Here is a 72089-nt window from a genome sequence, read left to right on the forward strand (position 1 = left end):
GACCGCGCAATTGTCACTCAAAGTGCATCAGCGCTGAAAGCTGAAAATTGGTCTGGGACTGAGGGGGGTTTAAGTGCCCAGTAAGCAAGTGGTTAAAGGTGAAAAAAAATCCAAACCATCATGGCCCTGTGTGAAAAAGTGATTGCCCCCTAAACCTAATAACTGGTTGGGCCACCCTTAGCAGCAACAACTGCAACCAAGCGTTTGCGATAACGTGCAATGAGGCTTTTACAGCGTCCTGGAGGAATTTTGGCCCACTCATCTTTGCAGAATTGTCCTAATTCAGTTATATTAGAGGGTTTTCGAGCATGAACAGCCTTTTTAACCACTTTCAGACCGGACCATTTTGCTGGTAAATGACCAGAGGTCTTTTTACACTTTGGCACTGCGCTGCTTTAACTGGTAATTGCGCGGTCATGCAATGTTGTACCCAAACAAAATTTGCGTCCTTTTCTTCCCACAAATAGAGCTTTCTTTTGATGGTATTTGATTGCCTCTGCGATTTTTATTTTTTGCGATATAAACGTAAAAAGACCGCAAATTTTGAAAAAAAATGATATTTTCTACTTTTTGTTATTAGAAAAATCCAATAAACTCAATTTTAGTCATACATTCAGGCCAAAATGTATTCAGCCACATGTCTTTGGTAAAAAAAAAGTCAATAATTGTATATTTATTGGTTTGCGCAAAAGTTGTCACATCTACAAACTAAGGTACGTTTTCTGGAATTTACGCAGCTTTTAGTTTACGACTGCCTATCTCATTTCTTGAGGTGCTAAAATGGCAGGGCAGTACAAAACCCCCCCAAATGACCCCATTTTGGAAAGTAGACCCCCTAAGGAAATTGATAAGAGGCATGTTGAGCCCATTGAATATTTTATTTTTTTGCCTCAAGCGATTGAATAATGACAAAAAAAAAAATTTTTTTTTTTTTTTTACACAAAGTTGTCACTAAATGATATATTGCTCACACATGCTATGGGCGTATGTGAAATGACACCCCAAAATAAATTATGCTGCTTCTCCTGAGTACGGGGATACCACATATGTGGGATTTTTTGGGAGCCTAGCCGCGTACGGGGCCCCGAAAATCAAGCACCGCCTTCAGGCTTTCTAAGGGCGTAGATTTTTGAGTTCACTTCTCACTACCTATTACAGTTTTGAAGGCCATAAAATGCCAAGATGGCACAAAACCCCCACAAATGACCCCATTTTAGAAAGTAGACACCCCAAGCTGTTTGCTGAGAGGCATGTTGAGTTCATGGAATATTTTATATTTTGCCACAAGTTGCGGGAAAATTACAAACTTTTTTTTTTTTTTTTTTTTTTCACAAAGTTGTCACTAAATGATATATTGCTCATGCATGCCATGGGCATATGTGAAATGACACCCCAAAATAAATTCTGCTGCTTCTCCTGAGTACGGGGATACCACATATGTGGGACTTTTTGGGAGCCTAGCCGCGTACGGGGCCCCGAAAACCAAGCACCGCCTTCAGGCTTTCTAAGGGCGTTACAGTTTTGAAGGCCATAAAATGCCAAGATGGCACAAACCCCCCCCCAAATGACCCCATTTTGGAAAGTAGACACCCCTAAATTTAGGGGTACACTAGTGAGACTAGGTAATAAATGGCGGGTGCCCTGAAACTATAAAAAAATAACTAACCAACCAGCGTCACCTGTAACAGTTATATGGTGATCACTGGTGAAAGGGTTAACTAGGGGGCAATCAGGGGGCTTTATGCGGTAGTATATGGGGGTCCCTGGCGCTATAAAAAGCTGCGGCGAACCTAAATACCTACCTGCCTAACTAGCGTCACCTGTGACACTAATACAGCGATCAGAAAAACGATCGCTTATTAGGCTGGGTTCACACTGGAGCGATGCGGGAACGCCACGAATGCGCGGCGGGTTCCCGCATCGCATGCCTCCCGGCGGCAGTTCACACTGCCCTATGCGAACTGCTGGGAGTGTCAGTGAAATGTTACTGACACCCCCAGATCAGTTCGCATATCGCAGTGCGATCTGCAAACTCGGATCGCATGGTATGAACACCCATGCGATCCGATTCTGCTGCGGGCCAAAAAAAGGGTCCCGTGCGAATTTGCGGCGGGTGCGGCGGGTGTGGCGGGTGCGGCGGGTGCGGCGAATGGCTGAACTCGAATCGCACAGAGATCGGATGTGATTTGCACTGCAGTGCGGTGCGAATCACATCCGTTCTCATAAACCGCTGCAATGTGAACCCAGCCTTAGTGACACTGGCGACGGGGGGTGATCACGGGGTTAAACCTTTATTGGGGGGGTTAGGGGGGTACCTTAGAACTAAAGGGGGCTAACCCTAACTGCCCTAACAGTTATTAGTCACAAATGACACCCGCCGGGTGATCAGGGGGTTAAACCTTTATTAGGTAATAAATGGCGGGTGCCCTGAAACTATAAAAAAATAACTAACCAACCAGCGTCACCTGTAACAGTTATATGGTGATCACTGGTGAAAGGGTTAACTAGGGGGCAATCAGGGGGCTTTATGCGGTAGTATATGGGGGTCCCTGGCGCTATAAAAAGCTGCGGCGAACCTAAATACCTACCTGCCTAACTAGCGTCACCTGTGACACTAATACAGCGATCAGAAAAATGATCGCTTATTAGGCTGGGTTCACACTGGAGCGATGCAGAAACGCAGCGAATCCGCGGCGGGTTCCCGCATCGCATGCCTCCTGGCGGCAGTTCACACTGCCCTATGCGAACTGCTGGGAGTGTCAGTGAAATGTTACTGACACCCCCAGATCAGTTCGCATATCGCAGTGCGATCTGCAAACTCGGATCGCATGGTGTGAACACCCATGCGATCCGATTCTGCTGCGGGCCAAAAAAAGGGTCCCGTGCGAATTTGCGGCGGGTGCGGCGGGTGCGACGAATGGCTGAACTCGAATCGCACAGAGATCGGATGTGATTTGCACTGCAGTGCGGTGCGAATCACATTCGTTCTCATAAACCGCTGCAATGTGAACCCAGCCTTAGTGACACTGGCGACGGGGGGTGATCACGGGGTTAAACCTTTATTGGGGGGGTTAGGGGGGTACATTAGAACTAAAGGGGGCTAACTCTAACTGCCCTAACAGTTATTACAGTCACAAATGACACCAATGCAAAAAAAATAAAAAAATGACATTGGTGTCACTGTGACTGGGGGGCAGGGGTAATTGGGGGGGTGATCGGGGGGTAAAGGGGGGGTGTGAGTGTGCCTGGCATGTTCTACTGTGTGTGTAGAGTGTTGGTGCAACTCACCGATCCGCTCTCCTCCGTGTCGGAACGAAAAATACCGACACGGAGGAGAGAATACATCACTTCCTCTCCTGTGTTTACATTACAGGAGAGGAAGTGATGTCACGGAGGATTTCTATTCGTCGGGAGCGATCGCGAGGGGGTGGCCATGAATGAATGGCCGCCCCCTCGTCCCGGATCGCTCCCGGACGAAAACCGACCGCCGCAGGCACCGGGCGGGGGCCCGATCGGGCCCCCGACCCGCGGGAGGCAAGGGACGTACATGTAAGCCCTTATGCCTGCCCGTGCCATTCTGCCGACGTACATCGGCGTGCGGCAGTCGGCAACTGGTTAAGGTCATACCACAACATCTCAATAGGATTCAGGTCAGGACTTTGGCTAGGCCACTCCAAAGTCTTCATTTTGTTTTTCTTCAGCCATTCGGTGGTGGACTTGCTGGTGTGTTTAGGATCATTGTCCTGCTGCAGAACCCAAGTTAGTTTCAGCTTGAGTACACGAACAGATGGTCGGACATTCTCCTTCAGGATCTCTTGGTAGACAGCAAAATTCATAGTTCCTTTTATCACGGCAAGTCTTCCAGGTCCTGAAGCAGCAAAACAGCCCCAGACCATCACACTACCACCACCATATTTTACTGTTGGTATAATGTTCTTTTTATGAAATGCAGTGTTCCTTCTACGCCAGATATACTTGGACACACACCTTCAAAAGAGTTCCACTTTTGTCTCATCGGTCCACAGAATGTTGTCCCAAAAGTCTTGGGGATCATCAAGATGTGTTGTGGAGAAATTGAGACGAGCTTTGATGTTCTTTTTGCTCAGCAGTGGTTTTCTCCTTGGAACTCTGCCATGCAGGCCATTTTTGCCCAGTCTTTTCCTGATGGTGGAGGCATGAACGCTGACCTTAACTGAGGCAAGTGAGGCCTGCAGTTCTTTGGACGTTGTTGTGGGGTCTTTTGTGACCTCTTGGATGAGTCGTCGCTGCGCTCTTGGGGTAATTTTGGGCGGCCGGCCACTCCTGGGAAGGTTCACCACTGTTCCATGTCTTCGCCATTTGTGGATAATGGCTCTCACTGTGGTTCGCTGGATTCCCAAAGCTTTGGAAATGGCTTTATAACCCTTTCCAGACTGATAGATCTCAATTACTTTCTTTCTCAATTGTTCCTGAATTTCTTTGGGTCTCAGCATGATGTGTAGCTTTTAAGGATCTTCTGGTGGACCTTACTGTGTCAAGCAGCTCCTATTTAAGTGATGCCTTGATTGTGAACAGGTGTGGCAATAATCAGGCCTGGGTGTGGCTAGAGAAATTGAACTCAGGTGTGGACAACCACAGTTATAGTATGTTTTAACAAGGGGGGCAATCACTTTTTCACACATGGCCATGATGGTTTGGATTTTTTTTCACCTTTAATAATAAACACCTTCATTTACAAATTGCATTTTGTGTTTACTTGTGTTGTCCTTGACTATTGTTTAAATTGGTTTGATGTTCCGAAACACTTAAGTGTGACAAACATGCAAAGGAACAGGAAATGAGGAAGGGGGCAAACACTTTTTCACACCACTGTACGTGTCATAATAACAAAAAGTAAACAAAATGGAAGCACATTTTGACATTCTGCTATTACATATCAAGATAATAATAGGGGGAAAAAATAAAAAAACTAGCATTTGAAAGTATTGAGGCAGGCCCTTGCACTACATGCTTTGGTGAACTCGTCCATAAATGTGACCATCAAAAAGGTAGATATAGTGTGTATTGGGTTTGGTAAAGTCAGAAGATATAGGATTGCTAGCAGCTGAGCTAGCAGTTGGAGGGAGGGGGTTCCTAATAAGTTTAGCACAACCAAAAAAAAAAAAAGTCACTCTGCATGAATTGAAGCACACACATCACATTTGTAGACATTTTAGGGGGTGTTTAGGGGAAAGCAATACTATGGAGCCCACAAAAGACATAGGTAAGTGACTAGACTATAGTTTTATGGGCCAAGAAGAGCATGGTGGGGAAGTTAGTGAGACAAATATGCATGACGACAAAGAGGCAGAGCATATGAATGAGAGCATATTGCAATGATGGTAATTAGGGAATGAGGAAAGAAATGCAATACATTATCAAGCATTAAATACATAGAATGCGATGTTAAAAGATAAAACTTACTTTCATATAGTCCTTCTGCAGGACCTGAATGATGGCAGAACAGGTCTCTGGAATAATGATCCCCGGAGCCTGGGGGGAGATGCCTGTAGAGAACTTGAGGTCCTGAAGGCTTCTCCCTGTCGCCAAGTAGCGCAACATGGCGATGAGCCTCTGCTCCGGAGTGATGGCTTGCCGCATGTAGGTATCCTGCCTGGTGATATAAGGGGTCAGCAAAGCCAGCAGACGGTGAAAAATGGGGTCCTTCATCCGGAGATAATTAATGAAATTATCAGGATTATTCTCGCGGATCTCACGGAGCAAAGGCATGTGCGAAAACTGGTCACGCTGGCGCAACCAATTCTTGGACCACAAACGCCTCCCCTCCCTGTTCATGGACTGGGCTTGTGTCAAAGTAAGAACCCCAACACGAAGCCCCTGCACAGCACAAACTCTACGACGAGTACATAGACGAAACATGGTTTGAAAACAGTCGGCTGGTCAGAACAGACAACAGAAAGCCCCGATAAACCGCAATGCCTGAAAGAACGACCTGAATAGCAGAAGAAAGCAGACAATAAGCAATGCAAATCAAAGCGTACTATACCAAGATATAATCCACAATGAGAAACAAATACTTACTGACTACACGCACTGATTATCAGATACGCAAAGACAAGCATAAACTGAAGAGCAGTAGTGAACTGAATCACAGATCTGAAAAGCGCGAATCGTCTCTCATCAAACTTCTACTAACACGCGATGCACACGAGATCAGCAGAAGGAGCCCAAAGGGTGCCGGACGTGGTGCTGAACTTCCCTTTTCTAGTCCCGCTGTACGCGGCTTACGTCACCGCGTTCTTGGCAACCGGAAATTCCGACAACTTAGTCCGACCGTGTGTATGCAACAAGGATTTGGTTGTTGGAATCTCCGACCGTGTGTACAAGGGCCTAGAGTTACTGGCCATTCCCTATCATCTCCAGTCCTCTTGTAGATTTCTGATATCATTTTGGAGTATTCTGAACCCTTAAATCTCCTCCTGTTCAAGTCTCTGCAAATGAAATCAACAAAAAACATCCTCTCTAGACTAAGCCTTGTTCTTGATGTGCTTGGAACTGTGTCTGTGGCATGTAGACTCTGTATTCGCAGGGGAGACCTGACACTGTAGCATGACTGACAGTCCAGGAGGAGGAAAATATACAAACAGAGCACAGTACATACTTACCTTTAGACAGAAAAAGTATTGTAGATAAAGGTGCAAAATATCCAAATGGTTAGCACTGAAAGAGCTAGACCTCAAAAAATGATACCGTGGATGTACCTCCAAATTCTATGCATACAAGATACTGTAATGACATGTATGCCACTATTCATTTCTTTATCCATTTTAAAGAGACCCTGACCTGGTCTAAAATTTTCAAAGCAACAACAGTGCAAACATTTTTGTTTCTCCACTGAAGTCTCTTTGCATTCTCTCACACGCAAAGTTTGCTGAGTTTGATTACAGATGCATACAGACTCCAGAAAGCAGACACACACACATTGCACACATGAGGAGGTCTCAGGACCCTGTCTATAGTGGATTATATAGAGTAAAACTAAAAAAATAAAATAAATGAAATAAATAAATAAAATACTCTCAGACTCAGTTACAATGTTTACTGTGTACTTTTGAAAGTCCACATACAGATTTTACGTGCTGTTTGTAATTGCTCTTTAACATACCTTTTACTACTCTTCAAAATAAAAACATTTTTCAAATGCTCACAATTATAAATGTTTTTCATTTTTCTCACAGGTTATACTTTTATTTAGCAATTATTGCACGCGCTGTTAAAGAAAAGCTCTGTCGGATCCTGTTGAGAAATACTTTACAATTATCAGTCATCTCCAGAGGGAAATTACTCTACACCTATACCTTCAAAAAAATCTAAGCACTGCATAACCCTATACCTGAATGACACAATAAGAAATGTTCCTAAGGAAATAATTATTAGTAGATTGGACACATAATTCTTGAAGTAATAGGTGACAATAAAATAGTCAGTCCCATCACATACATTTTTTTTACACTGAACAAAACCTGTCTCCTAATAAAGGCACAATAACCTCAAAAATGTCAGTTTCATTGTATCCAGTTCAAAGAAATGTACTGTATATACTGGCCAATTTGTGCTGCCCATCTATGTATAATGGACAAATTAAGGGAAGGTATCTGTTTCATCTTCCCTGACCACTTCCATATTTTTACAATCATGGACCTGGCTATAAAAGAATAATTACTGTTTTAACACTTTTAGTAATGCACTAGGCAGTTGATGTGTTTTCAAATACATGATAAAAAGTGTACTTTTTTTTAGAATAACTCCTAAAACTCCATAGAAATGTATTGCACTGCTGCCATTCGCCAGAATATTAAACTTGCACTAAGAGTGATCAACATGAGTAGCGGGAAGTTCCAAATAGGTATACCTAGTTGTGAGCATAGGAGCACGTGCACACAAACCTCCATCTCTAAGTAGGTGCCATCCAATGAAAGCGCACATGGCGCCTGAGGATGTCAACATTGCACCAGATCCCTAGGAGCTAGGTGGTCAAAATGAGATTTAAGCTAGGAAAAATGACACCAATATTGTTATATATTTAACCACTAGGGATCCGCGCTATAGCTGAATGGCGGCTACAGCGTGGACCTACTTTGCCGGGACGACGTCTATTGACGTCGTCCCGTGCACAAGAGGCCTGCGCGCCACCTGAGGGGTGCGCGGCGCGCTCTGTGATCAGCGAGTCTATGAGACTTTCCTGATCACGGATCGAAGCAAGGGGTGGATCCCGACCCCTTACCACATGATCAGATGTCAGCCAATGACAGCTGATCATGTGACACAATGGAGCCGGTAATCGGCTATTTTTCCTCCTCGCGCTGACAGCGCAAAGAGAAAAAAAAAGCCGATCACCGGCGGCCCTGATCGGGACATCAGTCCTGATCACGGCCAGCTTACCAGTGCCCACCTACCCCCTGCCAGTGCCACCTCAGTAATAAAAAAGTGCCCCCCATCAGTGCCCATAGTGCCACCCATCAGTGCCCACAGTGCCACCCATCAGTACCCACAGTGCCACCTATCAGTGCCCACAGTGCCACCTATCAGTGCCCACAATCTGCCTCAACAACGGTGCTGCACCCCAGTGCCACATATCCGTGCCCATCAGTGTCATCTACCAGTGCCCATCAGTGCCCATCAGTGCCGCCCATCAGTGCCCAGCAGTGCCACCTATCAGAGCCACCTATCAGTGCCACCTATCAGTGCCCATCAGTCCCATCTATCAGTGGTACCTATCAGTGCCCTTTAGTGCCACCCATCTGTGCCACCCATCCGTGCCATCTTATCTGTGCCCATCTTTGCCCATCAGTGCCGCCTTATCTGTGCCCATCAGTACTGCCTTATCTGTGCCTATCGGTGCCACCTTATCTGTGCCTATTAGTGCCGCCTTAACTATGCCTATCAGTGTCCACCAGTGCAGCCTATCAGTGCCCACCAGTGCAGCCTATCAGTGCCCACCATTGCAGCCTATCAGTGCCCACCAGTGCCGCCTCATCAGCGCACTTCAATGAAGGAAAAAAATGACCTGTTTGCAAAATTTTATAACAAACTATTAAACATGATTTTTATTTATTTTTTGCATCTTTTTTTGTTTAGCAAAAAATAAAACTCCCAACTGTAATTAAATACCACCAAAAGAAAGCTCTATTTGTGGGAAAAAAATGATAAAAATTTCATTTGGGTACAGTGTTGTATGGCTGCGCAATTGTCATTCAAAGTGCATCAGCGCTGAAAGCTGAAAATTGGTCTGGGCAGGAGGGGGGTTTAAGTGCCCAGTAAGCAAGTGGTTAAAGGGTACATGGGATGTCTTTTGCATAACCATTGCATTTATAAATCGTACACTACCATACGCATCTATGATTTTCCAACCTTTCACAGAATTGTGTTCTCCCTGCAATTGAAAATCTTAAGATTACACGTTCTTGACAAAAAAAATTAATAAAGTATTTGCAGCTTGTTTGTATACTAACCAATGTCTGCCTTGGGAATCTCTGTCCTAAATATGTCTCCCTTAAAATAATAGGGCCAGGAAGGTTGGAGTATTGATGTGTGTATTTGTTGGGTCAATAGCAACAGGTAAACCAGCAGCAAGGATGTTAGCAATGAGATGTTGGATCTGACATGTTTGAATCTTGTTCATCTGTGCAACCCCTTCAGAATGCTAAATAGGAGCACATATAGCAGTGAATAGATTAAGGACAGGTGTGCCTGGAGGGAGCCCGGGGATGCATTGGATGCCTTCACTGCCAATGTGCTCTTGCTGGGCATCACGTGCATCCCTGTTCCTGCAAGGAGGAATGGGCTCCCTCCAGTCACACCTGCCCTTAAAGGAGAAGTACAGTCAACGTTTATTTGGCTGTACTTCTCCTGTGGATCTCAGGAAAGCAGTTCCTTCTGCTCTTCAGGGATAAGTTTTCAGCAGACAGCAGTCTCAAGCCTGCTTTTGGCTGATGTCACAGAGCCGGCCCAGATAGCAACAATTAATTCAGGATCTGCTCACATGCCTGACACCCGGCTCAGCAAGCCGCTGAGAGGCTGAGCCGGCCGCTTCCCAGCCCAGCACTTGTGAGTGAGGGTGGGGGGCAGGGCAGACAGCAGTGACTGACAGTCACCAGCTCTCCACTCAGGGAGCCCTGAGAACTGACCAATCGGTGGGGTTTGAGCACTTGGTTCTCAGTCTTAGAGCCAGCAGGGGACAGATGCAGCATCAGACTGATGCTGCATTCACCTAGGTAAGTATGTTTCTGAAAAAAAAAGATACATACATTTCTGTTAATCTATTCACTGCTATATGTTCTTCTCTTTAGAAGACTCTGGAAATGATAGATTAGGAATGCAGTATGCAAAGTCTTGAGCCTGGTATTTGCACCCACAGCTGCTTATTACTAAAGGTACCATCTCCTGCTTTGTACTTTGAAAACCCCCAACTGTGCCACGGTTTAATGAACCAGTACCAAATCCAGTTTGAAATAATCCAAGAAAATTTCCATCTGACAGAACTAAAGTCCTGTACATAATCTTCCTGCTTTCAGGACAAACACTGAGGTTCTTTATTCATAGCAGGGATTCAAGATGACCGAACACTATACTTTACATTTCTGCACTTAGGCTTCTACTGTTATCTAGAGCAGCAAGGTGTTGATAGAGGTGTTCTGCCAAGGCTTATTTTAGCGCATTAAGGGTGAGCTTCATCCTTGGTCCTCACCTATTCTCACTCTATACCTCTTCCCTGGGCCACTTGATAACATCCCATGGCTTCAAATACCACCCCTATACTGACGACATCCAGATCTATCTCTCCACTCCTCAACTCACCCCCTCGATCTCCTCATGGATCTCAAACTTACTGAATGACATATTGATATGGATGTCACACCACTTGCTCAAACTCAGTCTTTCTAAAACTGAGCTTGTTATATTTCCTCCTTCACGGCCCCCCCCTGTGACTTCACCATTAATATCAACAACACAACCATTGGTCCCTCCACACATGCCAGGGTGTAATCCTTTACTCTGACCTCTCCTTCAGCCCCCATATCCAATCACTGGCTAAATCCTGCCACCCTAACCTCTGCAAAATCTTCAGAATTCAACCCTTCCTGACTAATGACACCACAAAGCAACTTATTCACTCCTTGTCTATTCCCCGCCTTGACTACTGCAACTCTCTCCTTAATGGCCTACCTTTACGCAGGCTATCCTCCTTTCAGTCTAGTATGAATGCTGCTGCTAGACTAATACACCTCACTAACCGATCCATGACTGCTGCTCCTCTCTGCTAATCCCTTCTCTGGCTTTCCCTACCCAACCGTGTAAAATTCAAATGCTAACCATAAAATACAAGGCCATTCACAACATTGCCCCCATCTACATCACCAACCTCATCTGCAGTTATCGCCCAAATCGCCCCCTCCGGTCCTCCCGGGACCTCCTGCTCTTTAGCTGCCTTGTTACCTCCTCCCATGCTCATCTTCACAATTTCTCAAGAGCCTCTCCCATCCTCTGGAACTCCCTGCCCTGGTATATCTGATCAGCCCCTACCCTGTATTCCTTTAGGAGATCACTGAAAACTAATTTATTCAGGGAAGCCTATCCCACACCCACCTAACAACTGTCCCCGAGCCACTCCCATCAAATCATTCTTTACAACTATTACCTTTTATACCACCACCCCCTCCCTTTATAATGTAAGCTCTAGGATCAGGGCCCTCCTGTACCTTTTATATTGAACTGTACTGTCATTTTGTTGCCCCCCCCTATATATTGTAAAGCACTGCGTAAACTGTTGGCGCTATATAAATCGTTAATAATAATAATAATAATAATAATCAGCTGACTGACAGAGACAATACACCTGACCTGGATAACTTGGTTTTTTAAATTTTTTGCTTCCAGTAAAGGCCATGAAATGTTTATTTGGCTCCCAAACTCCAGAAGCCTTGGTTCCAATACATGTGTCTGTGCAGGTTTGCAGATATCTCTCAATGGGTAAGCTCAGCATCACAATAATAATGCGTGGGGAGGGGCATTATGTAACTACCTGCCCTTTGAAAAACCAAACACCAATGCCTATAGTACATGGTAGAGGAATCACTAGTTAGTACAATCCCCTCTGTCCCTTTTAATCTATGTCAAAATATGTTACAGAGAATCTGGATAGAGGGTTAATTTGCAAATCCACTTTACTTTTGTGGGGCTGGAGCCACAACCCATTGTATGCTGCCATGATGCGCCAGGAAAAAAGCCTTAAAAAGAAAAATAATGCAGCCACTACATTTTGGTAAGTTGAAATATGGGGGTTGTGGTAGATATGATTTTAGCATAGTGCCAAGCCATACGCTTTAGGATGTTATTAAACCTACACCAAAACACTGATAAACAAATCCATACACCAACATAAGGTAGTGCACTTTAGCCAGTAGGTGAAGCCCAAGACAAATGCAATCATACAATATTAAAACCTGTTAGAAAAGTTTTAAATGTTTATTGTGTGACTATTAGAAAAACAATATTCCTGAGTAGGGATGAGCTTCGTGTTCGAGTCGAACATACGTTCGACTCGAACATCGCCTGTTCGTCCGTTCGGCGAAGTCCGAACATTTTGGTCCGTTCGCGCCAAATTCGTGTGGCGCTCACGGCCCACAATGCACTGCGATGGCGCAGTGCATTGCTGGCTCATGATTGGCCAAGCATGCACTGTGACCCCGCATGCTTGGCCAATCGCAGCGCCAGCAGCGAGGAGAGCCATGATTGGCCACAGGCAGGATGCCTGTGGCCAATCATAGCTCAGGCTGTGTAGTGCACGCCCCACACTATATAAGGCCGCCAGCACGGCGGCCTTGTGTAGTGTGTTGGCGTCTGAAGCAGTGGGTGTTCTGTGTACCTTCAACACAGTACACACCGATCGTTTTCGGCCGATTTTCGATCTTGCTGTTGTGTAGTGGTTATTGTCTGCGTGCCCTGACCGCAGTATACACCGCTATATTCACCTCACCTATATAGCTAGTGATCTATCTTTTATAATAGAGCTTGCAGTCAGTAGTGTTAGGAGATAGTGCGTGCTGTCTGCGTGCTCTGTACCCAGTACATACCGCTATATCCACCTACATAGCTGTTCTCTATTTGAGCCCACTTGCCATCTGCAGGAGTTATTGGAAGTTGTGTGTGCCTCCAGCACAGCACAGTATACATCTGTATATACCCCTTTATCTCTGGTGTTCTATAATAAAGGCATCTGCAGGAGTTAGTGGGTGTTGTGTGCCTCTAGCACAATATACACTACCCAACTGCTTTTTTACCCAACTCCCTTCAGGCCATTACCATGTCTGGAAGGCCAGCAAGGAGAGGCAGACAGGCGCGAGCCGATAAAAGAGGGCAAGCAGGCTCTGTGTCTAGAGACAACAGTGCTGGTCGTGGACGCAGTGCATTGTCATCAGCACGTGGCCATGGGACACACTTGTCCTTCTTTTCGGCAGCTGGACATGTTGAGCCGCAACATGCCAACGACTTGGTAGAGTGGATGACCAAGCCCTCTTCATCCTCCTCATCCTCTCTCACCCAGGCTCTAGCAAAGCAGCTGCCAACCCATCGTCTTCCCTCCTCTCAATGTCATCATCAGTGACTCCTTCCCTAGACCCACCACGTCCTCCTGAGGAGTCTCCTGAACTCTTTGAGCACAGTGTTGGGTACATGCTCCAGGAGGATGCCCAGTGTTTTGTGGGCTCTGATGATGACACTCAGCTAGAGGAAGGCAGTAGCGTGACCGCAGAGAGAGGGGATGCTCAAGAAGGACAGCAATCTGGCAGTCATGTTCCACAAGCTGCAGCATACTGCCAGGTTTGCTACAGCGATGAAGAGGGAGGGGATGATGAGGGCACTGACTCCACGTGGGTGCCTGGAAGGAGAGAGGAGGAGGAGGAGGCACATGTCCAACGAGGCAGGATGCCCTCTGGGGGCCAGCTTAGGGGCAGCACACCGACTGAATCACACCGCAGAGCTCCGCCTGTGCAGAGCGCTGCCTCTGCGCGTTATTCTAAAAGTTCTTTGGTGTGGGCCTTTTTTGAGACGAGTGCATCAGATCGCACCGCTGCTATTTGCAACATATGTCTCAAGCGTATCTCACGTGGCCAAAACATCAGCCGCTTGGGCACCACATGCTTGACCAGACATATGTTGACCTGCCAAGCAGCTCGTTGGCAAGCGTACCTCAAAGACCCACACCAAAGAACAAAGCGGACCTCTCCTTGCTCCTCATCAGCTAGCATCTCCAACCCCACTAGACCTTCAGTCCTCTCTGAAACCTGCTCTGAGAGGAATGAAGGTGTAGAATTAGGTGTGTCACAGCCAAGTGCTTCCGGGAACTCTGCTAGCGGTACACCCACGTCCGATTATAGCAGGCAAATGTCCCTGCCCCAGCTGCTGGACCGGCGAAAGAAGTTCACTCCCAGCCATCCACATGCCCAGCGGTTGAATGCTAGCTTGGCTAAATTGCTAGCACTTCAACTGCTGCCTTTTCAGTTGGTAGACTCGGCCCCCTTCCATGAGTTTGTACAATGTGCGGTTCCTCAGTGGCAGGTCCCCAAACGCCACTTTTTCTCACGGAAGGCGATTCCGGCTCTCTACTGGCATGTGGAAGGCAATGTCCTTGCCTCGCTGGACAGGGCGGTCAGCGGTAAGGTGCATATTACCGCTGACTCATGGTCCAGTAGGCATGGACAGGGACGTTACCTGTCTTTCACGGCCCATTGGGTCACTCTTCTGGCAGCTGGGAAGGATGCAAGACAAGGTGCAGTAGTGTTGGAGGTTGTTCCGCCACCACGCCTCCAAAATGCTACTATTGGTTGTGACACACCTCTCTCCTCCACCCTCTCCTCTTCTTCTTCCTTCATGGCCTCTTCCAGTGCTCTGTCCTCAGAACCAGCGGTGCTCCGTAGGCGTTCCAGGGGCTACGCAAGTACGCAGGCAAAACGATGCCATGCCGTGCTTGCGCTGGTTTGTTTGGGGGACAGGAGCCACACTGGGGCGGATGTTTTGTCAGCTCTGCAGGGGCAGGCCGAGAGGTGGTTGACGCCACGCCAGCTTAAGCCAGAAATGGTGGTTTGCGACAGTGGCACCAACCTCCTCTCTGCCCTCCGACAGGGACAACTGACCCATGTGCCCTGTGTAGCTCACGTCCTTAACCTGGTGGTGCAGTGGTTCTTGGGCAGGTACCCCGGCTTACAGGATGTCCTGAAGCAGGCCAGGAAAGTCTGTGTGCATTTCCGCCGATCATTTAATGCCTGTGCTCGGCTGGCTGAGCTCCAAAAGGAGTTGAACCTGCCCAAGAACCGCCTTATATGTGACATGCCCACCAGATGGAACTCAACATTGGCCATGCTGCAGCGGCTGCACACGCAGCAGAGGGCCATCAATGAGTACCTGTGCGACTACGGCACCAGGACAGGGTCAGGGGAGCTTGGTTTTTTCTCACCACGCCAGTGGGGCATGATCAGGGATGCATGCACTGTCCTGTCACCGTTTGAGGAGGCCACAAGGATGATGAGCAGTGACAGTGCATGCATCAGTGACACTGTACCTCTTGTCCACCTCTTGGAGCATACGCTGCGTGGAATAATGGACAGGGCACTTGAGGCAGAACAGAGGCAGGAAGAGGAGGACTTCCTTGCCTCCCAAGGCCCCCTTTATCCAGACAGTGTTCCTACTGTGCCACCCATCACACAGGAAGAGGATGAGGAGGAGGAAGAGGAGGAGGAGGATGATTGTGTCAGCATGGAGGTGGAGGCTGGCACTCAGCATCAGCATCAGCAGCAGCAGCAGCAGAAGTCTTGTAGGGATGATTTACAGTCCCAAGAAACACGTGGACTTGTACGTGGCTGGGAGGAGGTAGCTGCGGATCATGTTGTCCTTAGTGACCCAGAGGACTCCGGACCGAATGCCTCAGCTAACCTATGCTGCATGGCCTCCCTGATCCTGCAAAGCCTGCGGAAGGATCCTCGTATTCTTCGGATCAAGGAGAGGGACCATTACTGGCTGGCCACTCTCCTTGATCCACGGTACAAGGGTAAGGTTGCCGACCTTATCTTGCCATCGAAGAGGGAGCAGAGGATGAGACATCTCCGGGAGGCCTTGCAGAAAGGTCTGTGCAACGCGTTCCCAGAGACTGGGAGGTTACAAACTCCTGGTCCTGGACAACGTGTTGCTGAGGCATCGGTCAGAAGGAGCCGTGGAGAAGGTGGTCGTCTGACTGATGCTTTCAGACAATTTTTTAGTCCGCAGCCCCAAGGTATGATCGGTTCCAGCACCCATCGCCAGCGTCTGATTTACGTGGTGCAGGAATACCTATGGGCAAGGTCAGACTTGGACACCTTTCCCACCGAAAATCCTCTGGCTTACTGGGTCTTGAGGATGGATCACTGGCCAGAGCTTGCACAGTATGCAATTGAGCTACTGGCCTGTCCTGCATCCAGCGTTCTTTCGGAACGCACCTTCAGTGCAGCTGGTGGCTTTGTTACCGATCACAGGGTGCGCCTGTCCACCGAATCAGTTGATCGACTGACCTTCATCAAGATGAATCAGTCTTGGATCACCCACAGCTACCAAGCACCTGAAGCTGATGTAACAGAATAATTTTTTTTGAAATATCACATCCCTTCAAGACTGCCTATGCTGATGCTGAGTGACTGTCCTGTTATGTTGATTGTCTATCCTCTTCCTCCTCCGCTGATATGTTGGAAGAACATTTCTGGTTCTGGTTGATGCCATCAGCCCAATTTTTCTGCCCCTGTTTAACAGGGGCGTTTAAGTACAATTTTTGATGCAATGCTTTGCAGCAGGGCTAATTCCTGCAATCAAACAAGAGTATATGGGAGAGGTTGCAGTGTGGTGGCACCAGCACCAGTGCCTAAGGCCCAATTTTTCTGCCCCTGTTTAACAGGGGCGTTTAAGTACAATTTTTGATGCAATGCTTTGCAGCAGGGCTAATTCCTGCAATAAAACTAGAGTATATGGCAGAGGTTGCAGTGTGGTGGCACCAGCAGCAGTGCCTAAGGCCCAATTTTTCTGCCCCTGTTTAACAGGGGCGTTTAATTACAATTTTTGATGCAATGCTTTGCAGCAGGGCTAATTCCTGCAATAAAACTAGAGTATATGGGAGAGGTTGCAGTGTGGTGGCACCAACAGCAGTGCCTAAGGCCAAATTTTTCTGCCCCTGTTTAACAGGGACATGTAATTACAATTCTTGATATAATATTTCACAGGAGGGCCCCTTCCTGTGCCCACCCAGAGTAACGGTGAGGACTTATAGTGTTGTGGCACCAGCACCACAACCACCAAAGGTAAATTTTTCTACCACTGTTCAACAATGGCATGTAATTACAATTCTTGATATAATCGTTCACAGCAGGGCGCTCCAGCGTCCACCAAGAGTCAGTTTGAGGGCTTACAATGTTGTGGCAAAACCAACACCTTGTTCCGCCATTTCTGCAGAGCATATAGGGCAGGCCCCAACTTTCAAACATCCAATTTACAAACATCTCCTACTACGGAAGGAGACAACAGCAAGTGAGATGAAAAAAGATGGACATCAAAACAAATTATACAGTGGTGATAACCCTTCCCTATGTTTTCCAAAAAGCTTAAAAATAGTTTTTTTGACTGGAGCTACACTTTAAAAATGTACCAGTTGAAAATTACAAACAGATTCAACTTAACACAACAAACCTACACAGTCCCTGTCTTGTTTGCACCGCCTGTATACTGCTGTTCTGAGTATATAGGGCCTGGGGGCCACACGCATTTCCTTTTTTTAATATGGGTACGGGGTTCCCCTTAATATGCGTACAAGACCTAAAGGGGCTGGTAATGGGCAGGGAGGGCTACCCATGACATTTTTCTCAATGATATTCAACCATATTGCAGGAACCAGATATAACATTAAAACCGCAAGCAGTTTTAAATGGTGTTATTTCCGTTTAATGTCATTTTGTGCAGGGACTGTTCTAAACACGGGAAACACGTGGCACTTCACAGGCATACTACAGACACCCCCCAGGCACCATATTTAAAGGAATATTTCACTTTTTTTTCACTTTAATCGTCATTAAACTTAGTGCTCCCACCAAAACGGCCATTTTTAAAAACATTTTAGGCATTGACCCATGTCCCCTGGGGCAGGAGCCAGGTCCCCAAACCCTTTTTAGGACAGTATCTTGCATATTAGCCTTTAAAATTTCAAATTTAAACTTTTCATTTCGAACGTTCGAGTCCCATAGACTTCAATGGGTTTCTAAAGTTCGTTCGAATTTGGGGTCCGTTCGAAAGTTCTGGTGCGAACCAAACCGGGGGGTGTTCGGCTCATCCCTATTCCTGAGACTGATTTTTAAAAGCTTACTTCTGAGCACATTATTGTATTAACTTGTTGTATTGTTTTGTCTTAATTAACTCCATAGTAAGTTGTAGGGTGATTAGATTTAACTAAATATGATAGCCTAAGAATGTACAGGAACATGAATATCAAAATAAAGTACCATCGCGTACCATGAAAACGTTATTTATGTTTCCTCAGCCAATAGAAGCATAGAGGTGGTATTCTTGTAGGAATGAGGAGGGGGGACACATTCTTTTTGGTAGACATTTTTTCTGCAGCTTGTCCTGTAAGCATGTCTCTCTGTTGTGGGCCACATCAGAAATAAATTGTCTGCCTCTCCTTACATCTGGAGTTTTGACTGATCACAAGAGAAGATTCCTAACATTTTTGGTCCTTCGCAGCCAGAAACAACACGCTGGTTTTCAGATCAGACGGCCCCGACAAAACTTCGGTGAGTATTGGACTTTGGAGCTCACTGAAAATAACCGACCCCCCATTCAATGTTATTTGGTGAAAAAGGGCCGGGGGCCTAAGATCTGGATTCCACTGTCTGTTTCCGAACCTTGTGTGATCCAGTCCAGGTGTTTCAGAGGTAAGATAATTTAAATTCTTCTTAATTCTTTCTAAGAGTCTTTTCTTCTCTTTCTCTTTGATTCTGGTTTAATGTGTTGTAATTGCCGACATTGGTATTGATAGCTTATTCCAGTGCTCGAAGACAGAGACACTTGGGGACGTTGTCTAAGGTAAAACCGCCTCTGAACAAAACTCCAACTCCACTTCCTCAATCTCTCCAGACAGTAGTTCAGTCCTGGAGATGAACAGATCGATCCTTGAAACATTAACTGATGCCATAACTCATGCGCTGGGTGCCCCAGCAGGAGCCAAGAGACTAAGTAAACCTCCTATTAGGTATGGTGTGGAGGACGGTGAGGAATACCTCTTGATAGAGGTCCCAAACCCAAGGGGAGGACAGAATGATGCACTGGGCCAGCCATATCCCTTGACTATGACTGTTTTTCAACCATGGACTGACAGTGATATACAAAAGGCTACAGAACACATAAAACATCCAAAATTAGGCCCAGCTGAATTCATTGAAAACATAGAGGGATTACGCAACAGTTATAAATTGAATGGGGTGGAAGTAGAGAGAGCCCTGAGGAGAGTATTAGGATCAGATTGGGCCTCGGTAAAGGGGGATTGGGACCCCTGCGCCCCAGCAAATGCACAGGGACGGGGGGATCCATTGCCTCCAGAAAGCCCAGACTTAGGAAACAGGTTGACTGCCTTACTGAACAGATGCCAGCTTAGATGGGTACAACGGACTGATTGGCAAAAAATAAATAAATATGACAGTACAAGAAGACAAGGAAAGTGTCAGTGACTACCTAAATAAATTACGAGAGATTTTTAGAGTGTTCTCCGGACTCCCCGAAGCTGAGGATGTGAATAGTGCATATTAACAACAGCTAAAGATTGTTTTTTTAAATGGATTGAAACAGGATCATAAGGATTACATTGTTAAAACATGGTTACTTACGAAACTGCATCAGTTTTAGATGTTTTACAATATGCTAAGCATTCTGAGAAGTATTTGAAAACAAAGGCAAAAAAGAATGTGAAAGTAAAGGTTTTTGTGCAAGGGGATGAAGGAGAGGAGGATGCAGAAGAGTACACTGCTGAGGCAGAACCAGAGGGGTCTCATAGAGGAAGAGGCACAGGTGGTTTTAGAGGAAGGATTACTCTACAAAATTAGACAGTGCAACTAGAGCACTTCCACCCTGTGTACAAGCACTGGTAGCTGCAGCGGTGTAGTGGTTAGCACTCTCACCTAGCAGTAAAAAGGGTCGCTGGTTCTAATCCCAATCATGACACTACCTGCCTGGAGTTTGCATGTACTTCCTGTGCCTGCGTGGATTTCCTCCGGGTGCTCTGGTTTCCTCCCGCACTCCGGGGACATGCAGGTGGGTTGATTGGCTTCTGTCCCGGGTTGGCCCTGGTATATGAATGAGGACGTTGGATCCTTGAGGGTAGAGACCAATGTGAGTGTGCAATGTACAGGGGTAGGGGCTAGACACTCACTCTGAACCGGATGGACTGGTGTCTTTATTCAACTTTACTAACTATGAAAGGTACCACATGCAGTGTCTGTTATCCTGTTACAACAAAAGATATCACATTTGAGCCCAGCACGACACCTTTCCTGTATGACAATACTCTTGACACAACCTCACTTAACAATACAGAGGTGTACTACATTAAACCCATCCACACTACTACCACTTCCTACTGATGGTCATAAAACATGACAGCTCTGCTGCCATCACTGAAAAGGTACTGCCACAATGTGATCTGAAAGATATACCGTTATCTAACCCTGACATGACACTTTTTGTTGATGGTTCTAGTAAGAAAAATCCAGATGGCACAAATGCAACAGGATATGCAGTAGTGACACAGGATGAGATTTTGGAAGCGGGGCCACTACCAAAACATTATTTAGCACAAGTTGCAGAACTTGTAGCACTGACAAGAGTATGCATACTGTCAGAAGGAAAATTCGTAACCATATACACTGACAGTCAATATGCCTTTTCAACAGTACATGTTTTTGCACAACAATGGAAAATCAGGGGGATGGTCACCTCCAGTGGTAAACCAATTTCACACACGGACTTCATTTTAGAACTCCTAGATGCAATGCAGTTACCAAAAAAAAAAAAGCTTGCAATCTGCAAATGTCAAGCACACACAATATATACAGACCCCATCTCAAAGGGAAATAAAAGGGCAGATGAAGCTGCCAAAATGGCGGCACAAGAAACACATAAAATAATGACAGAACGAGAAATCCATAGAGATAGATCATACAGTCCTTACTGATATGCAGCAGTGTTGACACATGGAGTAACTCATGTGTCAAACAGGGGGGTGACTGAGATGTTTATTTAACCACTTGCTTACTGGGCACTTAAACCCCCCTCAGTCCCAGACCAATTTTCAGCTTTCAGCGCTGATACACTTTGAATGACAATTGCCCGGGCATACAACACTGTACCTAAATGAAATTTTTATCATTTTTTTCCCACAAATAGAGCTTTCTTTTGGTGGTATTTAATTACAGCTGGGAGTTTTATTTTTTGCTAAACAAACAAAAAAAGATGCAAAAAAAAAAAAAATCATGTTTAATAGTTTGTTATAAAATTTTGCAAACAGGTAATTTTTCTCCTTCATTGAAGTGCGCTGATGAGGCGGCACTGATAGGCTGAACTGGTGGGCACTGATAGGCTGCATTGGTGGGCACTGATAGGCTGCACTGGTGGGCACTGATAGGCATAGTTAAGGCGGCACTAATAGGCACAGATAAGGCGGCACCGATGGGCACAGATAAGGCGGCACTGATGGGCAAAGATGGGCACAGATAAGATGGCACGGATGGGTGGCACAGATGGGTGGCACGGATGGGTGGCACTAAGGGGCACTGATAGGTACCACTGATAGATGGGACTGATGGGCACTGATAGGTGGCACTGATAGGTGGCTCTGATAGGTGGCACTGCTGGGCACTAATGGGCGGCACTGCTGGGCACTGATGGGCACTGGTAGATGACACTGATGGGCACGGATATGTGGCACTGGGGTGCAGCACCTTTGTTGAGGCAGATTGTGGGCACTTCTGGGTGGCACTGTGGGCACTGCTGGGTGGCACTGCTGGGTGGCACTGTCGGCACTGCTGGGTGACACTGTGGGCACTGCTGGGTGGCACTATGGACACTGCTGGGTGGCACTGATGGGGGGCACTTATTTTTTAATTGTGTTTAGTGATGAGGGGGCAGGTGGGCACTGGCAGGGGGCAGGTGGGCACTGGCAGGGCTGGCCGTGATCGGGACTGATGTCCCGATCACGGCCGCCGGTGATCGGCTCTTTTTTTTTCTGACAGTGCGAGGAGGAATAATAGCCGATTACCAGCTCCGTTATATCACATGATCAGCTGTCATTGGCTGACAGCTGATCATGTGATAAGGGGTCGGGATCGACCCCTTGCTCGGATCGGTGATCAGGCGAGTCTCATAGATCACAGAGCGTGCCGCGCGCTCCCCGCTCGTGCCGCGCGCTCCCTGCTCGTGCACGGGACTACGTCAATAGACGTAGTCCCGGCAAAGGAGATCCGCGCTGTAGCCGTCATTCTGACGGCTATAGCGCGGGTCTCAAGTGGTTAAGGTATGTACAGTCTATGGTTTCACTAACTACTAAAAAATAACTTTTTTGCTGTCAATGTCTTATATGTGCAAGACACAATGCTCAGGGAGGTATAAGATCACAGAAAGGGAAGTTCCCTACACCGCAATATCCATTCCAACACATTTGCATGGATTTTATTGAATTAGACAAATGCGAAAGGAAGAAATATTGTTTGGTAACAAGGCAGCCTGACCAAATGGGTGGAGATATTCCCGACAGGAAGTGCAGATGCACAGACAATTATAATGGACCTCATTTTGTAATTAAAAATATACAACATTTGACAGAAGTGATGAGAATTAAAGTGAAATACCATTGTGCCTATCATCCCCAGTCAGCTGGATTGGTAGAAAGGCATAATGGCATTCTAAAAAGCAAACTGAGAAAAGGTATGGAAGAAATAGGTAAAAATAATTGAATGTATTGCCTACTAGTAGCTGTGACCAATATGTATATCACACCCCCAAAAGAAGCTTTAAGCCCATTTGGGTATAAGGCAATATAAGATAACCTTACAATCAAATGAAACACCTACTGAGCAGTCTGAGCACACACCAGCAGAATACATGTCTAGGTTGTTAATACAAAGACAAACTAATGATTTTGGTTCTGGTCTAGAAGGTCCAATTTAAGAAGATGAAAAGGTGCATGTGGGAGATTGGGTCTCAATAAAAAGTAATAAGAAAAAAGCAGTGGTACTCCCCAAGGTGGGATGGTCCTTTCAAAGTCCTCTTAACTACCCCTACTGCGATAAGGATTGCAGAGAGGTCTACCTGTATTCACCAGTCCCATTACAAAAAGGTTTTACAGGCAGAATAGGGCCAGATGGCTACAAGAGGTTCAGAAAATCCGGCTACAAAGGGAGGTCTCACACAAGGTCTCAAACCGGTGAAGTCTCCCTCCCCTTCCAATTCCCCTATCCTAACCGCTGGAACTCTGTAGCTGGTTAGGATGAAAGGGACAGTAATTACCCTTGGGTTACTGGTGACTCTAGGAGAGGCATCCATAAGAGGGATTATACGTTATGGAAGAACAGAGGAACCTTTGGATTAGGAAAGAACAGGAAAAGCATTGAATCTAAAACTTTATAGAGGGAATAACTAGCACTATACTGGTAGACTTCTGTCAGATTGCAGATTGTGGGGATACTACTGGGGCTAGAGGACTTCTATGGGCAGATAAATATATCTGCTGGCTCTGGAATAGAGCAGGATGTCAAGCATGGGATCAGGCCCTGTGGATTACAGCGCATCAAGATTGGGGGTATAATCAACCAGGGGCTATAAAGAGTGGAATAAAGGAGAGACTCCTAATCACAAAAGCGGCCAACTCCCCCTGCACAAATAGTAATAACTGTAACCAACTATTAATAACATTAAAGGAGCCGAGGAAGGAAGATCAGCGGTTGTATTCTATGGGAGCATGGGTGTCAGGAACTGACCCCTCAGGAACATTTTTCCTTGAGGTATTACCACCTAATAAAACTAAACAACAGGAAAAGGTAGACTCAGAAGGGAAAGAAGAAGGCCATACTAAAATAGAAGTTCTGAGTAAAACTATAAGATTCACTAGCCTAACAATAGAAGATGCCATAGCTTTGGAGACGGGCTACCAAGAAAAAAAATGAGTGGTTAGAATGGTTGAGGTACACGGTTAGAACTCTGAAAAGGGAAAACTGTTTGGTTTGTGCAGGAGCCAGACCACATTTAGCAACAGTTCCTTTTCCTCTAGATTATGTACAGATCCAGAAGGTTTAAAATGTATGTTGCAATTGTATAATAAGAGCTATAAACCTGAAACAAATTCTACTTGTCACACATTGAGTTTGTTGTTTCCCCCCGTACAGAGACCTCAGATACCTCCAGTGGTTACCGCTTATCCGGGCAACTTTACTTGTTTTGCACTCCCAGGGAACCGTAACGCGGTGGATCTTGGGTCACTACCTGATGACTACTGTGTGGAGAGGATTAACACGGACAACGGTGACTGGGTTGGACATGACATTCAGAGAGCTGATGTCTGGTGGATGTGTGGGGATAAGAAACTGCGAGCTAGACTACCGGCCAATGCCCAAGGGGATTGTGCTATGGTCCAGCTGGCTATGCCCCTAAGAATCCTGTCAGAATACCCATGGACTAAGAGTCACCGACAGTATCGGAGGGACACCTCTCCCTTGGGGTCATTTGACTCTCAGATCTACATAGATGAGATTGGGGTTCTTCGCGGGGTGCCGGATGAGTTTAAAGCCAGGAATCAGGTGACAGCTGGGTTTGCGTCTCTTCTCTGGTGGGTGACTATAAATAAAAATGTTGACTGGATTAATTATATATATCATAACCAGCAACGATTTGTAAACTATACTAGGGATGCTGTGAAGGGCGTAGCAGAATAGTTGGCCCCCACATCTCTAATGGCCTGGCAGAACCGAATGGCTTTAGATATGGTCCTAGCTGAAAGATAAAGGAGAAAAAGGAGAGAAAGGGGCGCCTCTGGGTGCAGATTTTTTTAAAAGGTTTTATTTTCAGTGTAAAAAACATAAAATTTTGCACTCACCTTTAGTAGGCAAAAAGTAAGCATTAAACACCAGGGGTCATCTGGTATATCTGATTTTTGGGACGTCAGCCAGTGGTCCGGTCCACATCTGTCATCTCATCGCGTTGTTCCTGTTCCTCTCACATGTTGTCCACTGCAGGTGTTTTGTATGAAGCAGCCGGCTTGTGGTGGACACGAGATGTGCGGTCTTCAAAACGAGGCTTGGGAGGCAGAGACGACCAGGGCGCGGGGCTGTGACGTCAGCGGGTATGCGGCGCGTTTCTTGACCGTGCGGGTCGAGATTGTCGGACGACCGCGCTCTTTCATCAGGCAGAATCAGCTTTGATTTGCGCCAAATACTTGTCTTATGTCCTAGCTGAAAGAGGAGGGGTATGCAAAATGTTTGGTAGCATGTGTTGTACCTTTATCCCTAACAATACAGCTCCTGGAGGGACAGTGACCAGGGCCTTGGAAGGACTGACTGCGCTATCGAATGAATTGGCGGAAAACTCAGGTATTAATGATCCATTCACAACTTGGCTTTTAGGATGGTTCGGTAAATGGACTGGATTTATCACATCATGTTTGATCTCAATCGCTGTGGCTTTGGCCGTTTTGGTCACTTGCGGATGCTGCTGCATTCCCTGTATTCGAGGACTTTCACAAAAACTGATTGAAACTGCAGTCTCAAGAACAATATATCAAACCCTCTCTACCTCTGAGGAGACCTATGTGGACATTGAAGCTCAACTTAATGACATACAGTCCGAAAGTGTATAACACAGGGACTATCATCGAAATGTGTTGAGATAAAATAGTCACACAAAGTGGAGGGAATGTTAGAAAAGTTTTAAATGTTTATTGTGTGACTATAAGAAAAACAATATTCCTGAGACTGATTTTTAAAAGCTTACTTCTGAGCACATTATTGTATTAACTTGTTGTATTGTTTTGTCTTAATTAACTCCATAGTAAGTTGTAGGGTGATTAGATTTAACTAAATATGATAGCCTAAGAATGTACGGGAACATGAATATCAAAATAAAGTACCATCACGTACCATGACAACGTTATTTATGTTTCCTCAGCCAATAGAAGCATAGAGGTGGTATTCTTGTAGGAATGAGGAGGGGGGACACATTCTTTTTGGTAGACATTTTTTCTGCAGCTTGTCCTGTAAGCATGTCTCTCTGTTGTGGGCCACATCAGAAATAAATTGTCTGCTTCTCAATACATCTGGAGTTTTGACTGATCACAAGAGAAGATTCCTAACAAAACCCTATTCTAAAAAAAAAAAAAAAAACATAGGTGTATATATATATATATATATATATATATATATATATATATATATATATATATATTATCACTGAACTATAATCCCTATTCATCACTGCTGTAAATTAGTATGTATCTGGGGAATGTAGGGGAATCATATCTTCTTTAGCTATTTTTTTCTTCCTTTGTTTCAAAATGATTACCGTTGCTAGCATTTGGTGGGAGAGAGAAAATGAAAGAGCTGGGAATGACAAAAGTTTTGATGTCACCATGATACATTCAAAGGGTGCAATGAACAAGAAATGAGTCACTTGTCAATCAATGTCTGTCCATCACACTGTTCCTTTGACTGAAAATTCCCTGCCTAAACATTACCCTTTATAGATGAGGTAACGCTTAACACAATACAGCAGTATACTTTATTAAAGAACCAGTGAATCTAAGACAGAAACACTGACAAATCCACATCAACTTTTCTGCGAACGGTAGAGATCTTGAGAAATCTGACACTATATTTGCATTGGAAGGACTTCTTGGTTCAAACCTTATGCAATTAGCCATTTAAGGATGAGAAGTTGTCAGCTGACTGATGTAAATATTTCCCCTGAGGCTCAGAATATTATTTCATATAGATTTAACTTTCATAAGCTCAGATTCTTTCTGTCCATCCACAAATCCTACATCTGACTATAAAGACCATCCTGGGAGTTAAAAAAAACTCTCACAATTTAAGCTGGTTTTGCACAGCTCAGGCTCATATAATTCCCTCATGGTTCATGAACACATCAAGTATGAGAAGGCTTCTTCACTAAGTGCTAATTATCTGGTTAATATGTCCTTGCATGTATAAGTAGGGCTAACATTTGTCTTTTACTCTTGCTATCCACTATCAGTAGGGAAACCCAAGGGACACTAAGATACAATTTTATTTTATTTATTTTTTTGTATAAAAAAGACATAATTTTTGATGTCAGATGGAGTATTTTTATATGTACTATGATAAATGAAAGTGACTTATGTCACATGAGGGAATTGTAGAATCAAAGGCATGTGATTAAATTAATTCAGTGCAATCAATAGTGCACTCATTAGACATGTGCAGAACAAAAAATTTGTTTTGGTTCGTTTTGGATAGATTCAATAAATTAAAATTTTTATTTAGTTAATTTCATTATATTGATTTTTTTGTAATCTGTTTCATTTTTGTTTCGTTTTTCTTTTCATTTTCAATAAAAAAAATGTGTCTGTATTTGAATCTGGTCTCAGTCTCACAGCCTCAACCCCTCTAGCTGCACATTAAACCCTGGATAATGAGCAAATAGAACTACTACACGTCACACACCAGGTCCCGCCATTCAGCGGCCGTTCACAGAGAGAGAAACATTTCAGATCTCTTCAAGAGCCAGGCGCCTTCACAAAACAGTGGGTCCAGAGGCAAGATGGTGCCCCCACACGTGGAGGAGGATTTCAGCGAGGATTCACAATTAGCAACAGAGGATATTGGTAGGGGAACCTCCCCCCGACCCCGCCCCCCCCCAACATACGCAGACATGTCTGGCTTTGACATTAAATCTACTCTCTCAGCTGCCATCACTGATCTTAAGACTAACTTACTAATACTCACAGACAAGATGGACTCAGCTGAAGCAGCTGGGAAGAAGAGGGAGAAAGCCATACACAGGCTGGAGAAAGTGACAACCTCACAATCCCTCCATTTCATGGAAATGAATAGACATCTTGAGGATCTAGACCAGTGGTCATCAACCCTATCAGGGCCCACTAACAGGCCAGGTTTGCAAGATAACTGAAATACATCACAGTTGATATAATTTGCTGCTCAGTGATTGCTGTATTCTAGTCTGCATCTCCCCAAGGTAATACATAAAATCTGGCCCTGAGGACAGGGTTGATGACCACTGATCTAGACAACAGGGGGAGACAGAACAACATCCAAGTCAGGGGATCCCAGAATCTGTGAAAACTGAACAAATTACATCTGCTCTACGGAGAGTATTTAATAGCCTGCTGGAAAGACCTGAAGACACAAAAATTGAATTTGTGAGGGCTCATAGTGCGCTTAGAGCAAGAGGCCCCATTACAATTCCACCACGTAATATCATCTGCTGCTTGCAAAACTTCTCACTAAAGGTGGACATTATGTGTAAGGCCCGCAGGAATGAACAAATCATCTTCAAGGGTGAATCACTAAACAGAGGGAATGATGCCCTATGGACATGTGCACTCATTTTATTCAGGGTTTTTTTTTTTTCATTTTTCGGGTCAGTCGTTATGATCACAATTCATAAATTCATAAATTGGTAAATTCGAAAATTTGTAAATTCATAAATTTATAAATTCGTAAATCTGAAAATCCAAAAAATCCAAAAATAAGTACATTTCAAAATTTATACATTTGAAAATTTGTAAATTTGAAAATCTGAAAAAAAGAAAGAAAATCCAGAAATTTGAATTACTAACTAATAATAACTATTAAATTAAAGATAACATTTGTATTTATTACGTTCAAAACCTATAATTTTATAGTTAGTAATAGTTAAGTTATTATTAGTTATTTCAGATTTTCAAAATTTCAGGTTTTCAAATTTACAAATTTACGAATTACGAATTTGCAAATTTACCTGAGGACTGACTACGTCCACCTTTCCCTGTGGACACATATGCTACTGGCCCCCTTACAGTGCCATGGGAATGTCTGCCTCTCCTTGTTGTCTTCCCAGACATGATGGGGAGTGGGGGGGGGCACTTAATAACCACTTCCAGACCAGCTCACGACGATATACGTCGTTATTTTGAAGGAGGATATCGTTGATATGGCAGCAGCTAGCTGCCATAACCCTAGTATCCTCTTCTTCAGTGAAATAGAGAGAGAGACGGCGCCCTCTAAGTGCAGCAGTAAAGTTACTCAAATTTATTAGAAATGGTTAAAAAACACTCACATTAAATTAGTGGTGTACAGGCACATCAGGGATAAAATGTTTCATCCGTAAGTCCATGAGGGCGACTCGCAGGGCTGTAAGGCTAGGTTTCCGGCATCTGACTTTATTGACCGATGGTAGGTGTTTTGGTCTATTCCATGTATTTCCTTGGAGTGGTCAGAGCAATCAGGGTAGTGCTGGTAGCTGTGGTGCCTTTAGTCCGGTGTTCGGGGAGTCGATGTCCTCAGGAGACGGGCTAGGCAGAGCGGCGCTTCGGAGCATGCATGCTCCTTCATCAGGCTTCCTCTTCTTCAGTGAGCGGTCCAGTTTAGGATACAAGTGGTCTCTGCAGTGGATTTGCAGCAAGATCACTTTTATCAGTGGCGGGAGAGGGCCACCCTGCCGCTCTCCGGTCCCCTCCGCTGCTTACCAGAGCCATCAACAGCGACGGAGGTGATCGGGTCCTTCCTGTGGCCTGACATGGAGACAAGTGAGGGGAAAATGGCCCCCACCCATCTCCATATCATTGCAGGGCGGAAGCGACGTCTAAAACGTCACTTCCGCCATTTTTTTTTTCATTTTATTAAATGACAATTTTTTTTATTGCATTTTAGTCTAAATATGAGATCTGAGGTCTTTTTGACCCCAGATCTCATATTTAAGGGGTCCTGCCATGCTTTTTTCAATTACAAGGGATATTTACATTTCTTGTAATAGGAATAAAAGACCAGTGTAAAAATAAAAAATAAAAGGTAAAATAAATAAGAAAGACATTTTTTTTAAACGCACCCCGTCCTGGCGAGCTCTCAGACACGAACGCATACGTGAGTAGACCCCCGCACATGAAAACATGTGAGGTATTGCCCCGATCGGTAGAGTGAGAGCAATAATTCTAGCCCTAGACCTCCTTTGTCACTTTAAACATGCAACCTGTAGAATTTTTTAAACGTCGCCTATGGAAATTTTTAAAGGGGAAAAGTTTGTTGCCATTCCACGAGCAGGCGCAATTTTGAAGCATGACATGTTTGGTATCAATTTACTTGGCGTAAAAATTATCTTTCACAATTTTTTATTAAAAAACATTGGGCGAACTCTACTGTTGTCTTATTTTTTAATTCAAAAGAGTGTATTTTGTACAAAAAAAGGGCGCTTATAAGACCGCTGTGCATATACGGTGTGACAGAAAGTATTGCAACAACCACCATTTTATTCTCTAGGGTGTTAAAAAAAAAATTATAATGTTTGGGGGTTCTAAGTAATTTTCTAGCAAAAAAACTGTTTTTAACTTGTAAACAACAAATCTGAGAGAGATGCTCAGTCCTTAAGTGGTTAACAAAATTTAATAAAGATGTGTAATTGTGTATGTGGATCCACTTTAATTAATGAAAAGTGTTAATCTGAGTATTCACAACACAGACACACACTACAGACACACTATAATATTGCAGTAATGCACAGAACTATATGGCATTAAACTTGCAGTAGAACACAGAACTATAAGGCATTAAACTTGCAGTAATGCACAGAACTATATGGCGTTAAACATTCAGTAACGCAATGAAATATACAGCGTTAAACTTATGGACAGAACTATATGGCGTTAAACTTGCAGTAATGCACAGGACTACACAGCGTTAAACTTGCAGTAACGCACAGAAATATTTTCCGTTAAATTTGCAGTAACGCAATTAAATATATGGCATTTAACTTGCAGTAACGCACATAATTATATTGTGTAAACTTGCAATAACGCACAGAACTATATGACATTAAATTTGCAGTAATGCACAGAGAAAAAAAACTGTATTAAACAGTCACAAACACTGGCTGAGCTATCCCTACATTCACACTAATGTAAAGATGAATGGTGGTCACACTACACTCACAATGACTGAACTATCCTTACATTGACATAACTATAAAGATGAATGGTCACACTACACTCACTAAACTATCTCTACATTGAAACTAATGTAAATATGAATGGGGGTCGCACTACACTCACAATCACTGAACTATCCCTACATTAACACTAATAAAAAAAGATGAATGGTCGCACTACTCTCACACTGAACTAGCCCTAGATGCACACTAAACTGATATTCTACTGAAAATAGAATCAGAATAGCACACTATGGGGGTGATTTACTAAGAAGAAAGCACTGCACCAGTTCATACATTAATTGGTGCGCAGGAAAAGTCATTAATTGAACGTGCTAACCGGCGCACATGGAAGCACAAATAACGATAATAAATACCCGCATATGTAAACTGCAACTGGCGCTAGGGTAACTACGGTTTTCTCATTGATAATAGAGCACGCCCAATACAATTGGTTAATTTCATCTCATTGGATGTGTCTTGTTAGGCAATTAGTAGGTGTATTCAGTTCATTAACCCTTTTGATGCTAATCTCATTCCTATCACTTCTAATATATCTTTGAAATGTGTTTTTTTTTTCTTTTTTTTACCCAAATCTTTCAATACATTACAAAGAACAGAGAAGTGTTTCTAAATCCAATAAATTAATATTTACAGATCTTGATCTTTGAAGGTGAACATACACTGCAACGAGTTAGATCTTAAATAAATTTGATTTAGTGCAAGAGCCTGTTTAATTTCCTATATTTTGAATTAACTGTTCAAGTTCATCTTCCTATTACCTATTTTGCCTAAATATCGAGTTGTACAGAGATTGGCCAATCAGATTGAATAGTGCATGACCATCTTAAGTGTCAAATTTGTAATGTAGATGTGCCATGACCCACTTGTATTTTCCTAACGATATTTCTTGGGCATTGTACCACCTCTTTTCTTTTTTTTTTTTTTTTTTTTTTAAGTTTAAAAGAGTTTTATTGAAATATTGAGGTCATAACAGAGTTGAAACTCCCACGCAGGGGAGATCTTAAAAATGAAAACATAACAGGCTGTACAGAAGAAAAAGAGATGTTCCGTACCAAAGCATCTAATAAAAATCTTTAGAAGTAACAGCAAGGAGATCCTAGTACCTGAGAGGATCAGGAGTATGGTTTAACATAAACATCTAGGGTGAAAATTTAACTCCTGAAGAAAATCAGAGTAGAGAAAAAAGGAAAGGAGTACTAGGGGAACCATGAAGGAGAGACAGAGTATAAAATATTAAGCATAAATGAACCCTCTCTCCCGGCGGCCTGGAGCCCTGACACCCCGACAGGGAACTCACTGTGTCGGAGCCCCGTGACCCACCCGGATCCGAGGACCAGCTGATTTCAAATCACATAATACCCTGCTTAGCGTATTCTGAGAACGAAACTATCTAAAAAACTAAAAGGTAAAGCCTGGCAGAGACCCCAGGGAGTCCTAATCAAAGGCTTGGCTCACAGCTAGACGTGGGGACTAGCCCCTGGGAAGGTGTAGCAAACAATAGATATTGCGAATAGTTCAGGCCTGGAAGCACCTATTGAGCCAAAGCCTGTTCAGAAAAACGTCAGCCGCCCTCCCTCAGCCTGTGCCGGGGGGAGGAAGGGAGGAGACAAGAGGGGGAAAGTGAGAAGAGGAAAGAAAGGGTAGAAGAAGAGGGGGGGAGGACAGTATGGAGCGGAAGGTGCCTGGGCCAAGGAGAGTGGGAGGTAGTCGGGGGAGAGTTCAGCTCCTGGGGCGGAGCAAACGAGGAACCCGAGTACTTAGACTAAAGGCTAAAAGGAGGGTCCCGATGTGAATAGCCCAGGGTTCCCACACCCTTTTAAATTTGTCCATTTTGTCAAGAATGGCATAGGAAGTTTTTTCTTGAAACATAATCCAGGTGATTTTTTGTTTCAGGTTCGGGAAGGAAACCCTAGGGGATTTCCAGGACCTGGCTATAGCACCCAGTAGAATAAAGTGAATCAAAAATTGAGTGTGTTTGGGGATGTGGGGGATTCTATCATTTAGGAGGGTAAATGCTGGGGATTGAGAGGCTGCATGTCCAGTGACCTTGCGGATCAGAGCAAAAGTCTTATTCCAGAAGTTTCTGATCCTGGAACATTCCCATAAAATGTGAATGAGCGATCCTAGGTGCCCACACCCTCTAAAACATAAGGGAGAGGACTGAGGGTAAAATTTAGCAAGGCGGGTGGGGACCAGGTACCAGCGGGTAAGGACTTTGACATCCGCCTCCACTAAGGATGTGTTAAGGATCCCCTTGAAGGCAGTATTGAAATGGGTGTGCCAGGAGTCCAGGTCCCACTCAAGTCCTAGGTCATGTTCCCAGCTCAGCATGTATTGCGCTTTATCCATTGGCTCGGCAAGCGCCGAATAGATCAGAGAAATCCCTCCCCTCATGTCTATGGCTGAAGAACACCAGAGTTCGTAAGATGAAACTGTGAGGGGGAGGGGGTGTTGGGAAGTTAGCTTGTGCAAAAAATTGGATATTTGATGGAACCGGAACCTTTCTGTGGGAGGCATCTCCAGCTTAGAGATGCATTGACTCAGCTTAAGTGGCCCTGCTGGGTTGAGGAAATGTCCTATTCTGTAAAGGCCTTTGTCTATCCACCATTGGAATGCTCTGATATTCTGCCCCGGCTGAAATGAAGGGTTGTTGAAAATATGTGCGAGAGGTTGCCACTTGGAAGTAAGGGTGTTGGACTTATATATCTTATCACAAAGGGCGAGGGAGTGAGAAAGGGTAGGGGACATGACCGGGGGTCTAGATTTTGGGGGGCGCCATAGAAGAAAATCGATGGTGTGTTTAGGGATAGCCTGTCTTTCCATCTCTATCCAATCGTGTTTAGGTCCTCTCGAATAAACATTAGATATCTGGCAGAGTTGTGCTGCCTGATAGTACCACCAGAGATTGGGCAGACCTAGACCGCCTTTTCGTCTGGGTCTGAATAGTGTTTTCTTGGGGAGTCTATGGTTGGATTTGCCCCAAGTAAATTTAATAATTGCAGACTGAAGGCTCTGTACGAGAGACTTATGCCGCGTACACACGGGCGGACTGTATGGCGTACTTAGTCCGTCGAAACACATTTCAGCGGACAATCCGCTCGTGTGTGGGCTTCAGCTGACTTTTTCAGCGTGCAGTCCGGCGTACTAAGAATTTCGGATTTTTTGAAATTCTGTCCGTCGTTCTTTGGTTTCAGCGGACAATCCGCTCGTCAGTATGCTAGTTCGACGGACTAAGAATGGCGCATGCCCAGAAAGGATTTACACGGCGGAAGAGTGCTTTGCTGTGTCTTTGACTTCCTATTTCTAGTCCCGTCGTACGTGCTGTACACGTCATCGCGCAAGCTTTCGACTGACTGTTTGTGCATCCGTGTGTGGTCAAGTCCGTTCAGTCGAAAGTACGACGGACTGTCCGTCGGATTGTATGACGAACTAAGTACGCCATACAGTCCGCCCGTGTGTACGCGGCATGAGGGACCGGAATTGGTAGAGAGCGGAAGAGATACAGTAACCTAGGGAGAAGGGTCATTTTAACAGCATTAATTTTCCCTATCCAGGACATCTTGTGGAGGGACCATTGTTCGAGATCATTTTTAAGTTTTTTAAACATGGGTGGGTAATTGTGATGGAACAATTGACCAAAATTGGATGTAAGGTGGACCCCTAAATAGGGGATGGAGGAGGAGCTCCAGGCGAAAGGGAAGTGCTCTTTTAGCCTATTTACTAGGTCGGGGGAAAGGGAAACGTTGAGGGCTGTTGACTTAGCCATATTAACTTGGAGTCCCGAGATTTGTCCAAATTTTTGGAGGAGTTGAAGGACATGAGGGGTCGAGACGAGGGGGGAAGTGATAAAGAGAAGGACGTCATCCGCGAACAGAGCGCATTTATGGGTCGTATTGCCACATTTCACTCCCTGAATGTCTGGGTGATTCCTGATGGAAATAGCTAATGTTTCGATACCAATGGCAAAGAGAAGGGGGGAGAGAGGGCAGCCCTGTCTGGTTCCTTTACTAATTAAGAAGGGGTCTGAGAGGTGGCCCTGGAGTCTAACCTGTGCTCGGGGGTGGGAATAAAGGGCTTCAAGGAGGTGGATGAAGTGGGGACCAAAGCCTCACTTTCCTAGGACGCCAAATAAGTAGGGCCAAGTGATAGTGTCAAATGCTTTCTGCAAATCTATAGAGAGGAGGAAGCCCTCCTGAGGAGACCCTCCATCCCACCCCGAGTTAAGAAGGGAAATTATATCCACCGCTCTCCTTATCTGGTCCGGTCCCTGTCTTCCAGGGATGAAGCCCACTTGGTCCTTGTGGATATAATTGCCAATGAAAGATCCCAATCGGTTAGAGAGAATTTTGGTCATTATTTTCAGGTCATTGTTGATTAATGAGATAGGCCTGTAGTTGCTAACTAGACTCTGATCTTTCCCCGGTTTAGGAATGACCGAGATATATGCCAAATTGGCTGCATGGTCTAGGGGTGAGGCTTGGGACAAGGAGTTGAAAAATCAGGCCAGATAAGGAGACAGAATGTCAGAGAAGGTCTTATAGTAGTGTGTCGAAAACCCTTTCCTAAGGTCCTTAATAACTGCTCTAACTTCTGCTTCTGAAATGGGGGCATCCATGATTGAGCGATGAGAGTCCGATATCTTGGGGAGGGGAACGCTGTCGAGGTAGGTTTCGGTAGACTGAGAGCTGGTAGGGTTCGGGCTAGAGTAAAGCTTAGCATAGAATTCGTGGAAGGCATTCAGGATATGTTTGGGGTTTTGTGTAAGGGTACCAGAAGGTGATTTGATTTTTGGAAGGGCCTGAGCTCTGAATTTGGGAGAAAGTTTTGCTGCGAGGAGTGGTCCGAATTTATCCGAGTTAAGATAAAATCTACCACTCACCCATTGGGTATATTTTTCGGCACCGGAGGTGAGGGCGGTGTTAAGGGCGATCTTGGCTGCATCAAGGCGAGCAAGAGAGGAAGCAGAGGGGTGCTTTTTATGCGCTTTGCATAAGATCCGGAAATTTTTCTCCAATTTGATGATGTCTGCTTGTTTTTCACGTTTAAGGTGGGAGGAAAGCTGGATGAGCTTGTCCCTCATAACTGCCTTATGAGCCCCCCACAGTACACTGGGAGAAATGTCCTCAGTGTCATTATTATGGAAGTATTCCTTAAGGTCATTTTCAAGGCTAGTGCGATGTGCCGGGTGGGAAAGTAAAGACTCTTTCAGCCGCCATTGTGGTGGAGTTGTTCGGTTTAGGCAGCCGGAAATTTTCAGGGAGACTAGTGCGTGGTCAGACCAAGGGACTTCAACTATGGCGGCGTGGGAGGCTAGAGGAATGTCAGTGGAATGAATGAAAATGTGGTCTATGCGGGCGTAGGTCCTGTGGGGTGCAGAGAAGTGTGTATAGTCCTGGGCTGAGGGATTAAGTTCCCTCCAGGAGTCTATCATACCCAAGGCGTGAAAGAGCCGTGCAATGCGAAGACTCTGCTTGGGAGGTCTTTTCAGGAGAGACTTTTTTGGAGAAGACTTGTCTAACACGTGATCAAAGGCGACGTTAGAGTCGCCGCCCATGATCACCTTACCCTCCAAATGAGGGGAAAGGGAGGTTAGCATGGAAGAAAAGAACCGAGTTTGGCCTTTGTTGGGGGCGTAATATGAGATGAGGGAGAAGAGTGACCCATTTATATGTCCCTTGACAAGAATGTAACGTCCTTCCCCATCCCTAATAGTTTAAGACAGGATAAAAGATGTGCGTTTGGAGATGAGGACAGCGACCCCTCTTTTCTTATCATCGGCACTGGCAAGGTAAAAGGTAGGGTAGTAACGGTGAAGGAAGGAGGGATTAAAGCTTTTCGGAAAGTGTGTTTCTTGTAGAAGAACAATGTCAAAATTCTTAGAGTGGTAGCTATGTAGGGCCTTGCGCCTTTTGATGGGAGAGTTTAGGCCTTGGGTGTTATGGGATGCTACTTTGAGAGATTGTACTTGGGATGTGTCGTCAGCCATAGACATGAGGTGTGGGGTGCGAGCATGTGCCGGCTTTGATTACCTGTCCCGAGCGGGCCCTGGTCTCGAGGTTGAGGATGCGTTGTGTTCCCAGGAACCGGGATGGCTTATGACGACCCACTCTCCTTGGAGGCACCTGAAGGGGAGAAGACATGTGAGTAGAGAGAAGAAGGGAAGACCAGAAAAGGAGAGAAAAGAGAGGAGAAAAGGGGGGAGGGCCCAGGAGGAAAAGAAACCTGGGTTCCCCAGGGTATGGGGTAGCAGGATGGAGCCTGCTCCGAGTCCCTTTGGATTGCAGGGATCGGTTGAAGAGCAACCCATTAAGGGGTTGCATTCCTGGTGCCACCATGGGGAAATGAATCCCCAGGGTCACAACAAGTGGAGTGGCAAGCAGACCCGCTCCGGTCGAGCGGCACTCCGCAACAATTAGATAACACCTAAACAAGATAACATTAGAAATTTGTTAACCAAAACTTCAATTAACGTATAAAAACCAAAACGCCCACAGGGGGAGGCCCCTGGGAAACAGAACGTGACACGTTGAAGAAACACGGCTCTTAGGCTGTGTGTGCATGACTCTGAAAGGAGGTCAGCTAGCAGGGGAAAAGAAAGAAAAAAAAAAAGGGAAAAAGAGGGAAAAAAAGAAAAAAGGGGGGGGGAGAGGGGAAAAAATTAATAATTAAAGGGGGTGATGGATGAATGTTCCGGGAGGACTCAGTGGTCGAGGAGAACAGTCCTGCGCCCCAAAAAGATCTGGCGAGGGCGAAGAATTAGGGTCAGACCCCAGGGGGTCGGGAAGGGAGGGTGTTCATCTTGGTGGGACGGTGTCCCTCTGTCTCTTTGGTTGCTGCTTAACCCATAGGGGGGTCAGAGGGCTGGTCGGCGGTGGCCTCTTGGCGGAACTCGGGCGGGTCTCCATTTGTTGGGGGGAAAGTTCCTGAGAGATGAGCCCCAGGTGAAGGAGTAAACGTTCGCCATTCTGGAAGTTCGTGATGTTAAACGATTTCTCTTTGTAGTTGAACTGCAGGCGGAAAGGGAAGGCCCATCTATATTTGATCATCTTCTGCGAAAGGATATACAGTAAGGGTTTGAGGGCTCTCCGTTTTTGGATTGTAGTAGGAGATATGTCCGCAAATATTTGAATCTTGGCACCGTTGAGGGAGATGTCTTCCCTGTTACAGGATCTTTTCATTATTTCCTCTTTGACGCTGTAAAAGTGCAGCTTGACCACTATGTCCCGAGGAAGGTCATCTTGGCGAGGGGGTTGTAAAACTCTGTGGGCTCTCTCCAACTCAAGTCTGTTATCAGGGATGTCAGGAATAAGATCCTTAATCAGAGCTCGGACAATCGCCTGTGTATCTGCTTGCGATTCAGGAATGCCTCTGATGCGAAAGTTGTATCGTCTGCTTCTGTTCTCTAAATCGTCGATTTTAGAGAGGGCAGTATCAAGCTGGTCCTGTAGGGTCTGGATACAGGCCGTGTTCTGGTTCGTGCGGGCAGCTGCGTCATCCACTGTCTGTTCAATGGCATCCATTCTGGCTCCCAGACTCTGGATGTCAGCTTTAATAGCAGAGGTAATCTGTGCAGCGTTTTGGGCTAGACCGACAGCTAGCATATCAGAAAAGCTGCTCAGAAGCTGGGTCATGTCAGGGGGGTGATCAGGCTGAATGGGGGAGGTTAGCAGAGAGTCATCAACACTGTTAGGTGTGCCAGACAGCGGGGAGAATGGATTCTCAGTTTGCATTCTGCCCAAAAGTGATTCTGTGGAAGCTGGAGAAGGGAAGGGGTTCTGCTGGTTGATCACAGGCATAGATGCGATCGTAGCATAGGTGGCTGTGCTAGTCATAGTCACGTTCTCACCGCATGTAGAGATGGCGGCCGCCATCTTGGGAGGCTGTGGGGCCTTCAGGCCGAAGTCCAGCTGACGGTTAACGTCCTTCTTTGCGGTCTTTGCCGGCATATGGGCTGGTGCCCGGGGTCTTCCGCTGTACGGGGGGTCTCCCCAGAGGTGTCCGCTAGTGATAGCTCGTGTGAGGTGGCGCGGATGACCGGAGCGGTGCGGAGCTCCCGGCTAGTGCGTCGTTCCGGAAGTCCTGCGCATGCGCACTCCACCGTACCCCCTCTTTTCAAGACATGCTAAAGTCATAAGGAATCTTCAAACAATGGCTCTCCAACTGTTGCTGAACTACACATGCCACGAGGCATTGTACAACTCTGACATTCACAGATATGACTAGGCATGATGGGAATTGTACTTCCTGAACAACTGGAGGACCATAGTTTGAAGACCCCTGTGCTAGACCATTATTATGCCTCTAGAATTGGGAATGTGGCATCTACCCAACTTCTCTCTCATGGTGGACACAAGAATCTACATCTATACATACATATATAACCCACACAAACACCACCCCATCTAAAAATAAATCAAAAATTATTTTAATTTGCAAATAAGAATCGTCTCTTCCTTAGAGAATAGTGAGCGGGGCATGGTGGTGTGAAGAAATTAGCAGCAGTACAAGCAACTTCCTGCAGGGGTGTGATGTCATTCCTCTGTGCTGGCCACCGCTTCCGGGAACCAGATATGCACCACGGGTACTGTACATACCTCTGCGTGCACAGCAGTTGCACATCTCACATACACAGCGGTCACACATCTAGATGCATTTGGCGCATCTAGCTGCAGGAACCCAATTTTTATGGAAATGAATAGTAAAGCAGATGCAGATTTTCAGGACTGGACTAACACATGTTTATAGTAAAAGGCAACTGGTGTTTTCTATTAAACAAGGTCTAAATGGGCCATTGACATGCATCACAGTTGAACTTAGGAATGTGTCTTTGCAAATTTAAACTAAATTAAATCCTTTCTTATTTTTGCTTGGGGACTGAGTGCAGAGGGATTAGAAGTCATATCAGTTTTTGGTGATGTCTGCACCCCCGATAGGGTGAAAACGCCTCCAAGATTTTCTAAATAGTTTCCCCATTAGGTAAATTGCACTCTAGGTATCTTGGACTTTGAGGTTTATTTACTAAAGGCAAATCCACTTTGCACTTCAAGTGGCTTGCTGGAGATCTGAGGGGGGTATGCATGAAAATAAAAACACAGCATCTTTTCTTCTACATGATTGGATGATAAAATCACCAGTGCTTACCCTCAGATTTACAGAGAGTACACTTGTATTGCAGAGTGGATTTGCATTTAATAAACCTCAATATACCTAATAATTTGGGGTGTGCAAAACAAAGTGCTAGAGTGCAATTAGCCTAATGGGGACACTAGTTAGATTTACCTGTGTGTTCCCAAGGAAAGGCATTGGTAAGGTTTTACCCTCACTTCCTGTTTGGCTATGTGTCAGGAAGTGAAGCCAATTTTCAGAAAAGGGACACAAAGCCCAATCTAAAAAAGACAAGCAGGGGTTCTAACACTCACTTTGTTTCCCTCAAATGCCACAATTAGAATAGAATAGGATTGTCTTGCGCTAGATTTTAGCTCAGTGCTCTAAATCAGTGGTCCTAAACCCTGTCCTCAAGTGCCCCCAACAGGCCATGTTTGCAGGCTTACCTTCATCTTGCACAGGTGCTTTAAATCAGAGTCAATGGCTTGGTATTTTGGACAGCTGTTTTAGCTGAGATAAATTCCCAAAACATGTTCTGTCAGGGGTATTTGAGGACTGAAACTGAGAATCACTGCGCTAACATGGAAATCTGAACACTTACCTCTTTGTAATTTTCCTTTCCTGGTGCCTATCCATGGCAGTGTATGCACAATCCATGCATATGTTGCCATGAAGGCATCAGGAAAGAAGCTTTTAGACAAATCACACCTTTTTTTTGTTTTGCCATGCCGATCAGCCTAGTTAAGCTGCAGCTGGGAAATCTGTTGCAGGATTTTTTTTTGGGGGGGGGGGGGTGTAAAATGCATTACTTGGATTGAGCATGCATCTGTAAAAAAAATTAACAAAACACATAAAACATAAAAATGTGCTACAAATGTTATTGGTCAACAAAACAGGACTTGGAAAAGAGCAAGGAAAGCAAAAAACACATGTAAGTTAAATTTGAGACACTTACAGAATATGGTTTTGAGGTCTGATCATTTTACAGAGGAAATTAACAAGAAATTAACAGGAGTTAAAATGACTGCGCCCACAAACGGACAGTCTCTTAAAGATTTAAACATTTAGTAGTCACAACATCTTGAGGAAGATTTTGCAAAATAATGCAGCACAGACAATTAAAGGGGTTGTAAAGGTATTTTTTTTATTTTCTACATAGGTTCCTTTAAGCTAGTGCATTGTTGGTTCACTTATCTTTTCCTTCGATTTCCCTTCTAAATGTTTTTTTTCTTTGTTTTCCTTGTCTGAATTTCTCACTTCCTGTTCCTCCTCAGTAAACTGTTCAGTAAGCTGTTCTGGCTGACTAACCACCAGCTCGGATGATGGTGAGAAGTTTACTGAGGAGAAACAGGAAGTGAGATATTCAGACAAAGAAAAAAAACATTTAGAAGGGAAATCAAAGTAAAAGGTAAGTGAACCAACAATGCATTAGCTTAAAGGAACCTATGTAGAAAATAAAAAATTTACCTTTACAACCCCTTTAAATCAAAGTGAATCTAACAACCTAAAACAACAAGAATATTTCAGTGAAAAATACCCCCCCCCCCCATAAAAAAAATAGAAACAAAAGTAAAAAATACTTGCTCTAAAACACATCTGTTTTGCAAAGACAGCAAACAAAATACAAAGAGAAAATACATGTGTTACAAACACTATAAGGACACCCAAATGTACTCTCTTGCCACACACACCATCAAGCAATCTTACCTCTTTTCAGAGCAAGGTAAAGAATACTATCTGCAAGCTTTATATAACATACAGTAGGTTTGTGTGCTAATTGAATTGAAAACAATGCACTGTCCATGAAAACCACAAAATGCAATTTCACCCAATGTAGAGACAGAACTTCAAAGTGGGTACACCTGTTAAGGATGTCCTTAAATTACTAACCCAAAAACACACTCTCTGAGCATGCCCAGAAAAATGCTGTTCACACTGTTCATAAGCCACCCCTGTCCAAAATTAAGTATTCACCTGTTGATTCTGGTTCCCCATTTCCATGTGAACCAACAAGGTACATCACCGTAGATTTCACCTATACCTTCAGCACTTTGTTCTTCTTTCTCTTTGGTTCCTTCACTATCTCACTCAGGATATAATTTTCTTCTCCTTCTTTTCTACACTTTTCTCCTTTTTTCTCCTTCCCACTTGGTGTTTTTTGAGTATTTTTCTCATCTATGCTCAGTTTTTCCCTTCATCTGACCTGGTATATGGGCTTTTCACACTCCATCAATAAAATACTATACATTCAATATATATTACTGATCTCAATTCACAGAAGTTTTGGCTCACCATCACCCACAATAGCACATTTACCTTGGTGAATCTACAGTGCTCCCTGCTTGTCCACATGTCTCTACCTCTGCTCCCATGCCAGACCTTTTTAACGGCTCTGATCCTCTGTTCATATCTATGCAGCTGACGTTAGTATCCACAGGGATGTCCATGCTGTCCCTTACACATTACTTATTCAAATTACTCAGTTACAATATTATACCATATGGTTATGTTTCTTTATAGATCACCATTGCATTCACCCCTGAAGAGTTGGTATACCCCAACGAAACGCATCAGGCTTACATAGATGCATGATGTTCATACAGATGATTTTATGTATCTTATTTTGTTTTACTCTAGACTTTCAAACATCAATCAGCCCTTCCAGTGGCCCATATTGTGCAGGACTTGTTTTTACTTTATGATATGCCTATTACCATGGTGTCAATATTTATATGCAGTGTTCAGCATGCCCTGCGTGTATGCAATTCTGTAATTGCAATTTTGTATTATTCAGTATGTTGTACATGATTTCACATGGTATAAATATAATGTTCTTTGCCAAGACTGCTTTTTGATATACATCTCTCATTCAAATTCCCCCTTTTTTTGTTGGAACCAATAAAAGCAACAATGTGTTCTATATCCCACATGTTTATTTTACACAGTGATTGGCCTCATTTAAAGTCCCGCTGACCACTTTCCCTTTTCTTTGTCTAAAATTTGGGATGGAGGCCAATTACTTTTGCTGCCTTGGCCACATCATTCTTCAGCCCTGTCCAAAATTAAGTACATCATCCAGCATGCTACAAAATTACAGATGGGACAAACATTCCCCCGGTCTAGGGGGAGCAAACAAAGAGCCTAACATGGGCAAAAGCTATACAACAAATACCATTGTAGCTATGGGAACTGACTTGTTAATTTTGCTATTCCCCACTTGGCTGGCGTATATTCTAGTTATTGTCCTTAAAAAGGGTAAGGGGGCCCAGGGACAAATATCAATGTCACCAATTTGGACAACCCCAAAAACGAAACAAGGAGAAGTGTCTTTAAAATGCAAAATTGCTTAAAAGTTAGTAACTTGGGGGGCTTACTCTGCCTGTAAACTTCTGCATCTGTAACATGTATCCAAAATGCTGCTTCAAAGATGTACGGCTTTAGAGAAAACTTACAAATCTACATTGCAGCTTCAAGATTTTAACCCAAAACAAAAAATAGCCTGCCCCCCAATACATACAAGGCCATTTGGGTCTGTTAAGGGCAAGGGCCTCTTTCACACAACCCTAGGCATGGGTTGTGGGGGGCTGCAGACAGGGGGCTTTACAGAATGTAGAAACCCCCTTTAAACTAGTGGGTACAAAGTGCTTTGTGGTTGGTATTGGGCAGAGCCCAACATGCTCCAAAGGCAGCCAGCTATGTTGAGTACATGTGGCCTTGTATGGTTTAGGATATGATTGAGTGATCACTCTTCTCGCCCCTTTGCTAGCTGGCCTTGTTGTATGCTCTCAAAAAAGATGTGATTTGGATTGGTGAAGGCAACTCACAGCCTTTGGAGAATAGAGTGGAATGTGGAAACGGCTTGTGGTGCACGGGCGCTGGCAGGGAGCCCCGTTACCATGATCGTGGGTCCCCCGGACTCGATGCCCACAAGGATACCCGCTATCGTCTCACAGTGAGGAAGAACAGGGAGCTGCTAATGTAAAACAAGCATCTCTGCGTTCTGCCTAGTGACACTGTCACTGATCACTGCTCCCAGTGATTGGGAGTGGTGATCAGTGACGTGTCACACACAGCCCCTCCTCCCCACAGTTAGAATCACTCCCTAGGGCACACTTGACCCCTGCAGTGCCACCTAGTGGTTAACCCCTTCACTGCCAGTGACAGGAATTAATGCAATTTTTTAGCATTGATTGCTGTATTAATGCCAATGGTCCCAAAAATATGTCAAAATTGTCCGATGTGTCCGCCATAATGTCACAATCTTGATAAAAAAATCACTGATCGCCGCCATTACTAGTATCAAAAAAATCAATAAAAATGCCAAAAAACTATCATCTATTTTGTAGACTCTATAACTTTTACGCAAACCAATCAATAAACGCTTATTGCGATTTTTTTTAACAAAAGTATGTAGTAGAATATGTATCAGCCTAAACTGAGGAAAAAAATGTTTTTTTTTATATATTTTTGGGGATATTTATTACAGCAAAAGTAAAAAATAATGCGTTTTTTTCAAAATTGTCGCCATTTTTTGTTTATCGCGCAAAAACATAGAAACTGCAAAAGGTGATCAAATACCACCAAAAGAAAGCTCTATTTATTTCTGGGGAAAAAAGCATGTACATTTTGTTTGGGAGCCACGTTGCATGACCGTGCAATTGTCAGTTAAAGCGACGCAGTGCAAAATCGCAAAAAGTGCTCTGGTCAGGAAGCGGGTAAATTCTTCCGGGGATGAAGTGGTTAATGACCTATCCATTTTTTGCAATACAGCACTGCGTTGTTGTAACTGACAAACGCGTGGTCATGCAACACTGTACCCAAATGAAATCAATGTCCCACAAATACAGTAGAGCTTTCTTTTGGTGGTATTTGATCACCTCTGGGCTTTTTATCTTTTGTGCTATAAACAAAAAAATACAGACAATTTTGAAAAAATATATATATTTTTTACTTTCTGCTATAAAACATAAAACAACATGTTTTTTTCTTGCTGGAGGCTGCCATTTTGCTGAAGCCCAGATCCCCTGAAAAGCAGAACTAAAACCATCAATTTAATGGTTTCAAAAAACAGTTATATTCCTGGAATGCCGGGGTTGCTGTCACATTTGCTTGTGTCCTCTAACAAACTGTCAAACCATCAAATGGCTGGTGTCATAACTGATCTCATGTGCAGCACCATAGCAGTTGCAGATTAGACAGAAGCAGCTTCTTTGGCTGTAAAGGATGGGAGGGTTTTATTCCGGTTTAAGGCTGTCAGCAGATTGGCCTCTACAAACTCAGCAGTGCCTAAAAATGCCTAAAAATAGACACCAACTGAGCATGTACGATGTATTACTGGATTTTAAACAGTATCTTATTTTTTAATGTTTTTCATACTGTAGCTATACCTGCAAAAGTGGCCGGCCTGAAGTGATCTAGCCAGTCTTAGTCTTAGTTTTCTAGCCAGACTAAAGTTTTTCCACTTTAAGCTACTGAGATGATAGAAATAGACAAACAAACAGGTAAACTTGGGAAAAGGAGTCTAGGGTGACACATACTGGCTGTTATTGTCAATGCAAAATATAAAATAATTTTTTTTAAACATTGATAAATAAAGAAGACGTATTTACACAGAACACTATCAATTCCATTAGTCTGTTTTGCATAGTGGTATAAGCATTATTATTACCTTGGTAATGTGACATGTGCAGACTCTTACCTGTAATAACTGGATCAGGAGTTGTTTTCTTCTCTAATCTGAATTGGAACTCTGGCTTGTGTTGTGGTTGCTAAGGGTTATACATCAGACTTTCCCTATCTTGTTTTCATTTAAGAGAACCCATGTAATATGACCCTATAGTAATAATACACATTGTCTATTTGTATGGCAGTAACATCACTTAATCCCAATTTATGGAGGTCAGACAACAAGTTTTTGAATAGAAGTTCACAGTAAAAAATCCAGGCTCATTTACATATGTAGTACCAAGCAGACATGAAGCAATCATCTTTATAATCGTACAGGGTCTTTACTGTGTGGCCTGTGAGACAAGCCTAGCTCTTGAAAGTCCTTGAAGTTGCTCTAGAACTATCTGTCCTTACTAATTGCATCGCAATTTCGCTGGCAGCTAAAGTAAATGATTGTATTCATACTGAGACTGGCTACAAAACGGAGCACGGTGATTGTGGAAAATATGTGGCCACTTTAGGAAGTTCTGTGAATGAATATGAGCATTTGTGATTTCTGCAACGAAATGTAATACATTTTAAATATAAGAAGACCAGAAAAGGACAAATGGACAGATATAAAATCTAAAGCTAGAAAGCTGTCAAAGAAAGAAAGTAAGAAAAAAAAAATGAAAGAGGCTTATTATGACATCATTTAATAACTGAAAGCCCAGCACTAGCTTTGGCAAAGAATCCCTGTTTTTCATCCCTGTCAACTCTATAAAATAAAAAAAGCAACTCTGGCTGCAACACTCACCCAAACCCTGTCTCCGGCTCCTCTGGCCCATTTTATTTAATTCACTTTCTGTGAGCGAAATGCATCAAGGCTCTGCCCGCAGCTGTGGACCTACAAGAGATTGCTGCAGAAAGTGCATGTGACACTGCTCTCTGCAGCATTTAGGATGGCAGTCCACTGTGACAGAAGCCAATGACAGCAGTTGACATGTGGGTTACATAGTGGGCTTTGGAGTTTTCAGCGGGAAAACATTTACTGGGTGCCCATGCCAATATTCATCAACATTAATAGAAGAAACACATGCCAACCGAGCTTTACACTATGTGGTTATGTTTAATGTTCCCCTGCATATGACAATTGAATGGGATACTGACTGGTGACCGCCCTGAATGCTTCTTTGGAACTTTCCATGGAGTGTTTGAGCGGAGCGTATGAGTGGGGGTCTAGCCTACTGGATGGTGATTTGGAACCACACAGGCCTGTTTTACTCTGTACCTAGCGTATGAAAGTTCACTTGCTCTGATAAGCATGCATGCTTTTTTTACATATGGTGGTGAATCACCGAGTGACTTCATAGATCATGGACTGTTATTCTTGAAAATACCAAGACCCTTTTGGTGATTTCTGAATTGTCTTTTGGACTCTCACTGCAGTTTTTTATATTTATTTTGGATCTTATCTATTTATTTGTCATAGTGATTGTACACACATGCAACAGCATCCTATCCCCCTTGTTACATGTGGCTGTGGGGCAGGGAATTCTCCAGCTGCAGTGGATTGGACCAGAAGCCTGCTATCAGGTGACCGTTTACAGTGTTTTTGGTCTGAAGTGGGTTTGGCCCAAACTTTAGCTCATCACTAGTGAAAGGGATCTCTGATGTCATTAGACTAGATCAAAGCCGCCTGCTAAAAAGAAGTTAAGCATGCTGTTTTCGTTAAACGGGTTTATGGGTGCTCTAATGGGGTTGGGAGCAACCAGGGTTCGGGGGATGGGGGAGAATGCTGGAGTTTGTCTTTTGAGGCATCACATGTTTTTAGAAGCATTGATCGCTTTTTAACCTTTTAACCTTTCTGACCAAAACTGGTCTACATGCCCTGCTTTTAAATCATAGATTCCAACTCACATTTTTTTGGCAGGGCACTCTTCTCTCTGTCATTCTTTCCTCAACATCTGTCCTTCTTTTGCATGTTATGTAATAAAAAAATGGCCTACTTTGAGCACTTGCCGACCTCCCCATAGCACATTTACAGCTAGAGGGCAGCCGCGCTGTGCAGAATCTGCACTTCTGGGTATATTCTGGGAGTGAGTGGGTTCTGGGTATATTCTGGACATATATTCTGAACGTATATTCTGGGCTGGGTATAGTCTGGGCTGGCAGCATGCGTGAGTGCGTGCTGCCAGTGGCTCGCTCCTGTTGTGATTTTACACAGCGGGAGCTAATCAGCGGGTCCTGTGAACCCGATGTCCACAGTACCCACTGATTGTGCGGTAAACTGACAGAACGGCAGTCTGCCTATGTAAACAAGGCAGATTACCATTCTACCATCAGTAAAGAAGGCATGGATCCTGTGTTCCTGTAAAGCATGAAAACCGATCCATACCTTCCACTAGTAAAAGCACCTCCCCTACTAAACTGAAACACATCTTAGGCACACAGTTAACCCTTTGATCACCCCTGATGTTAAACCCTTCCCTGCCAGTGTCATTAGTACAGTGACTGCATATTTTTAGCACTGATCGCTGTATTAGTATCACTGGTTCCCAAAAAAGTCCTTCTATAAGTCACTGATTGCTGCCATTACTAGTAAAAAAAAAAAAATATACTTTGTAGACACTATAACCTTTGCACAAACCAATCAATATACACTTATTGGGATTTTTTTTAACCAAAAATATGTGTAGTCAGGTCCATAAATATTGGGACATCGACACAATTCTAACTGTGTTACTTTAACTGACAACTGTGTGGTCATGCAATGCTGTACCTAAATAAAATGTATGTCCTTTTTTCCCCACAAATAGAACTTTCTTTTGGTGGTATTTAGTCAACTCTGTGTTTTTTTATTTTTTGCGCTATAAACAAAAAACAACCGACAATTTTGAAAAAAATACATATTATTTTACTTTCTGCTCTGAAACACATCAAATAAAATAATTAAAAAAATCAAATGTTTTCATTAATTTCAGCCTAATGATTGCTTGCTTCACTGATAGGGACAGCTCTTTGGATCTCAAATTGAGAGTTGACAGCAACAGATTCCAAATGCAAATAGCACACTTGAAATGAACTCTGGACCTTTTATCTGCTCCTTGTAAATGGGATAATGAGGGAATAACACACATTTGGAACAGCTGAGCAGCCAATTGTAACATTACTTTTGATCCCTTAAAAAGTGTGAGGCACATATACAAACTGTTGTAATTCCTACACCGTTCGATTTGAATTGTGTCTATGTTCCAATATTTATGGACCTGACTGTAACAGAATACATATTGGTCTAAATTAATGGAGACATTTGATTTTTTTAATTGTTTTATTTGATGTGTTTTAGAGCATAAAGTAAAATAATATGTATTATTTTTCAAAATTGTCAGTTGTTTTTTGTTTATAGCGCAAAAAATTTAAAACACAGAGGTGATCAAATACCACCAAAAGAAAGTTCTATTTGTGGGAAAAAAGGACATACATTTTATTTAGGTACAGCATCGCATGACCACACAGTTGTCAGTTAAAGTAACATAGTGCTCTATCTCCAAAAATGGCCTAGTCAGGAAGGGGGGTTAAATGTTATGTCCAATCTAAAAATGATTGCATATTTTTGTTTCATTAATTATTATGTGTTACTTTTTTATTTGTTACTGATATACAGAAAAGTGTGTCTTTCTGGTTTATATGATTGAAGGTGTGACAGTTCTCCTTTTCTTCCCACAAAGTTTTTTAGTATGAATATGAGTGTGTGGGTTGTTGAGGACTAACTTGTAGAAACTGCAGAAGCACAGTAGAGCCTTTTAAAAACGATGTGCATCTATATGACCCACATCTATCAAAAATCCCAAAAATAAAAAGGCTATTTCCTAATTTTAGAATCTTGGACAGAGCGATGCAAATCATTCCTTTATGTCCCTAAGTCAATTGTGTATTCAGATTTAACAGATTATAACACAGATAACCTCTAATAAAATAAAGAGATGTATTCCAAACTGCATGCAGCAGTTTCAAACTAGTTGACCACTGGGTGCATGGCATTGAAAAACAATAAAAACAAAAACATTACAAAATAAATGACTATAATATTAGGCTGTATCTGTGTGTTGTAAACCAGTAGTTCAAAAGGCACAATTGACCCAGTGGCACAAAAAAAGGGCAAGACTTGCAGATCCCATATATATATATATATTTTTTAAAATAAAGCTCTGTTGAGATTTGAACTGTTATGTGAAAGCTACTTTTATGTATTTTAGCCCACCTCATCACAACCTTTCCTGTCATCTTTTTTATTTATTTATTATTTATTTATTTTATTCTTTTTTTAGGCAAAACCTAAGCAACCACACCATGATTGCCCAAGCAAATTTAGGGCAATGTGGGTAGTTTAACTTAAACAAATGCTGCACAGTTTTTTTTTTTTTTTGTTTTTTTGTAGATATCATAGTTGTTTATGCAAGAAAAATGCCAAAAGAGAACATTTCTAGTTGCTTATAGCAATAAGAACACTAATTGGTTGCAAGGGCAACAAAAATTGTCTTTGCACACTTTTTATGCATAAGCTCCATACTAAATCTACCTTAAGTATATCTTAACCCTAATTGGATGACATTTAGTTGGATATAGCACTGTGTATCATAAATAGATGCATTGTTAATCTCCTTCAGCCTTATTTTCAGCCCAGTTCTGCATACAAGCACTCACTTTTACATCACTACTACAGCTGGACCATCACTACAGGACACAGTAAGGACTGGTGTGTGAAGGATGGAATCACTACGCTTGATTGAAAAAAACAAGCGTTCAACACTCTTGGAAGTGTTGAATGTTAAAGATTCTGGGAGAGGCTGGAGCGAAGATAGATGCGGAAGAGGGTAGCATGCTGAGGGTTATTTATTAAAGGAAAAAACACTTTGCACTGCAAGTGCATTGAAAGTGCACTTGGAAGTAAAGTCACTATAGATCCGAAGGGGACATGCAAGGAAAATAAAAAACATTATTTAAGCTTGCACATGATTGGATGATAAAATCAGCAGAGCTTCCACTCATTTCAGATCTACCCCTTAGATTTAGAACGACTGCACTTCCAAGTGCACTTGCAGTGCAAAGTGGATTTGCCTTTTGTAAATAACCCCCACTGTGTTATCTTTTGTAGGGAGCTGCTTTTGCCAAATGTTTAAGGCGACGACAAGGTGGATTTAACATACATATGAAAAATAGTAGGCCATAGAATGTGCCCAGGGGCTGTTTTGACCACTACAATCTCTAATATGTTTATAATTAATTTTTCCCAAAGAGGAGGAGACACTTGGGCACATGATGCATAATGTGCATTTGGGCACATTGTAAGTGTATTTGGGCACATTGTAAGTGTATTTGTAAATTTGTACAAAAAAATGATTTCCAAAAATGGCTGGAATGTTTCCCCATGAAATATCTGTATAATAACGGTGCTGCTAAAATATACTTAATTCATTTTAGATCCAGCAAATATAGTGCAAAAAAACATATTATGTAAAAGGATTGTACAGTGTTTTGTAAATGACACTTTAATGAAGAGTATCAGAGCATTTGGTATTCAAGGATATGAAAATGTAAATGAATTCAGTTATTTATGCATGTATATCAGATGGTAGAAGAGCCTAATAAAGAATAATGCTGAATGACAATATGTTTGTTTAATAGTTAATTAAGAAACATAGGTTAACTAGAATTATCATATTTTAATATCCTGTATCATCGAACACGGTGGAAATATTAAGAAAAGACAAATAATATTGCACATAACATGGTTTGTGATGTTTTAATGACTTTTTAATCTTTCTAACTATTGAAGACCCTTTTATCTTTCAGTCCAGGCAGGAAAAGTCTTTGACTACATGCAGGGTCTCTGGCTCATAGTCACAGAGCTTCTCAGGGGACATTATTAAATCTGTATACTGATGCATGACCTCAGTTAAGATAAAATACTAATCGCTCTGTGACATAATGTTGGCAATTACATGTGCAGTCAGCTATATACCTTTAATTTTGCTTCCAAATAGTCATTGGGCCTTCTTTGTCAAAGATGAGCACATGCTCTCAATACTGGGAATCCGCAAAGGGTAAGTGGACATTCTAAGAAATACAGGTGGAACCACCAAAATCCCCTCCCCTGTCCAATAATAATATCAGCTATATAACAAAACCATCTGAGGATGCAATAATAGGTTGGCAAGTGGTGGAGTATATCTTGCTGCCACTGCTACTCCTGTTGCAAATAGTATTTGTTTTTGAACATGAAGTAATTCAAGATGTAACCTAAATGTCAATAAATCCATTAGTAGTGATGGACGAACTTCTGACAGGACATTTCGCGAATGCGGACCGCGAACCATAACGTTCGCGGCGGGCCCCATTGACTTCAATGGGAGGCGAACTTTGCAAACCTAGAAGGTCAAATTTGCAGCCACAAAATAATTACTAGCTGTGCAAACATAGTCCCACCACATGACATAACACATGTATGAGGTGAATCTGGGATCGACAACTACAAGCATTCTTTTTTTATATGTGAAATTGTGACAATTCAGGACTGTGGAGTGCATGAAGGCAATGGAGGAGAGGGAAGGTCAGGGTAGGCAAAGAAGAGGGTGCAGGAGATGATCACCAGCACCGTGACATACAGCAATGACACCTGCACCGTGATAGAGTGATCTGACACCAGCACCGTGATATACAGCTCTGACATCAGCAGCGTGACATACAGCAATGACACCTGCACCATGATAGAGTGATCTGACACCAGCACCGTGATAGAGAGCACTGACATCAGCAGCATGACATACAGAAATTACACCTGCACCGTGATAGAGTGATCTGACACCAGCACCGTGATAGAGAGCACTGACATCAGCAGCGTGACATAAAGCACTGACACCAGCACCATGATATACAGCACTGACAGCAGAACCATGATAGAGAGCACCGGCATCAGCAGCGTGACATAAAACACTGACACCAGCACCGTGATATACAGCACTGACACCAGCACCGTGATATACAGCACTGACACCAGCACCGTGATATACAGCACTGACACCTGCACCGTGAAAGAGTGATCTGACACAAGCACTGTGATAGAGAGCACTGACATCAGCAGCGTAACATACAGCAATGACACCTGCACCGTGATAGAGTGATCTGACACCAGCACCGTGATAGAGAGCACTGACATCAGCAGCGTGACATACAGCAATGACACCTGCACCGTGATAGAGTGATCTGACACCAACACCATGATAGAGAGCACTGACATCAGCAGCGTGATATAAAGCACTGACACCAGCACCGTGATATACAGCACTGACACCAGCACCGTGATATACACCACTGACGTCAGCAGCGTGACATACAGCAATGACACCTGCACCGTGATAGAGTGATCTGACACCAGCACCGTGATAGAGAGCACTGACATCAGCAGCGTGATATAAAGCACTGACACCAGCACCGTGATATACAGCACTGACACTAGCACCATGATATACAGCACTGACATCAGCAGCGTGACATACAGCAATGACACCTGTACCGTAAGCAGCCCCAGGAGGAAATCAGCATAGCACAGGAATGGTGGGAGCCCCTCATAATGAGCATAGCACAGGGATGGTGGGAGCCCCTCATAATATGCACAGCAGAGGTACAGCCCCAGGAGGAAGTCAGCACAGCACAGGGATGGTGGGAGCACCTCATAATAAGCAGCCCCAGGAGGATGTCAGCATAGCACAGGGATGGTGGGAGCCCCTCATAATAAGCAGCCCCAGGAGGAAGTCAGCACAGCAGAGGGATGGTGGGAGCCCCTCATAATAAACAGCCGCAGGAGGATGTCAGCATAGCACAGGGATGGTGGGAGCCCCTCATAATAAGCAGCCCCAGGAGGAAGTCAGTACAGCACAGGGATGGTGGAAGCCCCTCATAATGAGCATAGCACAGGGATGGTGGGAGCCCCTCATAATATGCACAGCAGAGGTACAGCCCCAGGAGGAAGTCAGCACAGCACAGGGATGGTGGGAGCCCCTCATAATAAGCAGCCCCAGGAGGAAGTCAACACAGCACAGGGATGGTGGGAGCCCCTCATAATAAGCAGCCCCAGTAGAAATATGACACCGCTCAACCTCTTCAAACAGGAGGGTACGGGCATATAGTACGGTGTGCTTTTTTTGAACAAGGAAGTGAGCCAAATGAAGGAAGAAGGTCTGTGTGCTTGATTAAAAAAAATGTTTATAGACATATACATGGTCTACTGGTCACATGTGTTGAATTCCTCAGAGATCCATGCCTCATTAATTTTTAGAAATGTGAGGTAGTTAACACTGTCGTGAGCTAGGTGAGTACGCTTATCGGTCACGATCCCCCCTGCTGCGCTGAACGTCCTTTCGGACAGGACACTGGACGAGGGGCAAGCCAACAGTTCGATTGCAAATTGGGCAAGCTCTGGCCAGAGGTCAAGCCTGCCCACCCAATAGTCCAGGGGTTCATCACTCCTCAGAGCGTCCACATCGGCCGCTAACCCGATGTAGTCGGACACCTGACGGTCTAGGCATTCCCTGATGCTGGATCCGGATGACACCTGTCGATGGGTCGGCTGAAAGAATGACCTCATATCTGAAGTCACCAACACATCTTCAAACCGGCCTCTTCTTGCAGGCGCTGTTGGATTGGTACCTGCAACTCCTTCTCTGGGAGTGAGAATTGCTCCTCTGCCAGCGCACGCAAAAGCAGAATGCAGCATTTCTCGAAGCAAGGCCTGGAAGTGCTCCATTCTGACAGCCCTCTGTGACAGCGGTAACATTTCCACCATTTTGTGTTTGTACCGGGGGTCTAAGTATGTTGCCACCCAGTACTGGTCCTTGACCCTTATGCTTTTTATACGGGGGTCCCTATTAAAACACTGGAGCATGAAGGCCCCCATTTGCACTAAACTGGAAGCGGTGTGGTGGCCTGGCTCCTGCTCATCATCCAGGATAATGTCGTCCTCTTCATTCTCCTCTTCCCATCCACGCACAACAACAGGGATCCCAGAAAGGTTTAAAGCATGCTCTTCTTTCTCCTCCTCATCTGCCCCGACACCATCCTCCTCTGACTCCTCTTCAGACTCCTGTTGTTCACTTGTCTCAGATAGAGTAGCCCCCCCCCCCGGGAATTCATCCAGCATTGCGACTTCCTCATCTTCCCGCTCCTGCTCCTCCACAGCTTGATCAATGACACGACGCAATGCACGCTCCATAAAGAAGGCATAAGGTACCATGTCACTGATGGCGCCATAGCTGCGACTGACCAGTTTGGTGATCTCCTCAAATGGCCGCAGAAGTCTGCATGCGTCGCGCATGAACAGCCACTGGCGCGGTGAAAAAAAACCCAGCTCCCCAGAACCTGTTCTGCCGCAGAGTTCATACAGGTAGACGTTAACTGCACGTTTTTGCTGGAGCAGCCTATCAAGCATATAGAAGGTTGAGTTCCATTGCGTCGGGCAATCACAAATAAGACTTCTGACCGGCAGATTGTGTCACCGCTGAATGTCAGCAAGGCGAGCCATAGCCGTGTAAGATCTTCTGAAATGGGCTGAGATTTTCCTTGCCTGCCGCAAGATGTCCTGGGCCCCAGGGTATTTGACAACGAATCGCTGCACCACCAAGTTTAAGACGCGTGCCATGCATGGCACGTGCGTAATTTTGCCCTGTTTCAATGCGCTAAGCAGATTGGCACCGTTGTCACACACCACTTTACCAACTGTCAAATTGAGCGGTGTTAGCCAGTGATCTGCCAGTGTGGCTCTTGGCTTCCAGGCACAACAGATGCAGCACGGCATGGCAACGTCTCACCTGGCATGTCGAATAGGTTCTGGGGAGCTTGTGCGGCGCAGCGAAAGAGACGCTAGCAGCGGAAAAGGAGGAGTCAGCCGTGGAGGAGAGGGAGGAGGATGGAGTAGGAGGAGGAGGAGAAGAAGAGCCAAGCCTGCATGCAATCCATGGTGGTAAAACCAAATCTACACGGGTGCCACGGGTTACATGCTTGACGGCCGTCAGAAGGTTCACCCAGTGGGCAGTAAAAGTGATATACCTTCCCTGCCCGTGTTTGCTAGACCACGTGTCTGTGGTCAGATGTATCTTGGCACCGACACTGTGTGCCAGAGATACATTCACTTTCCGCTGAACATGGCCATATAGCTCTGGGATGCCCTTCTCTGAGAAATACTTCCTTCCTGGGTTCTTCCATTGTAGTGTTCCAATAGCCACAAATTTGCGAAAGGCCTCCGAGTCCACCAGTTTATATGGCAGTAGTTGGCGGGCTATGAGTTCTGACAAGCCAGCCGTCAACCGTTGGGCAAGAGGGTTATCCGGCGTCATAATTTTTTTACACTCAAACATTAGGCCCACGGAAGCCTGCCTTTTTGCAGAAAAACGTGAGCTTGGCGTGATGGAAGGTGGAGTGGAGGACAATTGTGAGGAGAGAGGAGAAGGAGAAGTAGAAGACGAGACTGGACGGTGAGAGCCTGGAGTGTGGCTTTGTATGTTCCGTTGCTCCCACTGGGCTCGGTGATGGCTGCTCATGTGCCTTTTAAGGCGGGCGTCCCTAGGTGAGTGTTGGGCTTACCGCGACTAATGCGTTGACTGCAAAGATTGCAGATGGCAACACTATTGTCAGCAGCGGACACGTTAAAAAAAGCCCACACTGCGGAGCCAGTGGCCGTACATGGTCGATGCCTCGCTCCTGATACATTAGCAGTCTGCTTTGTCCCTCCTGTGCAATGTAAGTTATTCCTGCTTCTCCTCCCTATCTGCTGGTCCATATCTCCCTCTGAACTCCCCTCCTCTTCCTCTCTTGTGGGCACCCATGTGACATCACTAGACACGTCATCATCAACGTCCCCTTCCCCACCGCTATAAGTAGAGATCTCGGTGTAGGCAGCAACACCGGGGACCAACCTCCTCCTTGGGCTGATCTGGGTACTGTCGTCAGACTGCTGAGTGGCGGTTCTTTTTCCTGTTGAGCTCCCATGGATTTCAATGGGGTTCATGAATTGGACAAGCAACATAGGCAGTCTTTAAGGGATCTGGGATCCCTTGCAAATTCAATTGGTTACATCAGTATTAGGGACTTGATAGATTCTGTTGATCCAAGACTAATTCATTTTGATAAATATCAGTTGGTCAATGGAGTCTGTGGACAGACGCACAATTTAATCCTTCACAAAACCTCCAGTAGAACTGAATGTCTGTATGGAAAGTATGCTGGATGCAGCACAGGCCAGTAGCTCGATTGCATATTGAGTAAGTTCTGGCCAGTGGTCCATCCTCAAGACCCAGTAACCCAGTGGATGCTCATTTGGAAAGGTCTCCAAGTCTGCTCTTGCCCCAGAAAATTCTGCACCATATAATGCAAACATTGTAGATGGTTGCTTAAACCTAACAGCCCTGGCCGCTGAGGACTTAAGAATTGTTTAAAGGCATCGGTCAGCTGGCTTCCTTCGCCACCTCTCTTCCTCTGAATAAAGCCTCAGAAACACGTTGTCCAGGAAATGGTAACCTGCCAGTGTCTGGAAAGGTGTTACACAAGTTTTTCTTCAAGGTGCCTTGAAGATGTTTCATCCTCTGCTCCCTCTGTGAAGACAGCATGAGCTTTGCAACTTTACCCTTCTAATGTGGATAAAGAAGGATTGCCAGCCAGTAATGATCCCTCTCCTTGATACCACAAATCATCGGGTCCTTTTGCAGACTTTACAGAATCAGGAGCCCATGCAGTGTTAGTTTGAGAAGGCATGGAATTCTGAGTCCCCTGGGTCACTAAGGATGACATTGTCAGGAACTATCTCCTCCCAGCCACGTACATCTGCTGGGGTTTCTGGGGGCTGAAAACCAACCCTTGAAGACTGCTGCGTGTTATCCTCCACATCCATGCTGACACAATACTCCTCCTCTTCTTCCTGTGTGTTTGGCAGTCCCGCAGAAATGGTATCTGCATAAAGTGCCCTGTCCATGATTCCACGAAGCGCATGCTCCACCAGGAAGACTAGAGCGACAGTGTCACTGATGCATGCATTGTCACCACTCACCATCCTTATGTAGCATTGCCAATGTTGAGTTCCACCTGATGGGCATTCAAATTAGGTGGTTGGTGGGCAGGTTGAATTCCAATTGAATGTCAGACAGCCAAGCACTGGCGTTGTATGACCACCGGAAATGGCCACAAACTTTTCTGGCCTGCCTCAGAAGATCTTGTAAACCTGGATATCTGTTCAAGAAATGCTGCACCACCAAATTCAGGACATGTACCGAGCATGGAACATGTGTCAAGTGTCCCTGTTGGAGGGCGGAGAGAAGCTTAGTGCCATTGTTGCATACAACCATTCCTTGCTCAAACTGCTATGGCGTCAACCACCTCTGAGCCTGCCCCTACAGAGCTAACAGAATCGCTGCCCCGGTGTGTCTACTGTTCCCTTGACAGACCAACTGAAGCACATCATGGCATCTTTTAGCCTGACTGCTTGTGTAGCTCATGAACGCTTATATTGCGTACACACGAGCAGAATGTCCGACAGAAAAAGTCAGATGGAAGCAAGCTTTTCATTGCATATTCTGATCGTGTGTATGCCTCGTCTGACTTTTTTTTATGAATATTCTGACGGACCTAGAAATCGAACATGTTTTAAATATTTCTGATGGAACCAATTCCTATCGGGAAAACCGCTCGTCTGTATGCTGTTCCGACGGACCAAAAGCGATGCATGCTCTGAAGCAAGTAAGAGATGGAGGCTATTGGCTACTGGCTATTGAACTTACTTTTTCTAGTCCCGTTGTATGTGTTGTACATCACCGCATTCTTAACGATCGGACTTTGTGAGATTGTGTGATCATGTGTACGCACGACAGTTTCAGCGGAACTCCGTCAGAAAAATCTTCAGAGTTTATTCCGATGGGAAAACCAGTCGCGTCTACGCGGCATTTGAGAGCACTGCTGGTTCAGAGGACAATTCAGCAGAAGAGGCCATACAGGAAGAAGGAGAGGAGGGGGTTGAGCAGACAGAAGTGATGGAATCAGCTCCAGATTTTTGGAGGCATGGTGGTGGAACAAGCTCTAGAACCCTGTCCTGCATCCTTTCCAGCTGCCAGGAGCACTAACCAGTGCACCATGAAGGAAATATCCCTGACCATGCCTGCTGGACAACAAGTCAGTAGTCATGTGAACATTGCTGCTGAACGAGGCCAAAACATTGCCTTTCACATAATGCTATAGAGCTGGAATGGACTTAGGTGAAACAAAATTTCTGTTGTAGAACATATTCTGCAAATTCACAAAAGGGGGGAGAAGTCTACCAGATGAAAAGGCAGCAGTTGTAGTTCTAGCAATTTGGCCAAGTTAGCATTTAGACACTAAGAATGTGGATGGCTGGGACAGTATATTTTTCATGGTTCAGCAACTGGCGTAGCAAAATTTGCCTTTTGAAATCAACAGGTAGTGTGCTGCAAGCAGATTGGGTTCAAGTACCTGTGGCACCCATTGCTATACCAACATTCCTCTCAGTGGTTTTTGAGAAGACTTGAGGTATAGTAGGGGTAGAGATCCCAGATGAGAAGCAAGGAGAAGTCTGCATTTTTTTATGTGGGTCTTGCAGGTGCTGTTGACAATGGAATGCAGGGCAGGTCATAATATGTCTTGTCAAGCATATGGTGCCCAAGTGGCTGGTGTTCTGGCCATTTTTGATCCGCTTCAGACAGAGATTGCAAACAGCAATGCTGTGGTCTGCTGCACATGTGTTGAACAAAGCCCACACAAATTAACTTTTGATAGTCAGCTGGGAGTCAGCAACGCCCTGCACCTTTGGAGCTCTGTAGTGTGATGCAATAGGGTGGCTGCCTGTAAGCTGGCCCTGGAAGACATCCTGCCTCATTGGAATTTTGCCTCCTCCACCTCTACTTTCCTCCTCTGTTTTCTCAGGTACCCAAGTACAGTCAGTGACCTCATCATCCCCTCCCTCCTTATTACTGGAGCAAACTTGGCAGTATGCTGCAGCTGAGGGAGCATGCTAGTTTTTTGTCCATCATTGGCACCCGCTCTCTCTAGGCTCACGTTACTCTCTCCTTCAACCTGGAAACCAACATCAGAGCTTTCAAATTTCTGCACATCCTCCAGCAGCATGTAACTGACACTATAATCAGGTGACTCCTCCATACATTATGGTGGGTCTATGGAAGGAGTAGCTGTGGACAAGGAGGCCGCATTGGCAGCTGCGGTGGAATACAAACTAGCATGATCCTGGGTGACAGAGGATGAGGAGGATGAGGAGGATGAGGAGGGCTTAGTTATCCACTCCACCAACTCTTCTGCATGTTGTGGCCCACTAATATGGCCAGCACAGGAAAAAAAATGACAAGCGTGCCCCGCCTGCAGAGGATCCACAACCACCACTTTTCACTGTAGACACAGAGACAGCTTGCCCTCTTTTAGTGGCATGTGAGCGTCTGCCTTACCCTGTTGGCCTTTCGGACATGATGGGGATTTTTTGGGGGGATATAACTTTTTATAATAGAGTGTGGTATTGAGCTTGGGTGCAATACTTTTGTGCTTGGTGCACTACAAACCAATTTATTATATATTTTTTAAAATAAAGAGAATAAAGGTGTAGCAATTGTAGAGATTTTTTTTTACTGGTGCTGCAAAAAATGGAATAAAAATAATGTAAAAAAAATGAAGAAAGCCCCAAAAAAAAAAAAACCAGTGATGACGCAGAAGGAAGACCACCTGTGACTAATTAAATATTAGGGATGCTGCACACCAGCCCGCTCATTGACTCCTCCTTGGCCAATCATCATGCGACCGTGCCACCAGTGGCGAGCGTGACCCCCAGTGGCAGTTGACAAAATCACGTACAGGTGCGTGATTTTGTGCAATAGAGCTGCCTTGCCACAGTATATGTATGGCAGGTAGTCGGGAACTGGTTAATACCGATTCCTTTTGGTCTGAATTCATGAAGAAAGATTATTTATTTGCAAAATGTTATGACAGAAGCATTTTTTATATAGTAAAAAATAAAATAAAACACAGCGGTAATCAAATACCACCAAAGTAAGACTACCTGTCTCAAAAATATATAAAATCCATTTAGTTACGGTGTTGAATGATTGAGTAATTGTTATTGTTAAAATATCACAGTGCTGAAAACTGAGAAATGGCCTGGAAAGGAAAGGGGTTTACCATTGTTGGTCAAGTGGTTAAAGAAATCGTATACAATGAGGTATGATGCCACACATACTGAGGCACTCTGTGTAAAGCAGGCACATATTAGTCAGTTTTTTTTTTGTTTGTTTAGCTAGCAGGTTGAATGAAAAAAATGCTCCCAATATTCCTATCAGCACATTTGATGTGGATGCCGGAATCTTCCCTGCTGTGACATTGCATTCTGACAGCGGGACTCCACCATCAGAATACAGTGATCAGCGCTACAGCTGATTATCTGTAAGCACTGATTGAATATACATTTTCCAGCAGGATCGTTCATGAGAAGTTCATGAGAAGTTGATCAATAGATAGAATTCTCAATAACAGGAACACCAGGGCTGGACTGGGACAGAAATTTGGCCCTGGACTTCATCCAGACCGGCCCACTTACATTTTGAGTGTCCCATCAGCACTCCCTTACAACAGAGTGTCCCACCACCAGCCCCCTTACAACAGAGTGTCCCATCAGCACCCCTTACATCAGAGTGTCCCATTACGAGCCCCCTTACATCAGAGTGTCCCATCACCAGCCCCCTTACATCAGAGTGTCCCATCAGCACCCCTTACATCAGAGTGTCCCATTACGAGCCCCCTTACATCAGAGTGTCCCATCACCAGCCCCCTTACATCAGAGTGTCCCATCAGCACCCCCTTACATCAGAGTATCCCATCACCAGCCCCCTTACATCAGAGTATCCCATCACCAGCCCCTTTACATCATAGTGTCCCATCACCAGTCCCCTTACATCAGAGTGTCCCATCACCAGCCCCCTTACATCAGAATGTCCCATCAGCACCCCCTTACATCAGAGTGGCCCATCACCAGCCCCCTTACATCAGAGTGGCCCACTGAGCCATCGGCCCACCGGGAAACTCCCGGTAGTCCCAATGGCCAGTACATGCCTGAGGAACACCCATAGATTGAAATTCAGCCAGAGCCTGCAGAATTGGCTGAATTTCTATCCATGTATGACCAGCTTAAAACAAGTCAAGAGGTACTGCTTTTAATAGAATGATGCACTGCATGTAATATAGGGGTATGAGGTAACAGTCTCAATTCACAAAAGAATAAGGCATTCAACAATTTCTACTCTGTATTATTTATCTTTTCTTAGTACTAAAAATAACTTTTTCAGTTTACTGTGGGTTTTAGTTCATACAGGGCTTGACTAAATTTACTTTGAAACTAGGAGCAAGCTAAAAAAGTTAGGAGTCCATTTTTTGAACTAACAAATCTTACAGACTTAACATGTCCCCGAAGGTGAACTTATTCTTTAACCCTTTCACAGCCAGAGCTATTTTTACATTTTTTGCACACATTTTAAATATAATTTTAGGCCTGAAGATTGCATAAAGCCCCCAAACATTATATATTTTCTGAAAGAAGACACCCTAGAGAATAAAATAAAGTTAAAAGTTACAGTTAAAGTTCATTTTAAGGAGTACAAAAATGCAATAAATGATTAAATTTTTCGGTAAAATATAAAGCTGAGGTTGCACCGAGTAAATAGATACCCAACATGTCAAACCTTAAACATGTCAGTACACTATATTTTCCATAGGCAACACTTCTATTGCCCCCTATAGGTCATCAGTTTACCATTACAAAAGAGGTCTGGTGCTAGAAGTATTGCTTTCATTCCAGTGTGTAACATGTGTATCGCAATCCACATTTTAAGACGTTGGCACCCTCTTGCATGCGTTTATGTTTGTATGTATGTATATGAGAGGGGGGTGGGACTTTTATGTGCTTGAGTGTAACTTTTTATTAATTTTTCTTATTTTTTTATTGTCTTCTTTTATTTTTAATTTTTTTATTGTATTCTTTTCTTAATTTGTTAATTAAAAAAAAACTTTTTTTTCCCATCACACTATGTGATTTATTTATTTTTTGGTGACAGGTTCTCTATAATAGGACATGCAGGGTCTACAAGACCCTGTATGTTTTCCCTGTGCTTCTCTGAATGTAAAGTAATGCAAATCACACTGGATTCCATTCTTTCCCCTGATGACTGGGGAGACTGTCAATGGTGACCTATAAATGACTTGATGCTCCACTTCCGGATCAACAACTAAAAGGGGAGGAGAGCGGGTGTGTGTCCACTGCCCCCCCCCCCACACTTTCTAACCAGCGGCATCACCCTCTATGCTGGTCCCAGGCCCACAGATAGACAAGTGGAGCCTGGGATACATAGCGGGGGGTGGGTGCAGCATTTGGGCAGCAGCCCAGGCGCCAGGTCAAAACTTCTGGTCACAATGGTGACCTGGCGCCTGGGATTTTTTGAATCCTAAGTTAATAGATCTTGTATAGTTTTCTGTATGCACATTATATTTACAAGACTTCTATTAATTTATACATTATTTGTTTGGCTTTAAAGGCCAATTTAGAAGATGATTCAATATGTGCAATAGAATACAATAGAAGCTTCAGTTTTGGTAAGATGCTTTTTATAAGGTAGGTATACAGATTTTGCAGCCAGTTGGACAAATTACATAACCAGGAACATTTTGTTCTTCATCAAAATTAAAAGGTAAGAATGAAACACTATTTCTCATTTCTGTCCCCATCTTTTACTTTAGAAAGGCTCACCAAATTCAAAATGTCTGTGCCCAAGGCCCTTACCAGCTCCATTTAATTTCCTCCATTTACAAAGTACTACACAAAGCCACCCCCCTAAAAATTGACTTTCAATACAGAAGTCACTACAGAGTCATTACAGAGGTCCATAACGCTGCCTTTATTGAAAAAGATTTGGATATCTGTTTATAAATCATCTTAATGTGTGGTGCAGAGACTGCAGAGACTGCTCATATTTTGGTGCAGAATCGCTGAAGTCCTGCATTGCCACATGTCCTCACTCTGACAATTATGCTGGCAATGTAGTGCTGATATAGGTTCACATTTACATATTTTCTGGCAGTGTTTTCTGATACAACCCTTCTGGGTCACTGTGATGTCCCTTCCTCAAATTTTATTTGAAGGAGAAGTCCAGCCTGAGCTCATTCAACTGGGCTACTCTTATGGGTCACAGGGGTGCAATTCTTTTTGCACTCCTGTGACCCGTTTTCAGCAGAGAGTGGTCTGAAGTCCGCTCTCTGTTGATGTCACCAAGATCAGTCCAGTCTCAGCTTATCAGCGAGCCGCTGGGATGACCTCTCCCTGCCCCCCTACAGCTCCGATGAGCATAGAGGAGCAAAGCAGGAGGGCTGCTGAATGACAGGCAGCAGCTCTCTGTTCAAGGAGGTGAGAGAATCAAGCCTTTGGTGGTGTTCGTGGCTCGGTACTAAGTGAAGAGGCGGCGGGGGCCCGAGGCAGCATCACACCAATGCTGCATCCACCTAGGTAAGTATGAATATGGGATAAAAATAAATGAATCCCATACTTCTCTTTTTATGTACCTCTATCGTTAGTGCCCTTTACTATCTGCTGGGCCTTCCCTTCCCAAGTCTTAGCAAATTGGTTAAAGAGTTATCTCTCATGTCTTATTGGCTCCACAAACAGCTATTCCGATGAGCTGGTTATCAGTGGAACTGCCCACTTCCTTCCTACTCTTGAATATTATAACTGACATTCGCAGTATGGAATATCTAACAACCTCAATAACACCATAGTACAATTTAATAAAATTTGGGGATGTGTCTGATCACTCTGAATTTGGTCCTTCCCTTTTTTCACTCAGATGTTTGCCTTTTAGTCTCTCTGAGGTCATGCAGGCCATACCTTCTAAACTTCCCAGCCTACTACCAACCCCCTACCCCCCATGGTATACTCCCTAGACGCCACCACTACTTCTTTGTCCCATACCATTATCTCTGATTATTATGCATTTGTAGCCATATACTCACACTACTGCTGTATTTGGTTTGATTTTGTTTGTCTTCATTATTTGGTTTTACTGTTTTCTAATCCTCTCATAGTGAGGTTGTTAACCTCCTGATTACCATGTCATTTATAACTAATATTGCTATCTTTGATACGTATGGAAAATTGCAATAAACTGATAATTATAAAAAAGAAATTAAAAGGTAAGAATATGCGATAATGTTAGATAAAAGTGGAGTTATCTTCTATTTGTTTGCTATTTTGCTGAGGTTTTGTGAGCTGTGGTGTGAATGGTCTTAATGGTGGTAATCAAACCTAATAATCATATAGATTCAACAACAACTTTTAAACTATACAGTGTTCTTTGTTGACACATCTCCTTTGGAAATTTAAAAAAGTGGACCAGTAAGACATGTGTGAACTGACGGAAAGGATGGTTATTAAATACTGAGATTATAAAAGCACTGTAAATATATTATAATTGTGAGATGTGTCTTTAAACAAAAACAATCCTATGAACTGTCCTGAATAAAGGACAAACAAGACTTAAATGTATTTTGTTTCCCTTTTGTCAATATGAATAGAATGAAGTATTCCCCTTAATAACATTTTGAAAATATAATAACAGGATGGCAATGTGGATTGCCGTCTGTTGAAGCAAAAACCAGCAATATTGGTGGCTTTCAAAACAGCAGAATAATATATGTCAAAGACCCTGAATTTAGTCACGTGCTGAGTTTTTTGTGAAGCAAAGTATGCTTTGTCTTTCTTCAGCACAAAACAGCTGGCTGATATAAAGAATTCTTTCATTCAATAATCACCTAAATTTTGCAAAATTGCCATACTTGGGAAGAAAAAGAGAGCACCTCATGAGATTTAGCCTTGGAGACATACACAAAAAAAAAAGTGGAAGCGGCTCATGGATTCGATTTGATGAGTATATATTTATTTATTTTTTCATACCTTTGGAAAGTCACATGAACTGTTTCCATGGCAACCCACCTACTGCCTTTTGCTGCGGACAAAATGTTGCATCTGCTTTCTGATCCCTGAAGGCCAAAACTTGAGTCGGAAAATGAAAACAAGCAAAAAAATAAAAAATAAAAAAAGAAGAAGAGGATCCTATAAAACCTACGTCTTTTACTCAAATCTATAACTTCCCTCTGGTCAAACCTGATCTTTTCATCTGCCAATCAAACAGTGATTCCAGTCAAGTAATAAGGAACACATATAGAAGTTGATAGCTTGGCTGGGCTTTTTTCAGTAAACTTTGAGACCACACAAACAAAATAGATTAATAATTTAAGTTAGACTTGCATCAAAACTTTTTAGCTAGCCATCCTGCATCGGCAGAAATCTAGATTCTCTTTTTCATTATTTAGCAAGGTATTCTTTATGACACAAGAACCTGCATTCTTTTTAAATCCTTTAAAGCAGTGGTGTAGACTGTAGAATAAACACAGATAAACACAAGTTAACTTATTGGAACAGACCACAAAAAAAGACTAATTTCATATAAATCACAACACAGAGATTGCTTATATTATGTAACTTGATGGCTCAGGGCTTAGCATTACAACTTTATCATGTTGTGATCTTACGATGACCCAGGCGCACTGCCACCTGATAAGAGTTTGTAGGGTTTCCCCATGTGTGTCTGGCTTACTGTTTTTCTCCAAGATAACTCTTCTATGTGATTGTGGTCAGAAACGGAAATGCACTGCATTGGTAAAGAGCGGAATCATGTGGCATGGGACAAGGAGCCTTTTAATATTTTTGCTTTCTTCTATCTTATTCTTCTTGAAGCTATTTGACACGTGAATAGACAAGATGGAAGGCCACTGGTAATAGCTTTCCTATTTTTATCAGCTATGTGCTCTAATTATTTCATTTTCTCAGTATCTAACGAGAGCAGTTGCTCTCTTTAACCACTTCAGCCCTGGAAGAATTCACCCCCTTCCTGACCAGAGCACTTTTTGCGATTTGGCGCTGCGTCGCTTTAACTGACAATTGCGTGGTCGTGTGACGTGACTCCCAAACAAAATTGATGTGCTTTTTTTCCCACAAATAGAGCTTTCTTTAGGCGGTATTTGATCACCCCTGCGTTTTTTAATTTTTGTGCTATAAACAAAGAAAAAGCAACAATTTTGAAAAAAACACATTATTTTTTACTTTTTCCTATAATAAATATCCCCCAAAAATATATAAAAAAATATTTTTTTCCTCAGTTTAGGCCGATACGTATTCTTCTACATATTTTTGGTAAAAAAAATTGCAATAAGCGATTATTGATTGGTTTGCGCAAAAGTTATAGTGTTTACAAAATAGGGGATAGTTTTATGGCATTTTTATTTATATATATATATATATATATATATATATATATATATATTTTTTTTTTTAAATTGCGGCGATCAGCGATTTTTATTGTGATTGCGACATTATGGCGGACACATCAAACATTTTTGACACATTTTTGGGACCATTGTCATTTATACAGCAATCAGTGCTATACAAATGCACTGATTCCTATGTAAAGGATGCTGGCAGTGAAGGGGTTAGCCACTAGGTGGCAGTGTAGGGGTTAAGTGTGTCCTAGGGGCGTGTTGCTAACTGTGGGGGGCGTGGCTGTGTTTTACACATCATTGATCTCTGCTCCAATCAAAGGGAGCAGAGACCAGTTTCACTGTTGCTAGGCAGAACAGGAAGATGCTTGTTTACTTTAGCATGTCCCCATTCTTCCTCTCCGTGAGGTGATCGTGGGTATCCCTGTGGAGATTGAGTCGGTGGGACCCATGAACCAACTTCCGGAGCTTCCCGTGGGTGTGCGAGCATGTGGCCCCGCTGCCTCTTAAAGGAAAACGTACAGATATGTAACTCTGCCTTTATGTGCCCTTCTGCCATCGTATAGTGGCGTGAGGAGGTCAGGAAGTGGTTAACGTGTTACTAAACCCACAGCAGTAAAATCAGTCTGTATATGCAGTAATGCATGCTTGTTATACTCACTGTGAAAGGGGTCAATCCTCTGCATTATGTAAAAAGGCTATTTGATCCTGTCTTCTTTTTAAGGCTAGATTTTCACTAGTGTGACTTTTCATGCAATTTGGAACTGAAAAGTCATATGACAAGTCATACCCCATGATTTTCAACGAGTACCGTTCATATCTGTGCAACGTCAAGACGCAGCGACTTCAAAGTAGTCCCTGCACTACTTTGGTCCCACTTTGATGTGACTTGAGGTCCATAGACCTCAAGAATACACAGCCATTGCTTCAAGTCGCGGTAAAAAAATGCTGCAAAATCACGCGACTTTGAGGACGCAATAGTGGAAACATAGCCTATCTGTCCCCAATCCATCTCCTGATAGAACAGAGCCTTGAGGGCACTCTGTACATGCTCAGTTTGGTGTGTATTGCTAGAAAGATTTTCAGCACTGTACAGACAGAAAGTCAGGGGTCATGCAGCCTCATAGGACAGTCAGAGCCAGAATGAAAACATCTTATACAAGCTTTAACCACTTTGCGCCCACACTATAGCCGAAAGACGTCTACAGCGTGGACGCTACCTGCTGGGAGGGTGTCCCTGGACGTCCTCCTATTTGCTCCTGCAATGCACGCTCCTGAGAGCGCACAATGGGGAAGTTCTGTGCTGGCCATGTCCCTTGGACACAGTCAATCACAGATCGCTGTAAACGGCCAATCACAGCGGCCATTTACAGCGCGATCGGCGTGTCCAATGAGAGATTATCTCATATGTAAACATATGAGATCATTTGTCAGCACCACTCTCCCTCCTCACACAGAGACAGCGTGTGAGGAGGGAGAGATGAACGGCTGCAGTGGCCGTAAGTTACAAAAAAAAGTAAAATAAACTGCCATCTGCCCCCAGTGCCATCTCCCCCCAGTGCCACCTGCCCCCAGTGCCACCTGTCCCCAGTGCCACCTGTCAATGCCATCTGTCCCCAGGGCCACCTGTTGTCAGTGCCATTTGTCCCCAGTGCCATTTGTCCCCAGTGCCATCTGTTATAAGTGACACGTATAAGTGCCATCTGTCATCAGTGCCACATCAGTGCCACATCAGTGCCACATAGTGCCATCTGTCATCAGTGCTATATCAGTATCACGTGTCATCAGTGCCACATATTAGTGTCATCTGTCATCAGTGCCACGTATCAGTGCCATTTGTCATCAGTGCCACCTGTCAGTGTCACGTGCCATCTGTTATCGGTGTCATGTGTCATCAATGCCACGTATCAGTGCCATCTGTCGTCAGTGTCACATGTCATCAGTGCCACGTATTATTGCCATCTGTCATTGGTGCCACGTATTAGTGCCACATGTCAGTGCCACGTATAAGTGCCACGTATACATTGTTTGTTTCCCACGTATAAGTGCCATCTGTCATCAGTGCCACATATTAGTGCCATCTGTCATCAGTGTCACGTGTCATCAGTGCCCCGTAATAGTGGCATCTGTCATCAGTGCCACATCAGTGTTACGTGTCATCAGTGCCATGTATCAGTGCCATGTGTCATTGTCCTGGTGCTCCAGGGCCTTCAAAAGTGTAATAGGTAGTCAACAAGTTAGATGTGTAATTTATGCTCCTAGAACACGTGATGGTGCTCCCTGCATGTTGGGTCTCTCGTAATACTCAGGAGGAGTAGCAGAATTTATTTTGGGTTGTCATTTGTGGTATACACATGCCATGTGAGAGAAATAGGGTCACAAGAAACGAGATAGGCCACCAGTACATCAGATGTGATCAATTTTGTATGATTCGCACCATAGTTGTAGACTCTCTAACTTTCACAAAGACCAAATAATATCCACTAATTTCGGTTATTTTTTACCAAAGACATTTAGCAGTATAATTTGTGGCCAAAATTTATGAAGAAAAATGTATAATTGCCATAATTTTATCACAGAAACAAATTTAAAAATTTCCGGTCTTTTTTCATTTATAGCACAAAAAATAAAAAACCCAGAGGTGATCAAATACCACCAAAAGAAAGCTCTATTTGTGGGAAAAAAAGGACAAAAAATTAATTTGGGTATAGTGTTGCACAACTGAGTAATTGTCATTCAAAGTGTGAGAGCACCGAAAGATGAAAATTGGTCTGGGCAGGAGGGGGGTTTAAGTGCCCAGTAGGCAAGTGGTTAACCAGTGTTCAGCCGGACACTCATAGAAGTCACAAGACTGCTATATACTGTTAATAAGAAAAGTTATTTAGCAGTTTATATTTATTGAAATAATTGCATCTCCATATTGTGTGTACTGTGGGAGACAAGATATAGTGAATGCAGGGTCTTGGGTTTAGTAACACTTTAACGCTTCAGGGGTCTCCTCCCTGCCTTTGGAATTTTGGATTTTTTTTTTTTTTTGTGGTTGATAGTTATCCAGGCTAAGGCTGGATGTACAAGCTCTTTTTTGAACTTTGGTCAGTTAGTTACATTTTGAAGGTTTGAGTTTTTTGACCTGTCTGATACCTTAGGTTCCATTTAGGACTGTCCATACATGGGGAATTTGTAACCTAGAATATCAGACAGTGAGACCTTCCCAATAAAACAAGGGTGTTTCACTGAAGAATAGGGAACAATCATTATATTACAATACAGAAGATAATGAGTACATGAGCAGGTAGTTGTAAAACCTATTTCAAAACTACTTCTAAAACGTATATATACATTGTACCATTATTACTTTGTCTCTAAACATTGCTATCTGTAGACCAATATCAAAATTAGACAAGGCAATGCAAATAAAATAGGCACATGTACTTCTTTCAGTGAATAATCCTACACACAGCACGGTTATGTGCATATCTTAGACTTAATGCTGAACTAACAGCATGAATCCCACTGGGCCTCATTAAAAAGAGGTACAGTGCTGATCATATTTATAATCCAATAAAGCAACATCAGATACCAAAACAAAAAGTAATAATTTTAAAGTCACTATCTATATTTTATACTGAAAGCCTTTTTCATATTTTAGGTTATGCAATTTTCAGTATGTTTATTTTTGTTTTGTTTTAAAAAAAAAAGAACAAAATGTCACAAGGTACATCTAACCAAAATATTTGTCACTGTTAAGACATTGTGTATTGCTGAAACTTGTCATGTACATTAAAAAAATAAAAAATGGGGGGGCGTGGCTACCGCGCTGCTGGATGGACGTCTGCTAGCACAGCTCCGCTCCAGCAACGGGAACCGAGCGACATATACTCGCCACGGCTGACTTTTAGACACCTTACCGGACATCTGAAGACCCGGACACCCAGGTGGAATGTCCAGGAAGCGGAGAGGAGCGGTGGCTCCGAAGAAATTGGATGATTTCTTCCGACGAGCAGGCCGCGACCCGCGGCAAGATGGCGCCGGCCCATGCTCACGCGCGGCCTCCGCCTCAGACGGCTCTGCAACAACCAGCCCGGAGAATGGAGAGGGAGATTACCGCCGCTCCCCGGAGGTCTCCACGCCGCTGTCTCGTAGCCCGGCCAAATCCAAGCCACGAATGGCATCGGACAACATACAGGTGAGCAAGGGCCGGGATCCATTAGAAGACACGAGGGAACTCATTGACCCTTTCACTGCCTTCCCTACCACGGATGGGCCTATTTCTGACACAACCCTGAAAGAGATGCTTCTCTCACTCCGCACCTCTATGCACAATGACATGCTTCATTGCCTTAATAACTTTAAAACTGAGGTAGGAGAACTGGGCTCAAGAGTTTATCATATTGAATCTAAAATGGGAGACTTTGCCGCTTCACATAATACCCTGATTGATGCGCACAGCGACCAAGCCGAAGAAGTCGCATGGCTCAAAGCTAAAGTCGCAGACCTAGAAGACAGGTCCCGTAGAAATAATATTAAGGTGCGGGGGGTCCCGGAGGATGTCCTCCCTGCACAACTTCAGCAGTATGCCCAGGACCTTATGAAGACATTCCTCCCCTCCCTGCCCCAAATGGAGCTGCAAA

This window comes from Lithobates pipiens, unplaced genomic scaffold, assembly GCF_037356315.1.
Source record: "Lithobates pipiens isolate NorthernLeopardFrog02 unplaced genomic scaffold, aLitPip1_a1.2 Scaffold_8, whole genome shotgun sequence".
Classification (NCBI taxonomy): Eukaryota; Metazoa; Chordata; class Amphibia; order Anura; family Ranidae; genus Lithobates; species Lithobates pipiens.